The sequence below is a fragment of the Onychomys torridus genome, chromosome 21 (assembly GCF_903995425.1).
Source record: "Onychomys torridus chromosome 21, mOncTor1.1, whole genome shotgun sequence".
In the NCBI taxonomy this organism is placed as follows: domain Eukaryota; kingdom Metazoa; phylum Chordata; class Mammalia; order Rodentia; family Cricetidae; genus Onychomys; species Onychomys torridus.
The window spans coordinates 9,023,347-9,082,300 of record NC_050463.1 but is presented as its reverse complement, the minus strand read 5'-3'; the positions used below and the strand labels follow the sequence as shown (position 1 = coordinate 9,082,300).

The window sequence follows — 58,954 nt, the reverse complement described above, 5'->3', positions numbered from 1 at the left end:
TGAGGAGGATTTTATTAATTTTGCCTCATAAGTCATTTTTTTAGGGCCAATATATGAAGGGACAGGTCGATTTTTCTCTACCTTGTCAAGCAGTACATTTTACACTACCAGTTGTCCTTCTTGAAACTGGCCATGTAGGATCCAGTGTCATGGATCATTGGAGTTAGGCGTTAAATGTTTTTATTAAGACATCACAACTCACTGTGTCTGGTTATTAAAGTGTAGGGATTTTTGCTTTTTATTTTTGGACTTTCCTGTCTCTGGTAATTCCAGTTTTAAATGGCCATTTCCTGAGCAATCTAGTTCTAGCATGTAGTGTTAATGGAGTTGAAATATAATTTCTTCTGTGATGGGTAGGCTTAGGCAAACTCTTCAGTAAGTAGTCTGAGGATTTCACAGTTTTTTCATGTGAGAATCTTAAGTTTCTGTGTGGGTGAATATTAAGGTGTTAAAGTAAAGAGAGTTTTGCACATGGGGATGAATGAACAGCAAAACAGGGCAAACCCTCAAGTTAAATTCTTCAGTGTTGCTGCCTCAGAAGAAGGGGATGATTAGTTCATCTGGGTCAGCAGTTGTGCTGGTTCTCAAGCATGGGAAGATTTTTTTTTTTTTTTGGTAAGATTTATTTTTATTTTATGTGGCTATGTATTTTTCCTGCAAGTATGACTGTGCACCACATGAATGCAGTGCCTGAAGAGTGAAAAGAAAGTGTCAGATTATCTGGAACTTGTATAACATATGTTGTTAGTCACCATGTGGGTGCCGGGAACTGAATCAGCACTTGCTGGTGCTCTGGCAAAGACTTGTTAACTGCTGAGCCATTTCACTAGCCCTTGCTTTGTTTTGGGGACAGTTCCATGCAGAGTACACTGGCCTTCAACTTTTGACCTCCCTGCCTCAACTGCCAAGTAATGGGATACAAACCTGTATCACTGCGCCTGGTTCTTTTCTCAGGACTTTGGAATACCTTATGAGCTGGTTCCCACGTTCACTCTTCTTCCATCTTGATTCCTTTGCGTAATATGGCTGGCATGTCACTCTGGTTTCTCTGCATATTGAGTAATTATATTCTCTTGTTGGGTTCTTACTGTTTTCTAATAGAAAAATAGGTAGAGCTAATATTTATTTTTTTTTTTAAACTTTAGTTACAAAGCCAATCAACCAGGTCATTCCAAATTCCTGAATTGTGTCCACATCAGATCCTCCCCAGACCCCCAGGCCAGGTGGCCCAACCTGCCTTAGGTTTCTCTTCTTTTGGATTTAGGAAAGAACCCATGGAACCCTGTGTCTAGACTTCTCTAAGTATTTGTCTGTGACCACATTTCCAGGAAGAAATAAGAAAAGCCCACTAAGTACATGAATAAAAGAATAACAGCTCTTGGAAAGTCAGGGAGAAATTCTGTTTAAACAGCATTATCTCCATTGGGCAGTGATGGTGCATGCCTTTACATCTCAGCACAAAGGAGGCAAAGACATGCAGATCTCTGTGAGTTTGATGCCAGCCTGGTCTACAAAGCGAGTTTCAGGACACAGAGAAACCCTGTCTCCAAACAAAACAAACAAGCAAACAAACAAAGCCATTAATCTCAAGTTAGGGTTGTAGCTGACTTTGCAGAGTACTCCCTACCATTCAAGAATGTCTGAATTCTATACCACATAAAACTGGGCATGGTGGTTGAGGCAGTTAGTTTTTGTCAACATGATACAAATAGTCCTTTGGGAAGAGGTAACTGAATGAAAAGAGGACATGACTACTCCAAGATGTGGTTGAGGAGCAGAATTTTATTGTAGATATGGGGCAGAGTACAGCCAGAAGCATCTAGAAGAGTCCAGAGCAAGGAGAGAAAATAGTACACGAACATGGTCAACAGAGAAAAACCAGTACCTTGACTGTTTGACTAAAGCAAGCTTTATTTAGAACTGGCCAGCTGGCTGTCTCTCACATTTCAGAGGTCCCTTTTATAGGGAAGGGTTAGGGTTGATAGAAAACAGCTGTGGGAAAGTTGGTTGTTGGAAAGGAGGCATAAAAATAAGTGCAAGAATACATCACCAGGAAGAGAAGTCAACAAGGTGTCCAGAAAGACACATTTTTGAAAGCCAAAAGGGCAATCACATCACAGATTCTAGAGTTTAGCAAGGCAAAGGGGTGGGCAAACATCATGGGGTCCTATGTACAGCACAGGCCAAAAATCATAGTTTTCAGGATGCATTAGGCTTAGGAAACAGAAACTTATTCTTGTGAGGTATGGAGACTTAATAACAATATATAACAATGTGGCTCTTTAACAACAAGGTGGCTCTTGTTCTGTTTCACAGCAGGGAGAGCAAGAGAGAAGTACAAGAGGGGTTAGTGGACCAAGAAAGCAGAGGGGGAGGGAGAGGGAGAGGGAGAGGGGGAGAGGGAGAGGGAGGGAGGGGGAGAGAGGGAGGGAGAGGGAGAGGGAGGGAGGGGGAGGGAGGGAGGGGGAAGGAGGGAGGGAGAGGGAGGGAGGGGGAGGGAGAGAGAGAGAGAGAGAGAGAGAGAGAGAGAGAGAGAGAGAGACCAAGAGAATCAAGACAGCACGTGGCTGGAATGGCAAGATCATATGGAATGGAAAGCTGAGGGAAGAGGGAAGGGAAGCCCCTGGGCTAGAAAGGTTTAGGGGAAGGGGAAGGGATAAGAAGTGTAGAAAGGAGCCCAGAAAGGGAACCTAGAGGCCAGTGTATACTTTGGTATGCTAATGTGCGGTGACAGACTTGACTACGTTGTTGGGGGCGAGGGTGGGATCTGGAAAGGTTTGAGGCTGGAAGAGCTATTGAGTATTCAAAACTTAATTGGCTGCTCCATGGGAAATTGGTTGCAAGAGTATTGAGAGCAATGCAGACAGTTGAGGCTTGGCTTGTGAAGTTCCAGACGGAAACAGCAACTATCAGGGCAGTTCATGTGGTAGTTTGAATTGATAATCTGTGGTTTCTGGTCAGCTGGGCTGAAGAATCAGCTGTGACTAACAAGAGAACAATACCACTAAAATGAAACCTTTGTTTTACTAGACAGTTGATGCTGGTTAGCTGATGTTGACAAATCAGCTGCGGTTAATACAGACCAATATCACTGAGGTGAAATATTCTGGGAAGAGTTTCTTTGGGGTCAGAGAAGAGAATCTGTGGTCCTGAGGGGGCCTGTAAAAGATGAAAGGGTAGTAGAGACCATTGGTGAAGGCAGCCTTGTGGAGACCCCCCGGAATGAAGGGGTGATGGAGACGGTCAGAGGCTTAACACTATGTAGAATCCCTAAAGAGAGGCCATAAGGCCAATGGTGAAGGTGCAGCCTTGGTTGCAGTGGAAACCCCAGCATATTGGAGATGCCTGAATTGAGACAGGATCACCAAGGACAGCAGCAGGTATGGAGTCAAGTTGACCTGGGCTAACAAGACAAAGTGAGTGTGCTGTGGATGGCAGAGCTGGGGAGGTGGAGCTGCCTAAGCCATTTGGAACCCAGAAGATCATGAGTCCAAGATGTCAGACACTGAGTTATTGACATTGTTTCCGCATGGTTTTGCTTTGATTTGTTTATAACTGTGCCTTGGTACTTCACTTTTGGAACAGAAGTACAGAACATATTTTGTATTGATATGAGTTTATAGTTAAGAAAGTTGATATTATTAATTATTTTTAACAAAATTAATTTATTATTTTTATTTTATGTGTTTAAGTGTTTGCCTGCGTACATCTAGTGTACCATCTATATGCAGTAGCATGCTGGGAACTGAACCCTGGTCCTCTGCAATATCAGCAAGTATTCTTAATCACTGAACAATCTCTCTATCCCCAATATAATTACTTTGAAAAATGTTTCCATAGCTTTGTTTGATGACACAGGCCTTTAATCCCAGCAATTGGGAGGGAGAGGCAGGCAGATCTCTGTGAATTTGAGGCCAGCCTGGTCTATGTAGCAAGTTCTAGAAGAGCCTGAGCTACAACAGAGAAACTCTGTCTCCAAAACAAAACAAATACAAAAACAAACAACAAAAAACCAGACTTCTTGGGGCTGAAAAGATGGCTCAGTGGTTAAGAGCACTGACTGTTCTTCCAGAGGACCCGGATTCAATTTCTAGAACCCACATGGCAACTCATAACTGTCTGTAACTCTAGCTCCAGGGGGCCCATTTGCCATTGGTTTTAATGGCAAAACATCAATGCACATATAATAAAAATAAGTAAATTATAATTCTTTATTTTTTCCATTTTTATTTTATATGTATGGGTGTTTTTTCCTATGAGCATATTTACTTATCACTGGCATTCAGTGCCTTAGAGGCCAAAAGAGGACCCTAAATCCTATAGAACAGGAGTTACAGATGATTGTGAATAGTGATCTATGTATTTGGAACCAAACCCAGGTCCTCCACAAGAGCAACTAGTGCTTTTCAATTTTTATGCCCAAGATTTGAGAATTTTGAAGCAGTAGGATTCTTAAGGATTTGGGGACTATATATATTTATATTTTACATTACAAAATAATCATGAGACTTAGGAGACAGGTTATGGTTTTTAAGATTTATTTTGTTACCTTTAAAACTTATTTATTTACTAATGATTTATTTAATTGTGTTTGTTTGTTTGGTTGGTTTTTCAAGGCACGAATTTTTCTGTATAATGGCCCTGGCTGTCCTGGAACTCACTCTGTAGACTAGGCTTGCCCCAAACTCACAGAGATCTGCCTGCCTCAGCTTCCTGAGTGCTGGGACTAAAAGTATACACCACCATTGCTTGTCTAAGGTTATAGTTTTTAAAGTGATGAATTTATGTATCAAGTTGATAAAGGATAGATTATTATGGCTGATTTTAACACAAATTAGAATCACTGAATAGGGATTCTCAACTGAAGAACTGTCCTGATTGCCTTTACTGACACAGGAAGACCCAACCTGGCTGTGGACCATGGTAGCAGTCCAGGGGGGAAAAAGGTGTCAAAAGGAAGATTATTCCCAGCTCACTTGGCCTTTTCTTTCGATGTTGATCAGATTTATACTGTTGCTGCTGATTCTTTCAACAATAGCAGAACCATAGTTTCCATTGGGACTAAGGGCCAGCAGCTCACCAGATTGGAACTATGGAGGCACCCAGGCTCATGGACTGAGTTGTCAGCCACTAGACTGTCAGTCAGCCTTTCCAGTAGGAGACAGCTACTGTGGCATACTCTGACACACTCAGAGACACTCAGCCTCAAGGACAGAGGCACTACTGGGTTCCTAGCCTCTCAGGTATGACTCACCTATTGTAGCCATTTTAACCTTAGTTGCTTAATAAATTCTTATAAAAGACATGTCTCCCAATGGTTCTGTTCTTCTAGAGAACCCTGACAGTGATGCCTAGCTGTAACCTTAGCAATGGGGAGGTAGAGACAGATACATCAGAAGTTCAATGCAACCCTTGGCTACAGTTTGAAGCCAATCTGAAATTCACAAAATCCTACTAAAAGTAAAAAGAAAGAAAAAAATAGAAGAAAAAGAAAGACATCATTATATCAAGCAGCTTGTAATCCTAACACTCAGAAGACTTCTAATAAAGAAGTGCCGTGAGTTTAAAGACATACTGGACTACATAGTGAGGTTTAGGCCAACCTTGGGTTCATAACCAGACCTATTTCAGATGTTCAAAAAAGGGGAACCCAGGAGAGCTTGAGATGTAGCTCAGTTGGTAGAGTGCTTGCCTAGGATTCAAGAACTGAATTTGATCCTTAACATATACTGGGCGTTGTGATGCCCAACTGTTATTCTAGCACTTGAGAGGTGGATGCAGGAGGATCAGAAGTTGAAGGCTATCCAGTACATAGATAATTAGAGTCCAGCTTGGGTGAGGTGAGACAGTATATACCACCCCTCACCCCCCCACACCATTGTAGGGTAAAAGGTTCAGGCAGAGAACACACTGACCCTGATTTGACCCTAAGACTGGGACCAAGGGAAGAACACCAGAACACCCTGACCCTGACTTTACCCCAATGCCAGGCCCAAGGAATAACACCCTGAGCCTGACTTGACCCCAAGCCCAAGACAGAGGTCAAAGGAAAAATATCCTGTCCCTAGTTTGACCCTGCCCCCCCCCCCCCCCCGAGATTTAGGACCCCCTTCCACCACTTGACTCAACATTATCATTAATGGCCAAACAGTGTTTGTAAGTAAACTGCAAAAACTCTTGGTTTGGTGTCCCAGGTTTCAGCACCAAAATGTTAGTAAATTGATGGCTGAAATTACAAGGAGACAGTTCAGTCCTAGAGGGTGAGGTATCCCAGACACCTTGAGCTACTTAGAACAAGAGCTCTGCCCTGAAGGTGTCCTGGACATCTAGAGCTGTTTAGTCCAGCTGTGATGGCTGGGACTGCAAAGAAACAGCCCAGCCTTGGAAAGGAAGGTTTTCTGACTTCTCGGGAGAGTCAGGCCTGGAACTGCTTCAGTAAAGAAGGGTATCCTGACTCTTCGGGAAAGTCAGGATATACCTGGTTTGATGGGGGATGGTCTCCCCGCAGGACACAGCAATCCTGCTCCTCTCCTTGAGAGCCACAATCTCCAGTGTTACCAGCTCTCTCTTGCTCAGTCCACTATGGGATATCTTAGCAAGGTTCTTCTGTTCAGCTCCCCTTTGCTCACTCCACTATGGGACGTCCAAGCAAGGTTCTTCTACTCAGCTCTCAATGAAGGTCTTCACACAATACTCTTTTGAGAAAGAGGTTTATTTGGGAAGGAAGAGTCCCGGAGAGTAGCTGCCTCTACCAGGGTGGAGAGAACAGCTCACAACTGACTGGGCAGGACAGTTTATATAGGTTGTCTAGGGGGTGGAGTCAACTGTGACTGGTTAGTTTATTTTCTGCCCAGGGATTGGCCAGTTTTGTGAGCAAGAGGCAGAGATGGCTCTGATTTCAGGGCCAAACTGTGTTTCTTTCACTGGCCTTTCTTGGCTTTTTGACGCTACCTCTAAGGCCAGGGCACATTTCTTTCACTGACTCTGATTCTAGGAGCCAAGAGTGTTATTTTGGTACAAGTTTCAGAGTTAGGGCATATTTCCTGGGTTCTGGGTTTGGGGATAAAGTGTTCATTTCTCTGGTTCAGGTCCCAAACACAGGCTGTGTTTCTTTCCCTGATCATGGGCTCTAGGGCCAGGATTCTACTGTCCTGCTCTGTGATTGGTTGATTTCACAAGTCAGTTGGACAGGGGCAGAGATGGCTCTGATCTGAACTAAACTGTGTTTCTCTAACTGGCCTTAGCTTTCTGATACTACCTCTAAGGCCAGGGCACATTTCATTCACTGACTCTGGTTCTAGAGGCCAAGAGTGTTTCTTTGGTACTGGTTTCAGAGTCAGGGCATGTTTCCTTGGTTCATTTCTCTGGCCTAGGTCCCAAACACAGGCTGTGTTTCTTTCCCTGGTCCTGGGCCCTAGGGCCAGGATTCTGCTGTCCTGCTCTGTGATTGGTTGATTTCACAAGTCAGTTAGACAAGGGCAGAGATGGCTTTGATCTGAACTAAACTGTGTTTCTCTCACTGGCTTTATCTGAGCCATCCTTCCCTAATTCTAGGCTCCAGAATCAGGGTGGGTTTCTCTAGCCAGCCCTTTTTCCCTACAGTGTTTCCTATCCTTCCATACATCCCCACCAAGCTCATTGCACATGCTCAAAACAAAAACCAAAAACCAAAAACATATAAAAGCCTTCCCTTCCATCGAGCCCCCTGCTGTCTTTCTTCATGGTCAGAGGCAGCCACCATTCTGTTTTTCTCTCCCCATAAATCTCTTGTGTGAACTTTGTTGCATGATGTGTCTTTATGGTATTCACTGGCTCTGGACTGCTAAGATGCCCTTGCACTGGAAAAACTATCCCCATTTATAACCATCTCCACTTCTGGCAAGCAGTGTTATGAAGGGCTGTGTCTGGAATATCATTTCAGTATCACTCAGGCAGTTAAGAAACAGCCTTTCTTTCTTAAATTATTTAATTAGTAATTTTTTTTTTTTTTGAGACAACAGTTTCTCTGTGTAACTGCCCTGGCTGTTCTGGAACTCTCGTTATAGACCAGGCTGGCCTGGAACTCACAGAGATCTACCTGCCCCTGCCTCCAGAGTGCCTGGCTTTCTTTTTGTATAAGAAAGGCTTTGCCAGTGAGCTGCTTTTCTATTTCCAGGCTGCTGAGGCTCTGGTCCCAGAGAACTGGGCTTTCAGGAGGCTCCATAGAAGCCTTCTTAACCAATCAGAATCTCTCCTTTTTGGTGCCCTCGTACAGAGGTTCTGGACTGCTCAGCAGATCTTTGTGTCCTGTCAGGCTCCAGAGCTGAGGAACAGGTGCTGGTACTGGTGAGTTTGAGTGTAGATCATCCTGACAGTGGGAGAGGCTGTGATGGTTCCCCAAGTTCTCTCATCCTTCCCAGCTTAGTTGTCCTGCCACTTGGAGAGTGTGGATCCAAAGTCTACAGCCAATCAGAGCATAAAGGCTGAACAAGGCATCCAATCAAGGTGAAAGTGAGGAGAAGGTGCTTAAGTTTTATAATTTGTGGGTGCTGTTCTAGGGGTCTGGTTCCTTGCCGTCTGTATGTCAGTTAGTATGTGTAGGGTAAAAGGTTCAAGCTCACTTCTGGGTTTGAAAACCCATCAAAACCCACCAATCCCTGAGCTCAAAACCCCACCAATCCCTGGGCTTGCCCCAAACTCAGGACTTGAAATCCCACCAATTCTCACCCTGGAAATCTCCACCCTGGAAAACTCTGCACCCAAGCAACCTCCTATAAGCCTGTCTCCTGCTCAATTTCCTAGCATCTTCTTACTCCAGCAGTGGCAGCCACTCTTTAGTGTTTCTTCCAATAAACCTCCCGTGAGGTTTGCTGTGTTACGTGACTTTCTGGCATTCCTTGACTCCTGACTGCCAGGATACCTTGCCCCTCAGACCAGCAACACTTCCACTGGGGAAGCCTTTCCCCTCAGAGGTGTAACATTTACAGCCTGTAACTCCCACTGATTGTGGGCTGAGTAGGAAGGACACCAAGAGACTCAAGGCTGGGAAATGATTGTGTGGGATCAGGCTTCCAGACAAGTGGAATCCAGCTGGAATTGGCTGTGGACAGTATGCAGACAGCCCTTACTGCCCTGGGGTGTGTAGCTTCATGGTGATATCTGGCCTACAGCTCTTCAAATCTGTCCCACTGCACATCTGTTTCAGACCCAGCCTGCAGGCCTCTTGGCAACCCCATGCCTGAAACCTGCATCTCCTAGAGTGTGTAGAGATCACAGGAGCATCTTGGGTCACGTAACCACAGAGCCATTTAAACAGGCCCTAGAGAGAAATGTTATGATGTTGATGCTGCATGGGAATCCCCTGGTTTTGTTGATCTTCCTGCCTCTGCCAGGGACTACAAACACTCAACTTTATGCCCAGCTACTGAGTAGCTATAGGGTAAAACTATTCTTGTTTCTTTTTTATTTTGTTGTGTTTGTTTTGAGGCACGGTCTTTTCCAGCCTGGCCTGAACTCAAACTGTGGAGGAACTTGAAGTCCTGATTCACTGCTTCCCCATCCATGGACTGGAATTACAGGCTTGTGCCAAGACACATAGCCATTTTGTTTTGTTTTGTTCAAAAGAGTCTTTCTAAGAAGCTGAAGCTGGTAGCCTGGTGCTTTGTTTGTGGCCTAGGTGGCAACAAACTGACCATTCTAGCAGTTTCCTCCTAGATGGAACTATCCTGCAGGGCAGCTCCTTAAATCAGAAGATGAACAACTCAAATAACTTCAGAAAGTCCATGAAACTGATCAAATTCACTAGGCCCCTACTTCCAAGAGTAAACAATAAACCTGCTCAGAGTTACTCTCAGAGAAGCCAAAATGGAGACTGTGAGACCAGACCAGCCAGTCACCTAGAAGCAGCAGCAACCAGTGGAGCTGCCTAGAAGAGGATTAGACCAACAGAGGCACTTGGAAAGAATGGATCTTGTCCAACATGTTAAGTTGCCCGCAGGCTGTACAGTGTGCCCCAGGTTTCCAGTTTTTGCGAGCTCTCACACATGCTGGGGTGATCTTTGCTTATGAGTCATTTCTGCTCTGGTTAGCAACCCCACCTTGTACTTCTGTAAGCAACCCCAATTTGAAACTGTTGGTTCACCAAGTAGGACTTCAGTGGTATCCGTACTTTCTGCACTCCCTGTCTGGGGTGAGTAGGCATGTATGTTGCATCTACCGAGAAAATAACACCTCTATTCCATGACACCTCTGTCTCTGTCTGCTGGCATTACAGGGCTGGGCCACCGCAACCAGTTTTCATTTCATAAATGAGTTAGATTCATGGGTACATGAAATGTGATTCAAATAGGCAGTTAACTTAATCAATGTGTGTTTTCAAAATTGTTCTTTGATTAAAATGAAAACTTTGCTGTTTGTTGAAATTTGGTTCCTGGCCTCAAGGGCAGGTTCTGGGTGTCACTTATGTATTTTTCATGTTTTTCATGGTTCTATCTTTGTTTCTAATGGGAAACCACTTATTCCTTTCCATTGTGGCATAATGCTTATTAATTTTGCATGCTAAGATAACAGGTGGCTTCTATTTGTAAGTATGTTACTCATAATAGAGTATTTTCTTGTGAATTTTTAGTCTCCTTTTCTGCTTTGTGATCTGACGTATAGTTGTGACTTTTGTTGCTTTTTTTGTTTGTGAGATAATTGTTTGATTTGAAGCACCTGTCCTAGCTACTTTTCTTTTTCTTTCTTTCTTTCTTTCTTTCTTTCTTTCTTTCTTTCTCTCTCTCTCTCTCTCTCTCTCTCTCTCTCTCTCTCTCTCTCTTCCCCATTGTGAAGAGACACCATGACTACAACTCTTATAAAGGAAAACATTTAATTGGGACTGGCTTACAGTTCAGAGGTTTAGTTCATTATTGTCATGGCAGGAGGCATGGTAGCATGCAGGTAGACATGGTGCTGGAGAAAGAGCTGAGAGTTCTAATTCTTGATCCACAGGAACCAGGAAGTGACTATCATACTACACAGACATTGCTTGAGCATTTAAGACCTCAAAGCCCACACCCCAGTGACTCACTTCCTCTAACAAAGCCACACCTTCTCCAAGCCACATCTCCTAATAGTGATACTCCCTAATAGTCTATGGCAGCCATTTTCTTTCAGACCACCACAGCACCGTATCTGGTGATTGCTGTGTACATCCTAGCTATGTCAGTTAATGTTTTCTAGTTCCTTGGCTTGTCAATAAAAAATAGCCCCCAAAGCTTCCAATAACTCCTTGCCCCCATTTACTCAGAATTATCTGTTTTTCTGGGTTCATTGCTGTGTCTATAAAGATGATTAGCTAATTTATAAACCAGAAAACTTCCTTTTGTTACAGTTCTGAGAACTAGAAACTCCAAGATCAAGGTTATTGGTTCAGGCTTTGGTGGGTGACCTATCTCTCACTCCATGATATCACATGTTCTAGAGGGGTTCCTGGACTTGGAGGGCTCAGCCTGTATGCTAATTTTTGAGCAGCTGCACCAGAAACCAGTAGGGCCTCAGAAGATCCCCACCCACTCCCTCCACCCACCACCGGTGCCTTCAGCTAGGCTGCCTGAAGGAGAATCTTCTCTTCTAGGTAGTGTTACCCCTTATGTAACTTTGAGGAGGGACTCTGCAAATCTAAATTTCAGGAGCATCTGGACTCTAGAACAAGAGTTCTCAACCAGTGGGTTGTGACCCCTTTGGGGTCGCTTAAGACCATTGGAAATATCAGAGATTTACATAACAATTCATAACAGTTATGGAGTAGAAATGGAATAATGTCATGGCTGGGATCACCACAACAGGAGGAGCTGTATTCAAAGGTTGCAGCAGTAGGAAGGTTGAGAACCACTGCTCTAGAACTTCTAAGATTAGTTTCTTTCCTGGGCTATGTATGTTTCCTTTATTTCCTGAGTCTTATGATCCTCCCTCCAGAAGACAATATTTTAATTCAAATGAAATTGCTACACAACATTAGGGATTGTCTTAAAGAGTCATTGAGTAAAGAATTCCCTAAGCAGACTTCTGACTCATTTCCAGTAGGAAGAAGAGAAAAGGGCCAGTAAAAGATAGGGAAATCAGAGTCTACTAGTCTACTCTAGAGAGTCAGGGGCCAGTTCTGTTTACAATTTACTAATTCCCAGTCGAAGACACACATGCACCAGGCGAAAAGGCCGGCGGAACAGCTTGCTAAGGTGTTGATGCTCTGATCTGTTTGTGCACAAGACTCCAGCTAGCTGAAGGAGCCTTTCTGCAGCCTTTCAGGGTCCAGAGGGCGGGTTCTGCATCATTAGCGAATGACAGGCGCTGGAGCTGTGGAAATCATCCAATCCTGTGTCTGCAGGAGGAGGAGCCCCGCCTTAAGCAGAGGTGCGGGCCTTTTTTACATCGCCATTATCCTTACCCAGTGCATGCAGCTCAGATACTCCAGGGACAAAACCTCTGCCGCGCTGTGAACATGCTCGGGTCCTTGTTACTTTGAGGAGGACCCTAGACAACCCGGAAGCTGGAATGGTAGGTGTTGGGTTGAGTGCCGGAGGCTGGAGGGACAGGATAGTCAGGTCACCAGCGTCCTTAGGCTTTTCCTCCCCCAGGCTACAGAGCCCTTAGAGCTGTCCCTAGGTGGGGCGGGGCTCTACAGGGGTCCTTGCCTGGTTCTTCTCTTGGTGGCCCAGAGGGTGAAGGGAGAATACCGACTTCTTTGTGAGTTCTGCACAGAAGAAGCCAGGCTCCCGCACTCTGCATTCTGCCCAGAGCATATCAGAATGTCCAGAAGTTGTTTAACATGTAAAACAGGGACTCCTGACCACAGCCCCGTGTTCTCTGTATGGGTTTTCCTAGCTGTTTCAGTCTGTGTCTTTCTGGACTGAAGATTGAGGACCAAGATGAGTGCCATCTTCTTATGGCCTTATTGCTGACGTCCTGAGATGGTACAGACCACAGCACTGCCAAGAGAGAGGAATAGGGTGCAGGTAGATATGGGGAGGTTGCTCAAAAGGATGAAAGGAAGGAACTTAACTGGAGAAAAATGCCTCCTTAGGATCCAGCTGTAAGGCATTTCTTAATTAGTGATTAGTGGGAACCCATTGTGTGAGGTGCCATCTCTGGGCTGGTGGTACAGGGTTCTAGAAGAAAGCAGGCTGAGCAAGCCATGTGAAGCAAGCCAGTAAGCAGCACCCCTCCATGGCCTCTGCATCAGCTCCTGTCTCCAGGTTCCTGCCCTGTTTGAGTTCCTATCACTTTCTTCAGTGATGAACAGCAACGTGGAAGTGTAAACCACACAACCCCCCCCCCCCCAACTTGCTTTTTGGTCATGGTGTTTTGTTAAAGCAATAGAAACCTTAATTAAGACAGTCTACATATGTGATATGTGTGTGTATGTGTGTAGGCACGTGCATGCCATGACACATGTAGAGGTCAGAGGACAACTTGCCAATGTTGGTTCTTTCCTTCTATCTTGTGAGTCTGAGGAATTGAACCTATGTCCTCAGGTTTGGTAGTACGTGTTTTATTTCCAGTGAGTCATCTCCCCTGCTTAAATCTCACCTCTTTTTTTTTTTTTTTTGAGACAAAGTTTCTTTCTCTGTGTAACAGCCTTGGTGGTCCTGGATCTCACTCTGTAGCCCAGGCTGGCCTGGAACTCACAGAGATCCTCCTGGCTCTGCCTCCTGAGTGCTGGGATTAAAGGTGTGCGCCACCACCACCACCACCACCACCACCACCACCACCACCAGGTTTAGGTCCCACCTCTTAAATTTCCTAGTGGGTGTTACATTTTCAGCTTAGTTTCACAGGGGACAAGATATTTTCAAACCACAACAAGAGACCTGTAAGTTAAATCCCCAGATATCCATGTGTCTTTCCACACGCCCAAACACCACCTTCCTAATTTAAAGCAACACCATCTGCTGTCTGAACAGAAACTTGATTCACATTCCTTACTATAGTCATTTTTCCAGGCCAGTAAATAAGTCATTTAAAAACGTCTTTTTCTCCTCATATGGCAGGAGAGCAGATACCTGACACACTCATGGAAAACATCTTTGTGCCTCTTTTAGTTCCCATGGCTACAGACACGTATCTTTATCTTTATGTGTATAGATGTTTTGACTGCATGCATGTCTCTTGTCATGTGAATATGTGGTGCCAGTGAAAGCCAGACAGGGTATCAGTTCCCTGCAACTGGAGCTACAGATGATTGTCAGCCACCTAATACATCCTCTGGAAGAACAGCCAGGACTCATAACTGCTGGGCTATTTCTCCAGCCTTAACTATAGACATCTTAATAGAATGTCTTTGGGTTGAGGTTCTGCCTTGAAAATTTTATGGGCTGACAAATCTTCAATATAACTTCCTATTCTTTTTCTAGCTCTAGGTTTTAGAATTGTCAAACAGTGGTGACCCAAGATGCCAATAGTGACCAAGTTTTTTGGAGTGAACATCTGTGAATATTAGAGTAGAGATACAGGACCTTTCAGGTGTTCGTTGAATGTACTGGGACTGGGAGAAAACTTGTACATCCTTGTGACCTTACAGCTTCCTTTCCCTAACAGAAGTTTGATTTTTTTTCTTTTTTTTGGATACTTGTAGGTGGTCCACTAGTTAGATACTAGTATTGCGAAAACAGGTAGAAATGATTCCACCTTCTAAGTTCTCTCAGACTTCATAAGGGAGAAAAACATCTCAGGGGACAAGAAAATTGACCACATTAAAGGCAATGCCAGGCCCTGGCCATCCCAGTTTATATTGGGCACGCAGAACTGAAACAGGCGTGTGCAACCTTTAAACATTGCAACATGATGTTGTCATCTCTACAGTTCATGTTTTAGAACTGCACAAGCATAGCAGCACCAAAAATCTCCATGTTTTAGGTAGGTTTTGGTTTTGTGTTACATTCAGAGCTCTCCTTGGTTGCATATGGCCATATGTGGCCTGGGAGACACAGGCTGGATGCCTGGTAGTGATGGACATTGAATACAGCAGTGAACAGGATGGATGGGGTCAGGAGCATCCTAGGTACTATTGTGACTTCTCTTAAAACCCTAGTCAGACTGGCTTTGATGATGAATGCCTGTGATCTCCGTGTGTGGGAGGCGGGTGTGGGACACTCAGAAGTCAACACTAGTCTGAGATGCATGACATTCTGTTCTTTGCAAATAAAAACAAACAAACAAAAAAAAACACCAAAACTTCAGTTAGACATATCTGGCTTCTAATCCAAAATTGACCTGGCCTTAATTTGTTTCATCATAACAGTCCAGTAAGCCCTTCCTCCCTCCCTCCTTCCTTCTTCCTCCCTTCCTCCCTTCCTTCCTCCCTTCCTCCCTCCCTTCCTTCCTCCCTTCCTCCCTCCTTCCTCCCTTCCTCCCTTCCTTCCTCCCTTCCTTCCTTCTTCCTTCCTTCCTCCCTTCCTTCCTTCCTCCTTCCTCCCTTCCTTCCTCCTTCCTTCCTCCCCTCCCTCCCTCCCTTCCTTCCTCCTTCCTTCCTTCCTTCCTTCCTCCCTCCCTCCCTCCCTCCCCTCCCTCCCTCCCTCCTTCCTTCCTTTCTTCCTTCCTCCCTTCCTTCCTTCCTTCCTCCCTTCCTTCCTTCCTCCCTTCCTTCTTTCCTTCCTCCCTTCCTTCCTTCCTTCCTTCCTCCTTCCTTCCTTCCTCCCTTCCTTCCTTCCTTCCTTCCTCCCTTCCTTCCTTTCTTCCTTCCTCCCTTCCTTCCTTCCTTCCTTCCTCCCTTCCTTCCTTCCTCCCTTCCTTCCTTCCTTCCTTCCTTCCTCCCTTCCTTCCTTCCTTCCTTCCTCCCTTCCTTCCTTCCTCCTTCCTTCCTTCCTTCCTTCCTTCCTTCCTCCCTTCCTCCCTTCCTTCCTCCCTTCCTTCCTCCCTCCCTTCCTTCCTTCCTTCCTTCCTTCCTTCCTTCCTTCCTTCCTTCCTTCCTTCCTCCTTCCTTCCTTCCTTCCTTCCTCCCTCCCTTCCTCCCTTCCTTTCTTTCTTTCCTTCCTTCCTTCCTTCCTTTCTTTCTTTCTTCCTTCCTTTCTTTCTTCCTTCCTTCCTTCCTTTCTTTCTTTCTTTCTTTCTTTCTTTCTTTCTTTTTTTTTTACCCCCTTGGACTGATTGTTTTCTTTTCTTCTTCTTCTTCTTTTTTTTTTTTTTGTTTTTTTTTTTTTTTTTTGTTTGGTTTTGTTTTGTTTTTGTTTTTTGAGACAGGGTTTTTCTGTGTAGTTTTGGAGCCTGTCCTGGAACTTGCTCTGTAGACCTGTAGACCAGGCTGGCCTCGAACTCACAGAGATCTGCCTGCCTCTACCTACCAAGTAAAGGATTAAAGGTTGTGCCACCACCGTCCGGCATTTGGATTGATTTTTTTTTTTTACTTGTTTATTTATTTGAGACAAAAATCTTGCTCTCTATCTTAGGCTGGCATAGAATTCACTCTGGAGCTCAGGTTGGCCTTGAACTTATAACAACTTCTGCTTCCACCAACAGAGTGTGCCCCACCACACCTGCCTTCTTCAATTTTCTTCTTTTTTTTTTTTTACGGGGGGAGTTTCAAGACTGGACTTCTCTGTGTAGCTCTGGCTGTCCTGGAATTCTCTCTGTAGACCAGGCTGGTCTGAAACTCACGGAGATCCACCTGCATCTGCCTCCCAAGTGCTGGGATTAAAGGCATGTGCCACCACTGCCTGGTTAGCTTTTTCAATTTTCATAACAACTTCAAACATAAGTTCCAAAGACATAGTGACACTTGGATTTTAGGGGAAGTTTATGTTACATTTGTTAATTTATTATTATTATTGTTGTTATTATGTACCTCTTTCTTTTTGTATTTTTATAGTATTTTTATTTTATAATTAACTTAATTTCACATATCAGCCACAGATTCCCCCGTCCTACCTCCTCCTACCCCCAGCCCTCCCCCTCAATCCACCTCCCTCTTTTTGTATTTTAAATATATGTTATTGATTTTTTGAGAAACTCTTACATGCATATAGTAATATGGATCATCACTCTCTACTCTTCCCCATAGCTCCTCTCAGATCTGCTCTCAACCTTCCTAACTTCCACCTTTGTATCTGTACTTTTTTTTGATAACCTGTTTGATTACAATTCAGCGGCCTTTTTATTAATAGACCTGGGACTACCCACTGGAGAGTGGTTGACTTACTAGGAGCTACATCTTTTTTTTTAACATTTTATTTTATTTTTATTTTGCATATCAACCACAGTTCTCCCTCTCTCTTCTTCCTCACCCCGCCCCCTGCCCCCTGACCCCATCTCCAATCCACTCCTCACAGGGGGTAAGGCCTCCTTGAGTAGTCAGCACAGGCTGGCATACCAAGTTTGGGTAGGATGAAGCCCCTCTCCACTGAATCAAGGCTGAGGAAGGAATCCCACCACAGGAAATGGGCTCTAAAAAGTCAGTTCATGTACCCGGGATATGTCCTAGGTCCCCCTGCCAGGGGCCCCACAGACAGATCAAGCCATACAACTGTCACCCACATTCAGCGGGCCTAGTTCAGTCCCATGCAGGTTTCCTAGCTGTCAGTCCAGAATCCATGAGCTCCCACTAGCTCAGGTCAGCTGCCTTTGTGGTTTTCTCGATCATGATGGTGACCCCTCCTTGCTTCTATAGTCCCTCCTTCCTCTCTTCAACTGATCTCCAGGAGCTTAGCCTGGTGCTTGGCTGGATCTCTGCATCTGCTTCCATGAGTCACTGGATGTAGATTCTATGATGAAAATTAGGGTATTCACCAATCTGGACTGCAAGGGAAGGCTAGTTCAGGCATCCTCTCCACCATTGCTAGGAGTCTTAGCTAGAGACATCCTTATGGGTTCCTGGGGATTTCCTTAGCACCAAGTTCCTCCCTAAACCCACAATGGCTGCCTCTGTCAAGATATCTCTTTCATCTAGGAGCTATGTTCTTTAAAACAACAGCAGCAGCAACAACAAAACAAACAAACAAACAAACAAATCTTCCTGCTCCAGAAGCCATCAGCTGTCAATTACTCCTTCTCTAGAGGTACCAGCCAATGAACACTTCCTCTCTTCATGACAGAATGCTGATTGCTTGATCCTGGACAGATCTTGTGCAGGCAACCACAGCTGCTGTGAATTCATGAGTTCAGTGGTCTGTTGTGTCCAGAAGACACTGTTTTACTCTGATATCCTCCTACTTCTGCCTCTTAGGACTTTTAGCTCTTCATGGTAGTCCTTAAGCCACACTGGGGAGAGGGGGTGCAGTGATATGCTATAGACACCCATTTGTGGTTGAGTGCCCTGCAGACACTTATTCTGGGTATCTTCACCAGTTGTGAGTGTCTGCACTCAACTGATATTCACCAAACAAAGAGACTTCTCTAGTGAGGTCTGAGAGCTTCACTAATGTATGGGAATATATGTATACATTTAGAGGGAGTTTGGTACGGTCATATCATCCTTTTTATGTATTTAAATGTATGTGTGTGTCTGTACGCACGTACATGTGTGCACACACTCATGCCACAGTGTGCATGTGGAAGTCAGAGGACAGCTAGCAGGAGTTGGTGTTGCCATTGTATGATGTGGGCTTCAGGGCACAAAGGATTGATCTTAGGTCATCAGGGTTAGTAGTGGCAGGCACCCAGACCCACTGAACTGCTTCACCAGCACTTATTTGTTAATTTTTTTTCAATTTACTTGTTTTATTCTTGTCATAGTATATTACACTTCAATTTCCAGTGCCAATGTGGTAGCTCACAACTGTCTGTAACTCCATTTCCAGGGGTCCTGACATCTTCATACAGACATCCATGCAGGCAAAACATCAATGCACAGAAATAAAAATAAACTACACACACACACACACACACACACACACACACAATCAAAATGTTAAAAAAAAAAAAAAAAGTAAGTCGGGCGGTGGTGGTGCACACCTTCAATTCCAGCACTCAGGAGACAGAGCCAGACAGATCTCTGAGTTTAAAGCCAGCCTGGTCTACAGAACAAGATCCAGGACAGTCACCAAAACTATACAGGGAAACCCTATCTCAAAAGAAAAAACAAACAAACAAACAAATAAATGGGGAAAATTACTCTCCAGTAATGGTCAAGCAAGTAAATATCTTTTTGGATGACAGTGAGGTAGATGTAATGGTGAATTACAGAATTTTCTAAAACATTTCTTCTAGGTTAAGACACTTGGATACTAACACATTTTCTCCCTTTTGATGCCTGGTTTTGCAGGTAGTACAGACGTCTTTATCATTAATACATTTTAAAAATTATTAAATTTATTATTGTTCTTTTAATGTGTATGAATCTTTTGCTTGTGTATATGTCTGTGCACCTGATGACCTTGGAGGCTAGAACATGGCATTGCAGTTTCTAGAACTGGAGTTACAAATTTTTGTGAGCTGCTGTATAGATTATGGCAATTGAACCTGGGTTATCTGGAATAGCAGTTAGTGTTCTTAACCACTGAGCTGTCCTTCAGCCCCTATTGTTAATAATTTGTAATAAATTAATTAATCGAGACAGGGTTTCTCTCTATTAGTAGTTCTCAACCTGTGGGTTGCAACCTCCTTTGGGGCTGAAGGACCCTTTCACAGGAATTGGCTAAGACCATCAGAAAACACAGATATTTACATTATGATTTGTAACAGTAGCAAAATTAGTTATGAAGTAGCAATGAAAACAATTTTATGGTTGGGGATCACCACAACATGGGGTCACAGCATTAGGAAGGTTGAGAACCATTGCTCTGTGTAGCCTTGGCTAAATTCAGTATGTGAATTCCAATTATTACCAATTATTAGGGTCTAGATCAGGTGTTTCTAAGTTGTAGGCCTCTTACTCAAAGATTTGAAATAAAGGCTCACACAGAGTGCAAAAGTAGTAAGGTAACTATTCTAAGCCAAAACCATAGTACCATTTTGTTACATTGTCTAAAGGGACGGATGGCAGGCCACCTGAATGAAAAAGTACTTAAAAGTTTGGGGCTTCCTTTTATACAGTTTAAGAGAAGGAGGAGTTTGGTTGTGAATGGGCATAGTGAGGATAGATCCCTGTTTTGGTTGACAAGCTTAGATGAGGTGTGTCTTTGCCCACTGTGAATGTCTCTTTTCATGGTGCGTCTTATTTTAATAATATGCATACCCAATGCATATTTATACATAGGTGGAAGATGGGAAGTAGAGGATTCTCCCTAAAAGTTCACTCAGAAGACACAGTTTGCTTTACTGCACATGCACCGAAAATCAGTCTAGGCCAGACTGGACCCATGGTTCCTGGATGTATTGGAGAGTGTTTGAATAGAAATGGCTATTGAGGATTGCTGAATTGAATGACTTGTTTCCATCATTTAAAGCAGGTACATCTATGTATCTCAATGTCCATAGAGACCCCAGGCTAACAGGCTGTTTAGTACATTGTTTGATGAGCTGTTAGAGTATGTACAGGTAAGGAGTTCAGCCTGTCATGTTCATTATTAGAAGTGTGTGTACATGGCCCCAACCAAATAGCGTCCCGGGGGTTGCTAAACTATACCCTATGCTTGCCTGCCTCAGGATGACCTCAAACTTGTGATCTTTCTGTCTTTGCTTCCAGGATATTAGTAGAACAAGTACACAAAAGCATGAGAAGTCTTTAAAAGGACTGACATCTTTATTGTCTAGAAGATATAGGTATTTGTGCTTTACTTTTATATTTTTGAGAGGGTTTTTTCTGTGTAGCCAAAGCTCATCTGGAATTTGATTTGTGGACCATCTTGTCCTCAGTCTTGTGGCAGTCATCCCGTTCCTGCTTCCTGAGTGCTAGTGTTATAGGAGTTTGCTACTTACCATGGCTTGTTTACTTGTTAAGCAACAATTTCTGTTTCTTACAATTCATATATATATATATATATATATATATATATATATATACACACACACACACATACACTGAATCTGAGATTCAATTTTACTGAAATCTTCAAACACTAGATATTTTCTCTTTTACGTAATTGCCTAGGGCTGAGGAGATGGCTCTGAGGGTAAATCACTTGCCATGCAAGTGTTAGGACCTGAGTTTGAATCCTCAGGACTTGTGTAAATGTCAGATGTGGTAGTACACACCTGAACTCCCAGTGTTCCTGTGATGAGATGAGAGGTGGAGACAGGAGACTCCTGTGAAGCTGTTGGGCCAGCTGACCTGGGCGTGCACAACAGTGACCAACAGAGACTTTACCTCAAATAAAGTGGAAGGTGAACATCTGAGGTCCTTCTCTGACACACGAGGAAAAAGTGAGCCAGTGGGTAAAGGTGCTTGTAGACAAGTTGATGACTTAATGGGTTCAGTCCCTGGAATCCACATGATAGAAGAAGAGAATTGACTTCCCTGACAAAGTCCTCTGAAAATCCCCCTCCCTGCCCCCAGTCCCTGGAATCCACATGATAGAAGGAGAGAACTGACTTCCCTGACAAAGTCCTCTGACAGTCCCTCTCCCCTGTCCCTGCACACATTCAATAGATAAATAAAGGAGAAAAAGATAAGTAACTGACTGGTCTTTTTAACTGGGGATTAGAAATTTGTCCCCCAGTGACTTCAAGTGATGAGTAATGTTGAGTCAGCAAAGAAAGGTCACAAAAGACCTTCTTTCCTCCTGGAACCCTATCCTGGAGATGTCGATGATTTCTCAAAGGAAGAGGATCCCTTGGTAATGACACACTGGAAAACTAGGATTCATATACATGTGCCCGTAGGTTGGAATTCAAGGGAGAAGTGTCTATTTTTCTGAGGTTGTACTTGTTATTCCAAGAACTGTTATCTATACATCATCTTCCTTTCTCTCCTCTTTTTCCTCCTCTTCATTTCTGTAACAAGTGTTTCTTTTATTCATGTGTGCATGTGTGTGAGTATGTGCACAAGAATGCCGGTGCTGAGAACTGAACTTTGGCCCTCTAGAAGAGCAGAAAGTTTTTGTTTTGTTTTGTTTTGTTTTATTTTTGAGCTGAGGATTGAACCCAGGGCCTTGTGCTTGCTAGGCAAGCGCTCTACCACTGAGCTGAATCCCCAACTCGAAAGTTTTTAATCAATGGAGTTCCATACACATTGGTTTTGTTTTGTTTTTAAATAATGACTGAGGTGGGGCCTGACTTTATCCAGATGTATTGAAATAACAGTTTGCAAGGTCTTTAGGTCTGGTATATCATGGGTTAGGCAGTTAAGGCCTTTACTTTCTAGAAAAGACCAAGAAAAGGAGGCAAAAAAAATCAGACCTTAGACTACAGAGTGTTATCCCCATTCTTGAGATCACCCCATTCTCAGGCTGTCAACTATGGGTTGCGTGCTAGCTGAGGCAGAGGGTGGATCAAAATCCCAGCCTCCGAAGGAACGGCTTTAAGGAAAGTCTCCTTAATGAGTTTCCCAAGCCTGGTGTGTTGGAACATGCCTGTAATCTGAGGCAGAAGCATTGTCACAAGGTCATCCTGGATTAGACAATTCTACAGGCTAGTCTTTACCTGACTCACCCCCTGACTCCCTCCAAAGAAGTGTGATCTGCTACTAACCAGTTAGACTTTTCATATTTTTTAGGCAAAAATTGGTAATCTGGAAAGTGTGTGTCTGGCCCTGGCCTAGTCTTAGGTTTGAAAAAGAGACATCATCTAAAAAGACATGGTATTTTGTTGTACTAGGTTGTTTCTTGGGAATAGAAAAGATTGGCTGGCTAAGAGTTTATAAGAATTGTAAGTCTTAAGTAATATTAGCATCTGCAATGTTTATTTTCAAATATAGTGAGGTGGCCAGTTAGAATATAATTTGTGGAAATTGGGGTTCTTTAAGGTAGACTGTGAGGGTATAACTCAGTTGGCAGAGTACTTGCTTAGTAGGCATGAAGCCTGGATTGGATGAGTGGCACCACTTAGAATCCCTGAGTGTGGTGCTGCAGGCCTGTCATCCCAGTACTCTGGGGGTGGAATGCAGGACGATCAGGAGTTCAAGAACTACCTAGCAAGTTTGAGGCTGCGGTAGCGAACACCATGCTGCCAAGCCTGATGACCTGAGTTCAGTCCCAGATACCCACATGGTGGAAGGCAAGAACCAACTCCTAGTTGTACTTTGACCTCCACCCATGCTTGTGCCACATGCTCCCCCTCTGTCCAAATAAACACATAAATGCTCTCCCCCACTACAATTAGAAAGTCTATGAAGGATAGTCTGGGAGACACTTTGAGAACCTATTTCAGGTAAGAGTTTTAGAGTTTGATGGTTTTTGAAGTATATAATAAAATTTTAAAATTAGTTGCATTTGTCCTTGATTCAACTACAGAGAACTCTGGAGCAGTAGGAGTATCTGAATGTTTACCATAAGCTCCTTTCATATACTATCTGAATTCATGCTAATGAGGTTATTCCCTGCCATCTGTCTACAATGTCTGGAAAAATAGATGGGGCATAGAAGAACAAATGGATGCTTTGGCTTGGCATCTCTGGTAGAGATGTGTCTTGGCAATGAGCCCTCCGTCCTTCAGGACTTGGCTAACCCTGGGTATAGTCAGAATTGAATTGTAGTACACCTAGTTAGTATTTAAATGTTGATTGGTGTTCAGCAGACACCAGACATTTTGTTCACAAGTGATGCTAGCAAAAGACCCAGTAAGTTAGTACTTTCAACTGACTCCGAGAATATCCCAACTTCCTTTCTGGTTGCTGTGATAAAAATACCCTGAAAAATGCAACTTAAAGGAGAAAGGTTTTTTGTTCATTTTTAAGGATGTCATCATAGAAGTAGAGCAGAAGTCTACTCTAACACATGCATACGGAAAGATATGTACTAGCGTTCATATACCACACTGCCCTTAGTATGTTATTTTTATTTTTATTTTTATTTTTGTATTGAGGGTCGAACCCATAGCTCCACACATGATGCAAGTGCTTCGCTGAGATGCATCCCAGCCTCAAAGTGTTTTCTTTTGTTTGACTAGTTAAAGGTTTTGTTTGATGTACTAAAGGTCTGCTTTGGGAAACAACTCTATAAATATATGTAAGAGATGATTTGGAGGAGAACAGTGAGCTCTTGCTAACAATATTCTGATTATTTCTTGAGTCCTTTGACATTGTCCAAGAAGAGCTGGTATGTTTTCCTATTTGCATAGAGAATTCTCATTCATAAGTCTTTTTTTGAAGTATTTAATACAGGGTTGACAGTTGAGATATTAAATACAGACTTGATAAAGTTGTTAACCTGTGCATTCCCAGAACATGCCCTTGTTTTCCTTCATACAAAGTTGCCCCAAGAAATGTTAAGCATTCTCTTTCTGATGAGATCTTTAGGGATTCATAATCTGGAGATTATTTTGTCATCAGGTAGGCTCCTCCTGATAGGTATGTCAAAAACTTGCAAATATCTAGAGAAAGCATCAATTAAAATACATTTTTAGCCTGAGCTGGGGTAGTAGGCTGCTTTTCTCAGGCTCATTCAGTCCATTCCAGTAGCAGGCACCAGATCCTGCAAAAGGTTTGAATTAGTTCTCAAGAATTTCTAAGAAGGCTGGTAAGATGGCTCTGTAGGTGAAGACACCAGCCTCCAAGTAGGTTGACCTACACTGTAGAAAGATAACTAGCTTCTGCACCTTTATATAAACACCTTAGCATATGTACCTCAACCCCAGAATAAACCAATAGTTATTTGTTTTTGTTTTTGAGACAAGGTTCCTCTGTATAGCCCTGGCTGTCCTGGAACTTGCTCTGTAGACCAGGCTGGCTTGGAACTCCAAGATCTGTCTCTGCCTTCTGAATGCTGGATTAAAGGCATACATCACTATCACCCAGCTCAATAAATATTGAAAAAAAAAAAAGAACATTGCAGCAGGTTCAGTTTACAGTTACTAGGATTGTCTAGCAATACAGTGGGTACACACCCATATGTTGTGGAATATACAAACAGAAATTTGGGCCAATATACTATATTCTGTCTTACATCATGAAATTATCTAGAGTTGCCTATTTTTGTATAATGCTATAATAAGTCAGTTATTTTGGGGGGCCTGCATTTAGGAATGGAACAGGAAGACCAGAACTTTGAAAAGGACTATAAAAAGTTCCCAGTATTCGGCCACTGCTGTCACTTTATGGTTCCAATCTAATGTGAGAATTTCTGTGTGGAGGTTGCCAGCATCATGTGACTTATGATCTGATTTTAGATCACCAGTGCTGTTACTTACCCTTTTCTTGGAAATATGTGGCATATTTTAGGAGTCTGTTACCTTTGAGGATGTGGCTGTGAAGTTCAGTATGGAAGAGTGGGCGCTGCTGAGTCCTTCTCAAAAGAAGCTCTACAGAGATGTGATGCAGGAAACCTTCAGGAACTTGGCTGCCATAGGTAAGAATGAGGTCGCCCTCTTATGTAATCAAGTATATCTTGCTCATCAGTGCACACTCAGATGTTGTAGAATATACAAAGGGAAATTTTGGCCAATGTACCAGATTACATATCATGAAATTATCTAGAGCTTCATACTTTTGTATAATGTTATAGTAAGTCAGTTATTTTTCTGGGCCTGCATTTAGGAATGGAACAGGAAGACCAGAACTTTGAAAAGGACTACAGAAGTTCCCAGAGAAATCCAAAGTAAGTTGTCCTCAAAAAAATGAAACAATATTCATCTTTGAATGAGAAGGAATTTTAAAAACAAACCAGATTATATAGATGGTTCAAACCCCAATTCATGGACTTTCAAAAAACTCTCTCCATAAATGCACATAGGTTGACTATCTGTATTTAGAAAATCCCTGAACTCAACATATTCTTATATTTTAGATGTTCATAGCATGAAAATGTTGCTTTAAGGGATACTTATTTGTTACCATTATCTTTTTGAAGGTTTACTTTATTTTAAGTTACATACATATGCATAAGTATGTACATGTGAGTACAGGTGTCCACAGAGACCCAAACTGTCAGGTCACCCTGGATCTGGAGTTACAGGTGGTTGTGAGCAGTCTGACGTGGGTGCTAAGAGCTGAACTCAGGTCCTATAGAGGAACAGTATGTGTTCTCAACTCCTGAGCTCTCCCTCTAGCCCCTTAATTATCATTTTGGAGACAGGGTCTAGCCTAAGCTAGCCTCAAACTGGTTATGACCCTGAACTTGGCCTTAGCCCCTGATCCTCCAGCCTTCACCTCTCAAGTTTTGGCATCATAGGCTTGCCCTACCACTGGAGCACAGATTGATATTCTTTCTCCAAAGACCTATGCACCTTTAAAAAAGAGACAAAATCAAAACAATAGGAAAAAGTAAAACTCTCTAGGAATACCACTGTTGATAATAACAACCTCAAGCCACACTGTATAATGTTCATCTGGTTGTGTTTAAAACTTGTTAGTGTATAAAATTGTTATTTTATTGGAAAATAATAATAAAACCTTGTTTTTTCAGAAGTCAAATGGGAAAGAGTCTTTGTGAACATAATGAAGATAATCAATGTGTAGAAAATTTCAGCTGGATTCTAAATCCTACTGTATATAAAGATAATCCTCTTAGATTCAAGCCAGGTGAAAGGCACATGTGTAGAAATGTTCTCAATGGTCATTCATCCTTTAATGTGCCTAGCACATTTCAGTTTGGACACGAACCATATGAGTATCAGAAATATGCAAAGCAGCTGTATGAATGTAAGGAATGTAGAAACAACTCCAGCTTTCCCCAGTGCCTTCGGAGGCACATGAGAACTCAAACTGAAGAGAAACTTTATGAAAGTAAGCAGTGTGGAAAAACTTTTAGTGATTATCCCTCCCAGATACTTGAAAGAATCCACGCTTCAAAGAAACCAGATGTGTGCAAACAGTATAGGAAAGAATTCAGGAACAATGTGCGTGGCAAAAGACAAACGGTAACACACAAGGGTGATGGTCCATGTAAGTGTAAGAAATGTACTAAAGACTTTGCCTATTCCACTTCTCTTTTTATGCATTCAAGTTCTCATATTGGAAAGAAGGTATGTGTGTGTAAACAATGTGGTAAAGACTTCCCTAATCCTGCTTACCTTGAATGCCATGAAAAGATGCATCGTGAAGTAAGACCCCATGTTTGTAAGTACTGTGAGAAAACATTTACTCGTTTGGGTTCCTTGAGATGTCATGAAAGGATTCATACTGGAGAGAAACCATATGCATGTAAGCAATGTGGGAAAGCCTTTACTACACACACTTCCCTCCGATGCCATGAGAAGATTCACACTGGAGAAAAACCTTATAAATGTAAACAATGTGGAAAATCTTTCATGCTCTACAGATATTTGCAAAGACATGAACGAATTCACAGTGGACAGAAACCCTATGAATGTAAGCAATGTGGTAAAGCTTTTTATGTTCACAGTGTTCTTCGATATCATGAAAGAATCCACAGGGGAGAGAAACCTTATGATTGTAAGCATTGTGGGAAAGCATTCACTCATTCCAATTATTTGAGATGCCATGAAAGGATTCACAATGAAGAAAAGCCCTATGTCTGTAAACAATGTGGTAAAGCCTTCACTACACACAATTCCCTTCATCACCATGAAAGGATTCACACTGGCGAGAAACCCTATGTATGTAAGCAATGTGGTAAAGCCTTCAGAACACAGAATTCCCTTTATAATCATGAAAGGATTCATACTGGAGAGAAGCCCTATGGATGTAAACAATGTGGTAAAGCTTTCACATTGTGTAGGTCCTTACAAAGACATGAACGAATTCATAGTGGGGAGAAATCCTGTGAATGTAAACATTGTGGGAAACTCTTTTCATGTTTGAGTGAGGTTCAAAGGCATGAACAGACTCACACTGGAATAAAGTCTTATATATGTACACAATGTGGGAAAGCCTTCTCTAAAAATAGTTACCTTCAGTATCATGAAAAGATTCATAGTGGAGAGAAACCTTGTGTATGTAAGCAGTGTGGAAAAGTGTTCACTTATTACAGTTCTCTTCAACGCCATGAAAGAACTCACAATGGAGAGAAACCTTATGTATGTAAGTCATGTGGGAAAACATTTACTTTTTCCAGTTCCCTTCAACGTCATGAAAAGATTCACAGTGGAGAGAAGCCCTATATATGTAGGCACTGTGGGAAAGCCTTTCCTTCTTTGAATCAGGTTCAGAGACATGATAAAACACACAGTACAGTTAAACCCTTTATATGTAATCAGTGTGGTAAAGCCTTTACTCTACACAGTTCCCTTCAGGACCATGAGAGGGTCCATAGTGGGGAGAAACCATATATATGCAAACAATGTGGTAAAGCCTTCACTTATCACAGTTCCCTTTGGTACCATGGAAAGATTCATAGTGGAGAGAAACCTTATACATGTAAACAATGTGGGAAAGCATTCTTGCAGTGCAGTTCATTGCAGAGACATGAACGAATTCACTCTGGAGTGGAAGCATGTGCAGAAGAGTGTGAACCTGCGAACTAGAGGAACTCTAGAACACTATAAAGAGTTTAGATGGCCATTGTCATTGGAGTGTGGAAGATCAAAATGCCAACAGAATGCAGAAAATAAAGACTGCTCATTCGCTTTCAGAAAAGAGTGAGTGCCCTATTGGGAAATGGACTAGAAGCTATGCATATTTCATTTTGACAAATAATCTGGTTGCATTCTGCCCATATCCAAAGAATTTGAGTGAGGTTGAATTAAAGGACATTTTATTAGATCAAGGCAATTTGAAGACAGTGTAGCAATCAGTGTGTCATGGTTATTGCTCACCACTCTTACCTGGGTTTGCAGAGAGATGGAGAGGGAGAGACAGAGATGTGGAAAATATCTAATTTGTTGAGAAGATGATAAGTGAATTTAATGTTGCACAAAAGGAATGCATGGTGAGGGGGCTGTCATTGTTAAAAAGATTAGCACAGTTAAGAATAAAGCATGCATTTTGCACTGTGACAATAGCGAGGATACATTGAGGGCATAGTCCTCCCATTGAAGACTCTAGCTTGTAAGTATATAAAATTGTTTGAAAGGAGAGACTGAAGTGATCTCTTGTTCAAAATAATTTTCTAGGGAAGTATTTTTTCCTGGTTCAACCACTAAGATACATGGGCTATTTCAGTTCCCCTCAAAGAGGGCCAGTCTACATTTCAAGCCAGCATCACAACTTGACAGCTGGTGCTGGTTTTGCCTGAATGCAAAATGCAAGACCAGACCTGAGTTATGTAGGCTTGTTCTAAACCCACTAAGGCCAGATGATATGTGTCACATTTAGATTAGCTACAAGTAAACCAATGTGTGGCACATTCAAATTTTATGAAAGGCTGTCCCGAGAGGCCTCCTTTCATTGTTGGGAAGCTGTGACAGTGAGCCTTGTGTTACAGCAGGGATTCTAGGAGATGCCAGGACCATGCTTAGTCTGTTAAGGAGGCAGGGAGTAGAACCACTCTAGTGCAAAGAGTGCTGTAGGGTACAGAAATGGAGGAGTGGGTTTATAGAAGGGTAATGGAGCTCAGATGATATCAATGTGATGACAATAGCTCTAGATGCTGACAAAGATCTTCAGGATTTGGTGATTGTGTTTCTGGGTTTTGGCCTTGCTTTTGGCACAGTCTTTCTCTGCTCTATTCTCAGTTCTCCCTTTTGGAATGGAAATGTTTATTACATAGCATTATATGTCAATTTTGTAGCTTCTTCTCTTTTGATATTCTAAGGACTCACAGTTCCAAGATTGCCTTGAGTCTCAAAAAAAATGTGTTTGGACTTTGGACCTTTTATACGTATTTAAAGTACTAAGACTGGGGACTTTTGAAGTTGGAATGGACTATTTTTTGCTTTATGAGATGGCCACAAAACTTTGAGGGCCAGGGATGGAACAATACGATGAAAAGGATGATTCTGGGCCTCAGCTTAACAAGAGGTAGACTTGGTGATGGCTAAATTTTATTGTCAACCTGGCTGGATTTATAATCACCTAAAAAACAAACAAACAAAAACAAACACTTATGGCATATCCAGAGAGATGTAACTGATGAGGGAAGACCCACTTTGGATTTCATTGTGCCATCTCATGGCTTGGGGCCCAGACTGAATAAATACTGAGAAAGGAGTAAACTAACAGAGCACCAGCCCACCACCATGCCTTCCCTGTTAAAATGAACCATTTTCCTTTAACAATAAGATAAGCATTTATATAAGTTGTTTTGTATGGTATTTTGTCATGGCATCAAGAAGGATAACTTTTACACCCTGCAAATACTATCAATATGGACAAACTATTCCTACTCATGGTTCCTTCATCATGAAATGATTTGTTTGTGGTCTAAAGAAACTCCCTGTAAAGAAACCCCCCTCGATCCTGCAAACTATGCAGGAAAGCCTTCTAGCCTTTGAATTTGTTTGATTAAACTCACACTAGAGAAAACCATATGAGCACAAGCAATGTGGCATATCTGTCTTGCTGTGATTTCTTTACAAAAAATGTATAAGCAGCCACACTTGCGGGTATCCTTTAGTGTAGAGTGTGGAAAATTCCTGTTATCACAAGTCCATTCTAGCAAACTTGACAGTGGTTAACAAAGAAAACATGTATTAGTGTAACCTGTGGAAGGACATCTCAATTTAGAAATGTCAAAGAATGGGTCTGGTGGAATGGGTCAGTGAGTAAAGGTCTTCACTGCCAAGCCCGATGGCATGAGTTGATTCCCAGGGCCCATATCCTAGAAGGAGAGAACCAACTCTTGCAAGTTGTCCACTGACCACATACACACAGTGTTGCAGGTGTACCCCACTCCCTTTCCACATAAAGATAAATATATTAATAAATTAAAGAAAAACCTTTGAAATACCAAACTATGACTGGGAAATGTGCATTAGAATAATGTACAGAAGTCTTCAGCTGGTCTACATGTTTGAATACATGCTGGATCAAACTCTTGGGAATGGGAAAAAGAAAACTTTGTTATAATAAAGGGCTTTAAAATCCTGTGAAGTTTCTTCATGCAGTCCTCTTCTAGAAACAAGCAAGCAATATAAAATGTGATGCAAAATAATCTGTGTAGAATTCTCCAGAAATTAGAAAACCTGAGGGAAATGTTCTGAGAGTTATACATATGTTTATCAGTTGCTGGTTGTTTACTCCCATTTATTATTTATTTTTTAAAACAATTTAAAAATTGATGTCTATGGGTGTTTTGCTTGCATGTGTGTTTGTGCACCACATGCATACAATGCCTGTGGTGGCCAAAAGAAGCCATCGTATCTCCTGCAACTGGAATTACACATGGTTCTCAGGCAACACGTGGGTGATAGAAATTGAGCCCTGGTCCTCTAGAAAAGCAGCAAATACTCATAACCATTGAGTCATCTTGCCAGCCCCTAAAAATAAAAGAATTTTACATTTGGTGAGGTGGCTAGCTTCCTGGTGACCTGATTGGGATCCACATGACTCACTGGCAAAAGGAGAGAACCAACTCCTGAAAGTTGTCCTTGACCGCCACTCTAATGCCACGGCACCAGAATGCATACATACACACATGAAATAAAGACATGTAACATTTTAAATTTAAGGACTTATTCTTTTGTTGTCATTTTGTGTTTTTGAGACAAGGTTTCTCTCTGTAGCCCTGGCTGGCCTGGAACTTACTCTGTAAACTAGACTGGCCTCAAATTCAGAGATCTGCCTGACTTGGCCTCCCAAATGTAGGATTAAAGGTGTGTACTACCACCAACCAACTTGATGACTCAGAAGTAGATCTCTGGACAACATATTTTTAAATATACTCCTGAAAGTACATATTGGAGTGAAATAATTATCTAATGTTAATTGTGAACTTAATTGGTAGTATGTTCTGTTATTCCTATATTCATTGATTTATTTATTAGATTTTTTTATTTGTGTGTGTATGTGCACATGTGTAGTTGGGTACCAGTGGAGGCAATTAGAAGGCACTGGATACTTTGGACCTGAACTCACAGATATGTGTGTGAGCCACCATTTTTGGGTGCTGTAATGTAAACTCATGACTGAGCAGCAAGCGTTAACCAATAATCCGTCTCCCCATCCCTTATTTATTTTTAGAACAGCATCTTGCTAAGTAGTCTAGACTGGACTTCAACTCACTATGTAACCCAGGCTGCTCTTTAGTTCATGATTGTCCTCCTCCTTCAATGTCCTGGGGGCAGTGTATGTGTGTGTGTGAGATGAACTTTCTTGATGGTATTTTAAGAGAGTAGGGCTGCTTAAGCCCCTCCCATTATTCTGGGGGTCTGGGATGGAACCTTTGAGGGAGATGCTCAGTATCAGGGACTGAGTTGGGACAGGAACTGCTCAGCAGTCAAGAGGACATCAAATGTAGTAATATTACTCTTCTAATGTTGTTACTTATTTTGATTTCTTTTGAGACAGGGTTTCATTTGACTAGCACATTACATGTGTGCACTACTATACCTATAGCTACTTGTAAATTAGGGTGAATTCGTGTCTTCTTAATATTCTACTAGGCTTAATATAGTTTTCAAGTAATTGGGTCATTTAACAATGAGTGTTTTATGGGGCTGGTGAGATGGATCAGTGGTTAAGAGCACTGCGTGCTCTTCCAGAAGGCACAAGTTTGGTTTCCAGAACTTATTTTGGTTGGCTCACAATTGCCAGATCCAGTACATGATCCAGTACCTTCTAGGGCACCCACAAGCATACATATCTACAAATAATAAATTTAAAAATATTTGCTTGTTATTTTTATGTGTATAGGTTTCTTGCCTGCATGTGCCTGGTGCCCACAGAGGCCAAAGATGGTGTTGGATTGCCTGAGACTAGAGTTACAGATGGTTGGGAGTCACCATCATGTAGGTGTTAGAAACTGAACTTGCGTCCTCTGGAACAGCAGCCAGTGTTCTTAACTACTGAGCCATCTTTCTGGCCCCTGAAAATAGTAACCTTTGAAAAAAAAAAATGAATGTTTGAGATGGGCTTGTTGCACACCTAATTACACCACAAGAGGTGCAGGCAGGAGGATTAGGAATTCAAACCACCTTTGGCTACATCAAGAATAAAAGCAGTTTTTGTTAATTGTTGAGATGTTTTTTTTACTGGGTTCATGTGATGTTCCCCAAAACACACATTCTTTTTTCTTCTTCTTGAGATTATAATTAGATCATTGCTCTTTGCCATTTCTTCCCTCCAAACCCTCCCATATACCCATACTTGCATTCTTTCAAGTGCATGGCCTCTTTTGTTTCAGTGGTCATTGTTACATGCATATGTATGTATATGAATATTTCCTAAATATAACCTGCTCAATCTGCATAATGTTACTTGTATGCATGTTTTCAGGGCTGACCATTTGGTATTGGAAAACCCAATTGGTGTGCTTTCCTCTGGGAAAGACCATTTTTTTCCCACTTGGGACAGTCCTTATTTGCCTTAGTTTTATGTATAGGGTTAAGGTATCATAGTCTTAGTCTTGCCCACTTTGCCCTGTCTATTTTCCTTGTTCAGCTTATGTATAGGTAGCCTTGTTGGTGATACTTTATGAGTGTAGCTTCGAACATTACTAGGAGACACAGTCTCACAGCAAACTCCCTGATCCTGTGGCTCTTACAATTTGTCTACCTCTTCTGAAATGTACCCTGAGCCTTAGGTGCAGGGGTGTTTTGTAGATGTATCCATTGGGACTGGCTTCTGTAACTCTGCATTTTGATTGGTTGTGATTTTCTGTAATGATCTCTATCTGTTACAAAGAGACATTTCCTTCCTTGATGAGAGGTGAGATGTAGGTATATTTAAAGTATAATGAGCGACTGTACTGGCTCTGTTAAAGTGGTATTTATTGCTTTTTCTTGGAGACTTAGCTCATGTGGCATATCTTCAGATGATTATTTTTCATACTTATATCATTTACACACACCGTGTGTGTGTGTGTGTGTGTGTGTGTGTGTGTGTGTGTGTGTGTGTGTGTATGTATGCTACAGTGTATGTGTAGAGGTCAGAGGAAAAATGTTGAGATTTGGTTCTCATCTCCCACCTTGTTTGAGATAGGGTCTCTTGTTTCTGCCACTGCACTCCAGCATAGGCAGCCTGCAAACTTCCCAGGATTTCTCCTATCCCACTTCCCATCTCACTGTAGAAAGTGCTGGGAGTACAGATGGACAGATTCACCCTACCCCATCAAACATTTTGAGTAGGTTCCAGGGATCTGAACTCAGGCTATTGGGCTTGCATTGCTGTTTTGTGTTAATCAAGTAATCCTGAGCATGGTTGAAATACTCACTGTGACTCTACTGGAGAAAACCAATTTTCCCTCTCCCAGGAGGGAAATAGCTTCTTGGTTAGAAGTGAGACTTTGTGTACATTTTTTCCTTCTCCATGCTGGGGTTTTGTCTGGCTTGGATCTGCACAGGTCTTTTGCATTCTGTCATATACTTTGTGAGTTCATATGTACATCAGCGCTGTACTGTTTTGAAGATGCTGTTTTCTTGGAGTCATCTACCACTTCTGGCTCTTAACGTCTTTTTGCCTCCTCTTCCAAATAGATCCCTGAGCCTTGAAGGGGAGGGCTTAATAATGACATTCCCTTTAGGGGTGAGTTCTCCAAAGTCTCCAACTCTCTGCACATTGTCCAGTTGTGGGTTTCTGAAAAAAACAAGTACAAAATCTTGCTTTTATACCTGCTTTGAGACCAAGAGCATTTGCTGCCTCATGTCACAAGTGTAACTCTATCTTACAATGACATCTCATTTCCTAATTTAGAAAAGTATTTTATACAAGACTCCATATTCTTGTTGCAGGACCCTCAGCCGTGAGAAAGATGAATGTGCCTTTCAGGACCCTCTTTTACTAGTCCATCTACTCTAAACTCACCCCTAGAGGACAACTGATCCCTGTTCAACTTCCAGCTTCTCCAGCAGCAGCCACCCCTTTGTTGAACAGCTCCATTCTGGCCTCCTCCTCTGCAATCTCTCATCTTCCTCTTTTTCCTCTTCCTCTTCTGGAGCGCTCTCCAATGCTCCACCTCCCTATGCACAAGCTTGTTCACACACTCATCCAGGGACTTCATGAACTTTATTTACATGGAACTTGGGGCAAAATGAAAAGTATCTTCTCTCTCAGAAAACACCCTTTCCCTTTGCAGCGTGCCTAATGTTATATGATTAGGATCTTATCACCCGAGGGAAATACTTCTCCTTTCTCATATAAGACCTATATGAAACACAAACCAATCTAGGATGGTTTAGCTAGAATCTTTCCATCTTTGAGGAATTTCAAAGGCCACTGACTTCTGACCCTGTAAACAAGACTGTGTTGCCCAGAACTTCCTGATCAGAAATCCTTAGTAATTTACATCAGCCCATATAATTGGGGCTCAGGGAAGAACCCTGCAAATTCTGAGCCTCTTTTTAAAGGTACAGATACTCTTTTGACCTCCATTTCCATGTTCTAATCTTGTCCCATCTGTTGTTGGGCCAAGACTTCTCCAAGAAGTCTTCAGAATCCTGTGGTGGATCAATACTCACTCCTACATTTCTACTCTTGAGTAGGAGCAGCAGGAGCACAGAGTCAATAGTAAAAATAAAAACCTTGTAGAAAGGTACATTTTCCAGTGAGCCTTGTGATAGAGAACCTCTTCTTAAGAACAGTTGTTTTGTTCTCTAGTACTGTATTGGACAAACTTCACGAGACGTTCAATGTTTAGTATTATGCTGGCTTTGCTGTATTCGATTCTGTTAAATGGAGACTAGTAGAATTATTCTGATGATGCATTTGTAAAGCCAGACTAATGATGTTCAGAAGATTATATATATTAAGTATTTTCAAATAATTGTTATTTATAATTAATGAAAAATTCATAAATAGGCAGCCTCATAACTGGAGAAAGAGCTGTCTGTCAACTTACCATTTCAATTCTTAGTGAAATTTAACAATCAATAGAATGTGAAGGCCATGTGAGTTCTAGACTTGTAGATTCTAATAGTAATTACCATTAAATAGTTAGGTTCTGAAGCTGTAAATGCATTATTATTGTATTTGTTTTCCTGTGTGTGTCAATGAAATTGTTTTGAATTTGGCTTTGTGGAAATAGATTCCAGGACTCATATTCCAACCTGGAGCATTTATGTAATTTTGTGTTAGTCTGAATGTTTTATCTTATCATATAATATGAGTAACTTAATCTTCAATGAGACAGAAAGGGGTACAGATCCTTTAAGAATATGAGCACAGCTCTTATGTGCTGATGAATGCTGTGGGATGTCTTTCTGTATGTTGTGAATATGTGTTGCTCTGATTGGCTAATAAATAAAGCTGCATTGCCTATGGCAGGGCAGGATGCAGCCAGGTGGGAAAAATCCAACAGAGACAGTGAAAGGAGAAAGGAGAATAAGGGGAGATGCCAAACTGCTGTTCAAGGATGCAGGCAAAGCCAAAGAACATGTGGCGATACATAGATTCATATTTATGGGTTGATGTAGCTGGAGTTTTCTCCAGTGCTGCCTGGGGCCCAGAACCACTCAGACCCAAATAAACACACCAATGCTTACATTAATTAAAATTGTATGGCCTAATGGCTCAAGCTTCTTGATAGCTAGATCTTACATCTTAAATTAACCCATTTCTATAAATCTATACCTTGCCATGTGGCTTGTGGCTTATCAGTATCTTTACATCTTGCTTCCTCTGTGTCTGGCTGGCGACTCCTGACTCAGCCTTCCTGTTCCCATAATTCTCCTCTCTCTTTGTCCCGCCTATACTTCCTGCCTTGCCAGGCCAATCAGCACTTTATTTATTAACCAATCAGAGCAACACATTCACAGCATACAGAGCAATGTCCACAGCTGGTTGAGTTAAGTTATAAGAGCTAGCTAGCAAGAAGCCTGAACCATAGGCCATATAATTTGCAATTAATATTAAGCCTCAGAGTTATTATTTTATAAGCAGCTGCAGAACCAAAGATACATGGGACCATAGGGCCAGGTGGGACTGGAGAAACTTACGGCTATAGATGAATGCCTCTGAGTTTGGCTTACCTAAAAGTTTGCCTTACCCTCCCCTCCACCAAAGGCTCAGGGGACATTACAGAAGAGGGACAGAAAGAATGTAAAACCTCAAGGATGAGTGTTGTGAAATGCCCTCTTCTCCAATATTGTGGTTGTTATGCACATCAACTCACAGCAGCTGTGGTGCTGGAATGCAATCAAGCCAGTTAGGAATTCCTACATGGACAATAGATGACCTACTGAGCCCCATATCTAGCTGAGGAGCCATTGGCAGTTAATGCTCCTAGGGAGAAATAGTCCCTTTTCTTCATGGGTATGGTCATTTGTAGGTTGCCCATGCCCCAGAAGATGACCCCACACCTGTTTTGCATATGAGAAGCACTAATTGGACTTGGTATGTTAAAAACAAGAATACATGAAGTTGAGAGATGTGATGTGGGGGTTTCTGTGGAGAGTTGGAGAGAGGTAGGAATGGATGTTATGTATTGTGTGTGTATAGAATTTTCAAATAATAAAAATATTTTAAAAATCTGTGTAAAACTGTCAATCTTGCTGTGTTTGTGTCTAAGTGGTGGTACTTAGATTGCTATGAATAAGAAGAAATCATTCAGTGATGAAATGACTTTGAAGGCACTGTGATTTTCAAATGTTTCCATCCCCTCACTGTCATAAAATTTAGATGTGGCATTGTGAATAACATGGTGAAATCTCAAAAGTTCCTCCATCATTCACTTCATGTATGCACTAAGTGCTTTAACATCAGAAGGAAAGTGGTCATTTTATTAGTTACTTATAGTTATGACAAAATATCTGATAGAAGCAACTTACAATAGGAAATGTTTATTTTGGTTCACTGTTTGGAAGGATACAAACCATAACAGTGACAGGTACATGGCAAAGTTCATGTTGGTATGGCTGAACTCACTACATGCTTACAGACTAAGAAGCACACAGAGATGAGGCCAGAAGCGGGCTTATGTCTCTAGCCTTGACAACTGTCCCCATAGACTCCTTCCCCAAGCTAAGACCACATTCTAACTTTGCTACAATCTCCCAAAACAGCACTACCACCTGGGAGCCAAGTTTTCAAATACACACTCCTGTGGGGAACATTGTGAAACTGTGTAATGTGAAACATTTGGGAGGGACAGCTGTCTTTTACTTGTGAAGGCATTAAGAACTGTATCATTCTAAATAGGGCAGAAGAAAATGAGAGAAATTATTCCAACCTTGTCTACCTGTGTAAACCAATGAATTTTGGAACATATGTAAAAAGTGTGAAAAAGGGGGTACTTACAGTAGCCTGGATGACTCAAGAATAACCACATCACCAAAAGTCACTCCACCCCCAGCATGAGTAATGACCTCACAAAAGCTGCATCAGTGGTATTCTACTCTCAGTCAGCCTTTCACTGGTATGCTAGGTAGCAGAAGATAGTAGATGGGCTGGAATCTCAGGGGAAGTTCTAGTCTCCCCTGACTTCTATAGTGGAATGATAACAGCCCTCTCACCACCTGCATGGACGTAAGTATGCTGTATTACTTTGTGCACTATGTTTTCATGGCTGTGACCACCAAAGCAATATCTAGTACATGATGGCCAATGCTGAGACTGAGTGGGGTTCATATAGTGATCTCTGCTCTGTAATTGCCTGTGGTCATGTTAAGCTCAGAGAAAATAGCTATACCATACAGTCTCCTCTTTCTCAGTTTTTGGCATTCATTCTGTCCTTTTTTCCTGTGGCATTTTCTGTATCTTTGATGATGATGATGGTGGTGGTTGTGATATTTTAATTCTGCTGAAATGTGATTTTATTTGTATGTTAATAAAGTTTGTGTGGGGATCAGAGGTCATTAGCGAGCCAGGAATAGAAGTCAGGTGGTGGTAGCCCACACCCTTAATCTGATCACATGGCAGGCAGAGTCTCTGAGTGGTCAAAGACATAGCCAAGCTTGATGACCCTTGAGTCTTTAATCACTGTACCAACCACAGAGACCAGGTGGTCTGTATAGACAGGCAGTGACAAGGAAGTCATGTGGCTGGGCTTAGAGCCAATGAGAAGGCAGAACAGGAAAGCAATAAAACTCAAGACACACAGGAAGAAGGTCTCTCTGGGGAAGGGCAGCAGTGACTGGTAAACTAAAGGTAGTCTTGGCTCTTCGCTAGTGCTCGGATCTCTTGGGCTTTTAACTCTGTATTTGGCTCTGTGTTTCTTATTTAATAAAACCATTTCACATTGCAGACAAGGTTTTGCTTTTGTTTTCACAGAAAGCAAGAGGCTATGGATTTGTTCCAGATTAAGATACATCAGGTTTGACCTCCTGAAAGGTCTCTGGTGACACCACAGCCCAGATGATCCAACATCCAGAATGGTTTCAAGGCAGCTGGCTCAGACAAAACAGCCTCACAGACTATTCCAGTCAGGACTTAACCATAATTCTTAATTTCCTCAGGATTCCCATAAAAATACAGCACCCTTTATCAGCAGGAAGTAGCCTAGAAAATGACTCCCACAATCCCCAAAAAAATAGATTATGGATGTTTGTCTTTGTTTAGGTTGTTGGTTACAAGATATATAGGATATAGATATGATAGGATAAAAGGGTAGATTGTTGAACCTACTTATAAAGAGCAACAACTTGTTTGAAATGTTTTACATTGCTATAGATTTTAGTTTGTTGATACAAGTTTAAACTTAATTTTGTTATACTGTATATATATTTCTACTCTCGTTCGAGGTACTATTTTTATGTAATTCATTTAGATTGTAATGAATAATTAAAATATATATTAATAATTAGTCTTCTATGATAGTCAAACTTGTAGCCATGTTAGTTAAGTTTTTTTAGGTATACATAGATATATTTCAGATAGATAGGTAATCTTCAAACACTTCAAAGACCTACAGAATATGGCATGTAAAATGTTTTAAAAATTTAGACTTTCTGGACAGTGAGACATGTCTGCTCCTGGTAGCACCAATTTACTTCAGAGAGGAGGAAGGGCTTCAAAGACACTCTATATGGAGTTTATCTTCTTCTTGGTAAGATTAGCCATTTGGGCAAGAAACTGTTCTTGTCTGGACTGCTTGATCGACTGGACATGCAGGACCCATAGGAAGGTGACCACTGAACATTGTAAGGCAAAATGGTCCTTCAGGTTCCTGCTTCACAGGTCACATAGAGAAGTGACTGAGAGACTCTAGCCCTGTGGGCTACAGACAGATGCCCCAACTTTACAAAGGAACATTGGATGACTGTCCAGGCTGCCAGCTGTCTCTGTCTATTCTTGCAAGACTCCCGAAAGTTGCTTGTGTCCTTCTCCTGTTTCTCAGGTAATATTATGTCCTCCTGAGAGCTTTGATCTAGTTGAAGACTAGATAGTTATAATTTCCTTAGTCTTGATAAAAGATAAGTTAGAGGCTGTGCAGTGGTGGTGCATGCCTTTAATCCTAGCACTTGGGAGGCAGAGCCAGCAGATCTCTGTGAGTTCAAGGCCAGCCTGGGCTGCAGAATGAGTTCCAGGAAAAGGTGCAAAACTACACAGAGAAACCCTGTCTCATAAAAACATAAAGATAAGTTAGATATGAAACCTTAGACTCACAAATATGGGATAGATAGAATTAATTTTGCCAAATACAAATAGACTAGATATTGTAACTGTAATTCTTGCTTGGTAATTGTTCTGCTATATGTAATTTTACTATGTTAAAGTTAAAACCTTTTTGAAAAAAAAAAAAAGAAAAGGGGAAGTGCTCTGAATATCGTTCTATATAAATAAAATGCTGATTGGATAGTAGCCAGGCAGGAAGTATAGGTGCAACAAGCAAAGAAGAGAATTCTGGGAACAGGAAGGCTGAGTCAGGAGATGCCAGCCTGGCGTCCAGGTAACAGCAAATAAAGGCAACAGGTAAAGCCATGGAATATGTGGCAACATATAAATTAACAGAAATGGGCTGAGTTTAAGTGTAAGAACTAGTCAATGGTAGGCCTGAGCTAATGGCCGACCAGTTTAATTAATATAAGTTTCTGAGTGATTATTTTATCTGTGGTTGTGGCATCCGTGGTCTGATCAGGACTGGAGAAAACTTCACCTACATGTGGTGGTGGTGGTGGTGGTGGTGGTGGTGGTGGTGGTGGTGGTGGTATAGTTGTGGCGTGTGCTTGTCTGTGTATCTTTCAGAGCACCAGGACACTGTGACACTGTAAAGTCCATTTATTCTTAGCAAGTTGATGAAGTCTTTGCAATAACTGTTGCTCACTGAAAAAAAAAGGTTGCCATCCATGACAAAGGCTGAATATTGTAGTAATCTGTGGGCATAATAAAAAAATGTTTAGAGGTTGATTTCAAAGGTACACTGTATCCATTTAACAAAGTATCAGTAGTTTCCTTACTGGAGTATGCCTTCCCCAGCCATAAGGTTTTGCTTAGATTATAGTACCCAATGGCTATCTCCTGTAGATCTACCTTCAGTCCAATTAGAGTGTTAGTTGTACCAATAATAGCCATGTTATTATTGTCCTGTGGGAACTCTTGTCTGGCATATTGATTCCATAACACTCAGGGTCCATAACCAACCTGGATGGTTGGTGATTCTTATCCCCTAGCTGCTTGTTGTTAGTAGTTAAGTGGCGCTAGGAACACATCCCGAACACGACAAGACCACGGGAGAGTTTTATTAAAGAGGATAGAGGTGACAGGCCTGCGTGAAACACACGTGGGTGAGGAGAGAAGGGAGGGGGGAGGGGCAGAGAGAGACTGAGAGGCTGAGAGACTCATGCAAGATGGCACCAGATTTTTAAAGGTTGGGCCGCGTATGCGTACAGGAACTCCTGTGGGTACTCTATGCATGCGTGTAGATTACATGGCTGCGCGCGCGCGCGCTTTACGCAACCATGTAAGGCCACAGAGTCCCAGTCCTGCGAGATGTCTGACCCGGAGATGGCTATTCTACACCGGAAATAGTTAGGCAGTCCGCCGGGCAAGCCCAACCATGTGGACATGTAATTTCTATCACTTGTATCAATGCCTTTCAGAACCAGTTAAGGTAGCCCTCAGGAAAGAAACTTTGAGTTTAGTTTTAGCTTGATTTTCTCCTGTCCTGTGACCACAGCATGTGTGGTCTTCAGCAACACACTCTTACTGTCTTTAGTCTAGTGTGTAACCAACAGTAGTAACAAGAGCCTAAATATTGGGGCTGATGGCGGCATTAGATAACTCAGCAGCTTATAACTTACAGAGCAGTAACTCATCCATAGCACTGGGGTTTTCATCTCTCTTTGGGAGTGTCTTTCCCCAGTTTCATTGGGTGTTTGAATTTAATCACAGAGAATAGCTGGAATCTTTATGTTCCCAAGGGCATGGTTGTTTGCCAACCTGATTTTTGGTTTTGTTTGTTTTGAGAGAAATCACAGTATACTCCTCATCTGGTTCTATCTCCAATTTCTAAACCCATGTAAAGTATTTTAGATTTCCCTTCTTGTGTACATTTTAAGTAAACACAGACCAAAAATGTTTCATGGATCCTAATTGGTCTTTAATAAAAACCTGGAGCTAGATATTGGGGTAAATACTGAAAGATCAGACAGACAAAGGAACAAGCCACAGCCACTTCTCACCTCACCAATTCCGTGAATCCTCTGACTGAATACCCCTGAGTGCTCAGCAGAAAGGGACCTTGAGTTCCGGCCTCCTCACACCTTATATGCCTTTCTCTGCTCAGCCATTTTGCTTCCTATCTCAGCCTCCCTACTGCTGGGCTTAATGGTGTGTGTGCTTCCCAAATACCAGTAGCAAAGGCATGAGATCTCAAGTTCTGCGATTAAAGGTATGTGACTCCCTAGTACAAGCTGGAGGAAAATGTAAAGGAATCCAGCTACTATCACAAAAGCTACTACTTGGAAATGTCCAGGACATTTCCAAAGGTCAAGTCATGGCTTAAGAAGTCTTGCTGATATTTTAGCTTTTGTATATAAATTAGTTGGTTCCTACAATGATTTTCTTGTATGCTATGTGTGCTTCCAATATCTCCCAACTGTGTATTTATCTAAAATATCTACCAAGCATCCAAGGCCAAACGGATCTTCTGAAATAAGGTAACACCCTTGTGGAAACAGCACCTGTCACCTAGGTAAGGTGGATAGCTTTATTTCTTGTGCAATTTTAATTGAGACCCTACTTTTTTATACTGCCTTACTAACATTATAGACTCCTAACATGTTTACCCAACCACTTCTAGAAATGTAGTTTGAGCATATAAATTCCCTTTTTCTGATATACTAACCCATCATTAGCTCTCAGTTGACCTCCTCCTTTAACCACCCCCTTTTTGGGTTGTAAAAGAAAGCCTGAAAGTCACTGCCTGAGGAAAATTCTTACCTGCATTTATGATCCTGTAGCAATTCAAGCCTGATAAGCTGGCTGGAGGGGGAGGATTACTATTTCTTGGGTTTATAACTGGATTCCTGAGAGACTTTAAGAGAACAGAGAGGTATAAGGAGACTTGAAGGAGGATTATGAGAGAACTTGAGAATGAGATGGAAGATGAGGAAGAGCAAGATGGGGAAGTACTAAATGGGTAAGAATGAGATGAGAAGAACCTAGATGAGGCAGAACTAAAATGAGAGAATTAAGATAGAACTTATAGGGGACAACAGATAAAGGCAGAGATAAATCAGGCAAGAAAGGAGCTAGGCACAAGAACAGAACTGAAGCTGTGTAGATAGGATTTTATCCCAGAGGAATAAAGTAGAGGACAAAGAGCTCGGTGTACTTAGATTCATTTCCCAAAAATAATTCTTGTCATTTATAAAAGCTTCTCTTCTGGGCCCCTGAGAAGAATATTATTAAGGATGGTCCTCAATAATATTTGAGACTGGGGTTAAAGGTGTGTGCCACCACTGTCTAGCTGTGTCTCTTTTAAACTGGACTAATCTTGTGCAGTCCAGGGTGGATTTGATCTCAGAGAGATCCAGATGGATCTCTGCCTCCCAAGTGCTAGGATTAAAAGTGTGTGCCACCACTGCCTGGCCTCTATGTTTAATCTAGTGGCTGACTCTGTCCTCTGATCCTCAGGCAAGCTTTATTTGATACACAATATATCACCACAGGAAAACATGGACTCTCCTGGTTTCATATTCAAAGGAGTGTATGCAGCAGCAGCATCTCACTTAGTGTGAAGCAACTGAATGACCTGGAGGAATGGTGGATGAGGTCACTGACTCTAAGATGATACAGTGTCCCTTAAAGGTTCATCTGTTGATTACATGGTCCCCAGATGCTGGATCCAAACATTGAGAGGTTGTTTGATCCGGAAGATTCAATGGGTTAATACATTAATGGGTTAATAATTTGATGATGTGTTTGGGGGGGGGGTGGTAAAAATTTCAAGAGGTAGAGTCTAATTAGAGGAAGTAGGTTGTCAGAGGAAATTTACTCATTTATTTATTTATTTATTTATTTATTTATTTATTTATTTAATTTGTTTTTTCAAGGCAGGGTTTCTCTTTGTAACAGCTTTACCTGTCCTGAAACTCACTTGGTTCATCAGTTTGGCTTGAAACTCAGAGAGATCTGCCTGGCTCTACCTCCTGAGTGTTGGGATTAAAGGTATGTGACATCACTGCCTGACTATCATCTTTGATTATCTACATGGTACAATGTAGAATCACGTAGGAAGAATGTCTCAATAAAGGATTTTCTAGATCAGGTTGACTTATCTGTGAGGTCGACCCATGCGTGTCTGTGAGGAATTGTCTTGATTACATTAATGGGTGTCGGGAAAGCCAGCCTAAATATGGGCTGCAGCATTCGCTGGCTGTGGGTCCTGATGGTATTAAAAAGGGGGAAAGTAAGCTGATTATAAGCAGGTGTGCATTCATCCTCTCTGTGTTCTTGCCTGTGTATGTGACCAGCTCCTTCAAATCCCTGTTCCCTTGACTTTCCAGCAATGATGGACCAGACCCTGGAACTGGAAGCTTTATGTAATCTTTCACCCTTAAAATTATTTTTGTCAGGGTGTTTGATCACAACAATATGAAACAAAGCTAGGATTGCTCCACTATGCCCTTCTAATACAATCTTGTCTCAGCACAGGCCCAGAGAAGGTGCAGCCAACCAACCTTTAATCGATACAATAAAATAATACAGTTTCACCTTTAAGTTGTTTTCCTCTACATTTTGTCACAATGACTCGAAGACTGACTACTACAGGAAGACCAAAAATTTCTCCGAACTTCCTAGGCAGCTTGCCCTCTTTTGCATATGAGCTTCACCTTCCATCATTCTTAGTTCTTGTTAACTTGATATAAACTTACATATGCCTGGGAAGATGGAATCTCAACTGAAGAATTGTCACCATGAGATAGGCCTGTAGGATATCTGTGAGAGCATTTTCTTTCTTTAATTAAAAAACATTTTTTTGAGACAAGGTTTACCTGTGAAGCCCTGGCTAGCCTGGAACTCATTCTGTAGACCAGGTTGGTCTCACACCCACAGAGATCCACCTTCCTCTGCCTCCCAAGTGCTGGAATTAAAAGCATGCATCACCATCACCCAGATTAATTGAAATTATTTTATACAATATATTTTTGGTCCTGTTTTCCCATCCCCAACTCCTCCCACATCCCCTGAATCTCCTTACCCATCCAATTTCATGTTCTTTCTTTCTAGCTCTCTAAAAAATAAACAAACAATAAAAAAGATATACAAGAACAAAACAAAAATCCACATGGAATTTGCTTTGTGTTGGCCAATATTCCTGGGCATGGCATTTGCTATGGAGTGTGACTAATGTACCCAGTTACACTCCTTTGGATAAAACTGATTTCCCTTTGTCAGCAAGAATCAATTACCAACAACAGCTTCTCAGTTGGGAGTGGGATCCTGTGTCAACTTCCCCTCTTGGTGCTGGAACGCCATCTGGACTGAACCTTTGCAGTTCTTGTGTGTGAGGCCATGGTTTCTGAATTCCTATGTGCATCAGTCCTGTTGTGTCTGTAAGAAACTTTTCCTTGGAGCTATCCATCACCTTTATCTCTTATTATCTTTCTGTCTTCTCTTCCACAAAGATTCTGGAGCCTTGAGGAGAGGGGTGTGATAAAGACATCCCATTCAGAACTGAGTGCTCTGAATTCTCTCACTCTCTGCTTATTGCCCAATTGTAGGTCTTTGAATTGCTACAAGCAGAAACTTCTCTGATGATGTTTGATAGCAGAAATGCTGCTCAACTTCCTATTATTCACAATGTGGTCACCACCCAAAAGCATGAAAATCCTTGGTTGATACAAATTTTACTTCAAAACTTTCAGAGAAAAGATGAGTTAAAAGAAGATATCAACAAGGCAGTCATATCCTTGTTAAAATATTTTGTATGGAAAAATAGCCTGGCAGTCATTTACCATAGAATACCACATAATCCGAGGTTATTTCCAGTAGCTAATAGGAGACAAAATGAAATGTGGCATTTTCACTCCTGTTTATATACCTAAAAGCACTTAAATGAATTCAAACAAGTCTTTGGGACTCAGTAGGAAAGGGCACATGTTGCCAGGCCTGATGACCTAGCTTTGATTTCTGGGACCTACATAGTGGAAGGAGAGAACTGGTTCCCACAGGTTGCCCTCTGATTTTGATGCATATGCTGTGGTGTGCACACAGACAAATAGATAGATAGATAGATAGATAGATAGATAGATAGATAGATAGATAGATAAGCTGTATACCTGTAATGATAAAAGCACTATTTACAAGTCAAAAGGTAGAAAGAACTTAAATGGTATATAGAAAGTGCTAGGTCGACATGCCAGGTATATTCAACTGCAGAAAGGAATGAACTACTAATACATGGTACACTGTAAGAGAACTTTGAAAATACTGTACTGAGTGAAAAAAAAAGCCACAACTCTTACATTTCCATTTATGTGAAATGCCCTAAATAGGCAGTTTCATAGGTAGAGACAAACCTGGAGATTTCCAGTGGCTAAGGTGACAGACTGAACAGTGGCTGCTTGTGGAAATGAAGTTTGCTTTTGGAATTCCGAAAAAAATTGTATTCTTTTTATTTCTATTTATGTGTATATATCCAAGTGTATACTGTGTGTGTGTGTGTGTGTGTGTGTGTGTGTGTGTGTGTGTGTGTGTATGTGTGTGTTCACCAGGGCTAGAAATAGGGCATCTGATACCCTGAGATGGAGTTATAAGCCATTGTAAGCTACCTGACATAGGTGCTGAGAATTGAATTCAGGTCCTCTGCAAAAGCAATGGGCCCTCTTAACCACAGAGTAGTCTTTTCAGCCCTAATGAAAACCATTTGATTTAGGTAGAAATATTAGTTGAACATTAGAAACATGTCAACTCTCATTGACTTATATACTGAGGTCTACCATACAAAGCATATAACATCTCAGAAATGAAATTATGATTTACAGAGAAATCTCATTTTAAAGGTTTGCATTGGTACACATGTCACCTACATGTAAAGCTCTGAATGTAGCCGTCAAGGTGACCTCCACAAGTGTTCTAGCCTAGCCCTTCCACATATACTGAATAAATAGGTAAATACCTAAAATAATGTTTAAAAAGAGATTTTAAAGGATTACCACAAAATGATTTTGTGGCTGCGTTTTACATGGCCCTCAACCTTATTTGTGACCTTTTAATTGATTAAGAAAAAGAAACAAGTGTGTGTGTGTGTGTGTTCTTTGAATTACAATGAAACTTTAAAAATACCTCTTGCCTGAACAAGAAATTCAAGATGAGGAAGGAGAAAAGTGGAGGGAGTATATCGGTAGGCTCTCAGGCCTGTGGGCCGCTGAAGGGCTGGTCTCTTGTTACCTCCAATAGCTAGTACTCCACATCTACAGATTATCAAAAATTAAGTCTCTTTTCAAGCCACAGGGAAGCTCAGGTAATTGATTCACCCCTGGAAAGCAGGGAGGGGGAAAGCCAGGACACAGATTCCCTGAGGTTGCCTCATCCCTGGCAGTGCCCTAGGGGCCTCGGGCTCCCTGTAGCAGAAGCAGCTGCAGCAGGACCTCAGCCAACAAGAACAGACAGTGGGCAGCTAGCACAGGAGGGATAAATAATGGTGACCATTCTCCTTCAAGCCCTCTGCCAAGCTGGTCCTAGTCATACCTGTCCAATCTCCACATGCAGACATTTTCAATCAGGAATTTCTATTAGTGGGAGCAAGTGCAGAGCCTGGACTCTCAGGTGAGAGGCCATTCCCTCTCATCCACCTCACCAGGAGAGACCTGGGAAATCAGCATTGGGCACAGAGAAGCTATTTGCTTATGCAACTCTTCAAGAAATTCAAGTATATGAGACAGGGGTCATCAAGACTGTGGGACGATTGCATAGAAGATTGTATCTTTTTGTGAGCTCCTCCTTCATGAGGTAGGTTGTTTGAACAGGTGAGAAAACTGACTTGCAGAAAGAAAGAGAAGACTCTCTTACCCAGGATGTCTGTGTGTTTTAACATGCATTGGCCTGTGCAACCAGAGTCCGGTAGTAAACTGAGGGAGGCATATAGAAGACAGGATACACTGAGAACCGAGAAGCCAATTCCATGGGGTGTAAAGAATAAGGACTTCATGGGGAAAGACGAAGTGATCGATACAAATCAGGGTGAGGCAGCTGAGATGCAAGAAAAAGGAAAGCAGTTTCACTAAGAGATGTCTGTGATGGGGAAACAGAAGGAGTGAGATGGGATCTTAGAGAGAAGGCAGACCCAACTCTTGGTTCTCAAAGACCATTCCTCGGGGAATATTTGACAATATGTGAAAATCAATGTGCCAGAATTCGGAGCACAGGTCTCATCACAAAAACATGGTCTAGCCATATCATCTCATTCTTCTTTTGACTTTGTTTAGGCCATATTACTGGAGTCACGTAAAATTGCCTGTTTGTGCCTTGTGTGAGTGGTTGCAGAAGCTTTTTTTTTTTTTTTTTTGAAGATCGTGAATGCAGAATTGCTAATCAAAGGCAACAAATTAGTTGGGAGAGGTAACTCTAGTCAGTAAAAATCTATCACATTGCATCTGCCTCAACACAAAAACTGAAAAGCAGCTGAGGTGATTTATATGGTCAAGAGTTTGACAAAAAAACATGACACATTGTATTAATATACAGGTATTCACAAAAAATATTCATTGTTTTACATAAATGTACATAATCATGATTAGTCAATCAAATATAATATCAATTTAAAAATGAATAATGCTTTCCTAAATGTCCCTAATGCTGACTTTGAGAAACATGAAGGACATTTAGATATTTATAGATAGGATTTATCCATGCCAGGCTTAGCCTGCAAGTATCTGGATATCAAAGTGGCACCATTCATGAGTACCTACTCCAAGGCCTGCCTTTTGGCTTCTCTCGGTCTCTCTTTCTCTTCTTCTTCTTCTTCTTCTTCTTCTTCTTCTTCTTCTTCTTCTTCTTCTTCTTCTTCTTCTCTCTCTCTCTCTCTCTCTCTCTCTCTCTCTCTCTCTCTCTCTCTCTCTCTGTGTGGTGTGTGTGTGTGTGTGTTTGTGTGTGTGTGTATGTGTGCCTCTTCCTGAACTCCATGTTTAGATTAGGTGTCATTCTTGGTGTTTTACATTCCCAGGTTTGGATGTATATACACACACACACACACCACACACATATATACATATATATGTGTTCTTCATGACAATCTACAGCACACTCTCACCACCTTAACAAATCCTCTGCACTTTGTCTCTTCCTCCTTTCTTTGTCCTCACAATTCCCAGGGAAGCCACAGATCTTTTATTCTTTCCCAAATTTTGCATTTTTTGAATGACTAGACACCCCAGTTCCTATCATGCCAATGAGTGGCATATACAACTTCAGTTTCCTCTTCCTGGGGTGATTGGCTCTCATTGCAGAGTTCTCCATTTCCATGGAATGCTTGAGTCATTGGCAATATAAGTAGGAAAAATGGGCATGGTCAGCCACAGAGGAAAGACATCTCTTTGGCTTGAGAGCAGCCTCTGATTTTCTTTGTCATTAATCAGTGATGAATAGTACAATAGGAGGTCAAGTAACGACAAGCTCTGTGAGCAGTTCGAATGCTGTCTCCTCTGCTCCACAGCTGTAAAGTAATGAGTTCTCTGTGGGAATCTCCCTTCTCGTCTACATAACTAGGAACTTCCCAATGCCGGGAAAAGATTCAAGAACCACTGAGTGGTGCTGAGCCTAGTGATAGGTGCACAAGGGTGTACAGGACAAATCCAGAAAAGATATTCTTATGGGAGTCAGTTTCTTTAGTACACAGTACTGGTAATATAGTTACAATAGTCACTGCTCCAAGAACTCACAATCTAGTTTCTGGAACAGATATGACTCCAGCATGATACAGATTGATGGGTCCATGACCAAGTCGTAAGCTTGGAGTATTATAGCCACTTAGGAAAGAGTGACTCAGTTTTGGGAAGAAAATGTCCACAAAAACTCTACAAAGGATGTAACATTGAAGCTGTGTCTTAAACAGAAACGTGTGTGCTGCATGGAGAAGGGGAACTCATGCAGAGTGCAGAGGAAGGGTACCAATGAGGCAACTGTATTCTTTATAGGTTAGTGATTTTAACCGGGAGAAATGTTTCTCTCTATGGAGATGTCGTTCTTGTCACAGTTGGTCAGCAACTTCTGGTGTCTACCTAGTAGAGACCAGGGATGTTGTTAAACACCACACAAGGCACAGAAGGGACCATCACAGAATGAATTATTTAGTTCCAAATTCAAAAGTCTTGTGTTAAGAAACCCCGTTCTATGTCCAGAGGAACTGTATGAGTGCAGAGCCCGTGTGTCCTAATGGCATCCATTCAATTTTTTCTTAGAGGATATTATTTTAAAAAACCATTCACCTCCATGATCTCAGACTTGTAGGATTGTCTGGGGCTGTTGGAATTACCATCTGTGAAGTGGCTGGAAAGTGCTAACCCTGAAACTGGGGTAATGGTCAAATGATGCCTAGAATCGAAGCCAAAAACCTGAAAAGTATTTGGGGAGCACAGCCACCACTCACTAAAGTAGATGGTTCTTCCTTGATTTTGGATAATAAACCTGTAAATACTCAATTAAAGACCTTAACTGATCGAAGAGGCCATTCACCAGGGGCTGGAGAGATGGCTCAGTGGTTAACAGTGTTTGCTGCTCCTCCAGTGGACCCTAGTTTGGTTTCCTAACCCCATGTAGCCTGGCTCACAAGCTCTAGAAGATCTAACAAACACTTCTGGCCTTCTCAGGCACCTGAATACATGTTACACACACACACACACACACACACACACACACACACACACACACACACAGAGAGAGAGAGAGAGAGAGAAAGAGAGAGAGAGAGAGAAAGAGAGAGAGAGAAAATAGCATAATAATAATAATAATAATAATAATAATAATAATAACAACAATAAAAGAAAAAGATATTCACTTGTGCTATAGTTTGGATGTTCTTCAAAACCCTATTTATTAAAGATATGGTTACCAGTCCATGGCACTAGTAGGAAGTGGTCTTTAGGATTTGGGGCCTAGTAGAAGGTTTTAGGATATTGGGGGAGGGTATCCAGTTGCAGACAATTATGGGACCTTTGTCTCTTCTTGTCACTCTCTTTCACAACATGCAGGCAGTCTCTGGGCTTCCTTTCTCCCCAATATGCTTCTGCCATGATGTGCTGTCAGAGGCCCAAAGCCATGGGACAACTGGACTGAAACCTACAAAATTGTGAGCAAAACAAACCCTCCTCTAAAAGGTGATTTCACAAACATATTTTTAAAAGATTTATTATTTTTTGTTATTTATTATATTTGTGTTTTAATTTTACACATCAGCCATGGGTTCCCTTGTCCTCCCCCCTCCCACCCCCACTCCCACCTTCCCCCCATCCCCTCCCCTCTATTCCCATCTCCTCCAGGGCCAAGACTCCCCTGGGGATTCATTGGTGGATTCAGTACAGACAGGTCCAGTCCCCTCCTTCCAGGCTGAGCAAAGTGTCCCTGTGTAAGCCCAAGGTTCCAAACAGCCAGTTCATGCACTAAGGACAGGTCCTGGTCCCAAAGCCTGGGTGCCTCCCAAACAGTTCAAGCTATTCAATTGTCTCACTTATCCAGAGGGCCTGATCCAGCTGGGGGCTCCACAGCCTTTGGTTCATAATTCATGTGCTTCCATTTGTTTGGCTATTTGTCCCTGTGCTTTTCCAATCTTGGTCTCAACAATTCACGCTCTTACAGTCTTACTCTTTCTCGACAATTGGACTCCTGGAGCTCCACCTGGGGCCTGGCCGAGGATCTCTGCATCCACTTCCATCAGTTATTGGATGAGAGTTCCAGCATGGCCGTTAGGGTGTTTGGCCATCTGATCACCAGACTAGGTCAGATCAGGCTTTCTTTCGACCATTGCCAGCAGTCTACAGTGGAGGTATCATTGTGGATTTCTGGGGACCTCTCCAACGCTCTGCCTATTCCTGTTCTCATGTGGTCTTCATTTATCATGGTCTGTTATTCCTTGTTCTCCCTTTCTATTCTTGATCCAGCTGGGATCTCCTGCTCCCCTAAACTTTCTTTCCCTCAAACCTCGCCCTTCATTACTCCCACTGTTGTCCAAGTTGTTCATGTAGATCTCATCCATTTCTCTGTCATTGGGTAATCCCTGTGTCTTTCCTAGGGTCCCGTTTTCTAGGTAGCCTCCCTGGAGTTGTGTAGCAGCCTAGTCATCCTTGTTTTATATCTAGTATCCTCCTATGAGTGAGTACATACCATGTTTGTCCTTCTGGAGTCTGGGTTACCTCACTCAGGATGATTTTTTTTAGATCCATCCATTTGCCTGCAAACCTCATGATGTCATTGTTTTTCTCTGCTGAGTAGTACTCCATTGTGTATATGTACCATATTTTCTTTATTCATTATTCAGTTGAAGGGCATCTAGGTTGTTTCCAGAAAAAAAGGGAAAATACAGCAAAAATAAGAAAAAAAAGAGAGAGAGAGAGACTGAGCCATGGACCAACAAGATAATTAACAAGCAAAAGCACTAGCTTCCAAGTTTGATTATCTGAATTCAATCCCTAGCACCCATATGGTGGAAAGGGAGGTCCAGCTGCCCAGGTATTCCTCTACCTCACATATGCACTGTAATACATGCTCCTCATACATACATGCATGCAGGCAAGAATAAGTAAAAGCATACATGCATACATACATGTGTGCATATCAAAAAGGCCATAAAAGAAGGTGCAATGAATGAGAAATTTTAAATGAAGTAAACAGGAAAACCAATAAGGGATGGAAACATGCCCCAAGAGAATCAAGATTATAAAGATACTGCTGTCCCTAGGCTGGAAAAACAAATAGTTCTTAGTTCCTGGTAGAATTCTGGCTCCTGGAGGATACTGTGTGAGACTACCTGTATCCCTTTATATAGTTTATGGATTTGTATATAGACACATAAAGTCATACAAATATATGACATGACATAAAAGTAGAAGTAAAACTGGAGATTGAAAAGTACAATTGAGAATGGGTAGAGCAAGAAAAGGGAAAGTAGGAAGATAATTGGATATATATCTTAAAGTACAAAAACTTCAGGAGTTCACATTCATGTCTCTGATTTACTAGACATAGATCTCTATAAATAACTTGATTACACATTTACATCATTGGTAAATTTTCTACCAAGTTACCCCAGATGCAAAAATGTATTCCTTTAGAGATTCAATTAACTCAGTTAACATATAAACTGAAATAAAATGGATACAATCATATCAATTAATAAAAAGATGCAACTTACAGTTAAATATTACTTGGAAATATTAACAAATAATAAGCAAAAGCCATTTTTTTCTGCTTGCAAAATTGTATAAATCCAAACTTTTAGCTCATAACATAACTAATAGTGAGACTTACAATGCCTTAGGCCATTTAGACATGTTAATATGTGGGTATGGAGTTCCTAGTCAGTGAAATATCTATTTTAAGAATTATATGTTGATTAAAATAATTTTGAAAGCTGAAAAAAAGATTTATTTTTATTTTATGTGTATGAGTATTTTGCTTGTGTGTGTGTGTGTGTGTGTATCACATGGTGCCTGCAGATATCAAAAGAGGGCATCATGTCCCCTGTAACTGGTGTTAAGGACAGTTGTGAGCTGCTGTATGGGTGTTGGGAACCAACCTTGTCTCTGCAAGATAAACAAGAGCTCTTAACTACTGAACTATTGCTCCAGACCCAACAATTTTCTTTTTACCATATGTTTGTGTTTGTCTTTTTGGATATGTGCATATGTATGCTGGTGCCCTTGGAAGCCAGAAACATGGGAAAATTCTAGACCCAGAGTTACAGGTGGTTGTGGGACACCTGATGTAAATGCTGGAAATTGAACACAGGTCTCTGGAAGAGCAACAAATGCTCCTAACTATTGAACCATCATTCCAGGCCCAAAATATATATATATATATATTGTCCAGAACTGAGGGCTGAAATTGGGTTCTTATTCTTGTCCATCATTGAGCTAAATCTCTAATCCTAAAACTGATTTCTTATTGTGAAATTGATTATTATTAATTAAACTAAACATAACAAAATTTTGCCATTTAGGTGGGGAAGTCATGAGAGAATAGAGATTTGTTGGTAACTGGGTAAAAAGTTTCAGATAGAGTTCCAAGAATTGGTATTTCTTAATATTAATATACCTATTGCAGAACAGGTTGACTGCATTAAAAGATAATGTATTATATTGTTCAAAATCACTAAAAGGCAAATTTTACATCTCCTCACAAAATAAAGAAAACTTCGGGGTGTTGCCTAGAAATAGTGCTAACTCAATATGAGGTTCTGGGTTTTATCTATGGCACTGCAAAAAAAAATTAAAACAAATTAGAGAATTGAGGAGTTGTCTGAGAGGGTAGAATTACTTCTGAACCTGAGTTTGAATCTTTAGCACCCATCTAAATGGCCAGGTGTGCTTGAGTACAGTTATGACTCATTGCTAGGATGGGTAGAGACAGGAAGATAACTTGGTTTGCTGGTTAGACAACCTACTAGAAAAATGGTCAGCTCCAGGTTCAGTGAATGACCCTATCTCAAGGGAATTGAGTAGTTAGTAATAGAGGAAGACAGCTAATATATTTCTCTGGCCTCCACACATGTGCATGGAACACATACACCCCCCCACACATATACACACATGCAAACACCACACAAAGCATATTCATACAACACCACACAAACACACATGCACACAAATAATAAATTATAAAAGTAATGGTATGGATGTGGACTAATTTAATCATATTGCATCTCTCTCTCTCTCTCTCTCTCACACACACACACACACACACATACACACACATACACACACACATGCAGGCATGCATACATGCACATGCATATATCATGTGCCCCATAGAGTATACAGTTTTGATAACTTAATCACAAATAATGTTAATAATTCTGCTTATTGTTACTCTATTAACAATAGTAAGGAAATGGAATCAGCTTAGGTGCCTATTAACAGACCAATAGATAATACAAGTGAAGTACATATAGACAATGGAATTTCATTCAGTTATAAAGAAAAATAAAGTTAGGAAAGCCTCAGGAAAAAGAATGGAACTGTGTCTCTTTACATGGGCATAAGTGTTGGTGGACGCCAGGAAACTTGAAAGGAGCTCATGGGAAGAGGAAAGGAGGGTGTGAGGGAGAGGGGCAAGGGAGGTAATAGAACACATGTGGCATCAAAGTGAAAATGGAAATACTAGACATAAAAGTGCTTAGTGGTGCTGTGGGCCAGGGAAATGAGCAAGGGCCACTCAAAGCCAAATGTGTATGAAAGTGTCAGAAGGAAGCTTGCTACTTTGTGTGGAAAATTTTAAAGTAGAAAAATAACATCAAGTACTCATTTTAAAACAAGCCATCAGAGCCGGGCTGTGGTGGCGCACGCCTTTAATCCCAGCACTTGGGGCGCAGAGCCAGGTGGATCTCTGTGAGTTTGAGGCCAGCCTGGGCTACAGAGTGAGTTCTAGAAAAAAGGTGCAAAGCTACACAGAGAACCCTGTCTCGAAAAAACAAAACAAAACAAAAAAACAAGCCATCAGAAATATAAGCACTATGCAAAACTCAATGAGAGTAAGCATAATTATATCATAAAACTCAATGCTTGTGTTTAGTGACAGACATTTTTATTACCCCCAAAATAAATTCTATACACACTATCAATCATGTCCTATTGTCTTTTTGCCTCAGACTCTGGCAACTTTTCATCTGCTTCAGACTCCTATGAGTATGTACACTGATACACTATTCACAGAGACAAAGTGGACAAAATAATTCAAATGCCACCAACTGGGTAAGTTTATCCACAGTGAAAATATTGATTAGCTATAATAAATGAAGTCATGTGTCTAGAGGGACAGCTCAGTAGTTAAGAGCACTTATTGTGTAAGCACAAGAACTGTTTGGATGCTAGCCCTCACATAACAAGTCAGGCATCCTGTGCAGCCCTGTAGCTTGTAGCACAGAGAGAAGCAGGAACAGGAGAATCTCACAGCTTTCTGGGTCCCAGTCTAGCCAATAAGGCTTTAACTCCAGGTTCAGAGAGAGATCTTGCCTCAAAGGAGTAAGTAAAGTCATAGTTGAGGATATTCTGTGCCCTCTTCTGGCTACTCTGCATGAACAGCAGGCATCGCAGCCTACCCCCACAGTTGCAGATACACCACACACACTCACACACTTACATGCACAAGCATAGAGTTGAACCTTGCAGCATGATGCTTAGCAAAGGCTGACAAACACAGAAGGCCACAAATCTCAGGGTTCCACTTCTATAAAATATGTACAACAGGTAAAACTGTGGATCCAGAAAACAGAGTAATTGCCTGCTCTTTTAAACTTCACATTGTCTAATCATTACCAAAGATAATTGAAATATAGTGAAGTAATTCATATAGAAACATGGAGACCTCATAAATTCAGATTATTTACTGGGGAAAAACCAGCATTTCCTCCATTTATGTAGACTTAACTAGCCTATGTTGCATCTTCTGGGTTGGCAGCTTTTAAGAAAAACTTACTATTTCTTTTTTCTTTTTCTTTTTTTTTTTTTTTGGTATTTTTCAAGACATGGTTGGTTTGTGTAGCTTTTGAGCCTGTCCTATAACTCTCTCTGTAGACCAGGCTGGCCTCAAACTCACAGAGATCCACTTGCCTCTGCCTCTGGAGTGCTGGGATTAAAGGTGTGCACCACCACCACGTGGTCTAAAACTTACTATTTCTTACAACAACTTTTGAGGTATGGAGAGAGACATGGAGGAAAAAAGGGTGAAGAAATTTACTGACATATACAGTAGGTAGAATAGGGATTGAAAATGGTTCTACTGCCTTCTGGTTTTCCACATTGGGCTGATTGCCTCAGAGCAAGCAACCCAAGAGAATCATTAAATTGATGTACATTAAGATGGAGATGAACCTTGCCAAAGGCCTTATCACCATTAGTTGGCATGGAGTGGGACACCTGAAACTGGGGAAGTAACCAGGATTTCTCACGAGGAAGTGTAAGGGCAAGAAAGCAATGGTTGGAATCTCCAATAAAGGAATAGTTACACTGGGGACACAAGACAAAGGAACACTTTGGGGCGTACAGTCTAAGAAGTTACTTCAACTGTGGGTTTGATTAATGGATTTCCCATTTCAACAGCTTCACTTTGACAACTTGCTCAGCATTTCTACATTCCAATATTCTCAGCAAGAATGCCAAAGACTCTCAGAGTGGAGGTGAAAACAATATCATTTCTATAAATAGGATGGCAGAATTAAGTTATAGGCTATAACAGGAGGAACAAGATTAATGTCATCTGTAATCTTCTCTCAGGCTCAACACCTTGGGTGTGTCCAGGTAGGATAGAAACTGATAACCTTTCTCCATCTAGTAGATGACCTCTCCCTACCTCACCTCAGGCATGGCCTCCATGCAGGGAGTCAATAGCTCAGGAGTGACTGAGTTCATCCTCATTGGCTTCTCTACCTTCCCTCACCTTCAGCTGATGTTCTTCCTGCTGTTCCTGTTCATGTACCTCTTCACACTGCTGGGCAACCTGCTCATCATGGCCACCATCTGGAGTGAACACAGTCTTCATACACCCATGTACCTCTTCCTGTGTGCCCTCTCCATCTCCGAGATTTTCTACACCTTTGCTATCATCCCACGCATGTTGGCTGACCTGCTCTCCACACTTCACTCCATCACATTTCTGGCTTGTGCCAACCAGATGTTCTTCTCCTTCACATTTGGCTTCACTCACTCTTTCCTACTCACTGTCATGGGCTATGACCGCTATGTGGCAATCTGTCACCCACTGCGCTACAATGTGCTCATGAGCCCCCGGGGCTGTGCCTGCTTGGTTGCCTGGTCCTGGGTTGGTGGTTCATTCATGGGGACAGTGGTGACAACAGCCATTTTCAACCTCACTTTCTGTGGACCCAATGAGATTCACCATTTTGCTTGTCATGTTCCACCTCTATTGAAGTTGGCATGTGGAGAGAATGTACTTGTGGTAGCAAAGGGTGTAGGGATGGTGTGCATCACAGCCCTCCTGGGATGCTTTCTTCTCATCCTCCTCTCATATGCCTTCATTGTGGCAGCCATCTTGAAGATACCATCAGCAGAGGGCCGGCACAAGGCTTTCTCCACTTGTGCATCCCACCTCACAGTGGTGATTGTGCACTATGGCTTTGCCTCCGTCATCTACCTCAAGCCCAAGGGTCCCAAGTCTCTGGAAGGAGACACTCTCATGGGTATCACCTACACGGTCCTCACCCCCTTCCTCAGCCCCATCATCTTCAGTCTCAGGAACAAGGAGCTGAAGAATGCCATGAAGAAGGCCTTCCTAAGCAAACTCTATCCAGAGAAAATTTAATGACTTGTAAGAAAATTCTTAGGAATAACTAAATTGGTTTACTAAATTTTACTGTTTGAGACAATACTCCATCATTATGTATTTACTTATCATACTTTCATGTTGGTGAAACTTTTATAGTCATATGTAAGT

The 58,954-nt window shown here is 41.7% G+C and overlaps 2 protein-coding genes across 2 annotated transcripts; both read left to right on the top strand.

Moving 5' to 3' along the window:
* Positions 1-12,403: 12,403 nt before the first annotated feature.
* On the top strand, positions 12,404-31,104 carry LOC118571688 (zinc finger protein 709-like). Its single transcript, XM_036170902.1, has 4 exons — positions 12,404-12,513; positions 25,202-25,328; positions 25,517-25,577; positions 26,385-31,104. The coding sequence occupies exons 1-4, from the start codon at positions 12,511-12,513 to the stop codon at positions 28,402-28,404; spliced, it is 2,211 nt and encodes a 736-aa protein (XP_036026795.1). The 5' UTR covers positions 12,404-12,510; the 3' UTR covers positions 28,405-31,104.
* Positions 31,105-57,865: 26,761 nt separating this feature from the next.
* On the top strand, positions 57,866-58,822 carry LOC118571989 (olfactory receptor 10H1). The gene has a single exon (XM_036171377.1). The coding sequence runs from the start codon at positions 57,866-57,868 to the stop codon at positions 58,820-58,822; it is 957 nt and encodes a 318-aa protein (XP_036027270.1).
* The last annotated feature ends 132 nt before the right edge of the window (positions 58,823-58,954 follow it).

What these genes read in the sequence shown, in the direction of transcription:
- LOC118571688 (XM_036170902.1), top strand. An exon ending in CAGGAACTTGGCTGCCATAG is followed by an intron (nt 25,329 to 25,516) that starts GTAAGAATGAGG and finishes GCCTGCATTTAG; the next exon opens with GAATGGAACAGGAAGACCAG. An exon ending in AGTTCCCAGAGAAATCCAAA is followed by an intron (nt 25,578 to 26,384) that starts GTAAGTTGTCCT and finishes TTGTTTTTTCAG; the next exon opens with AAGTCAAATGGGAAAGAGTC.
- LOC118571989 (XM_036171377.1), top strand. Translation starts at nt 57,866, where the DNA reads ATGGCCTCCATGCAGGGAGTCAATAGCTCAGGAGTGACTGAGTTCATC.